The sequence below is a fragment of the Neltuma alba genome, unplaced genomic scaffold (assembly GCF_004799145.2).
Source record: "Neltuma alba isolate B1F8T4 unplaced genomic scaffold, ASM479914v2 tig00010918_pilon, whole genome shotgun sequence".
In the NCBI taxonomy this organism is placed as follows: Eukaryota; Viridiplantae; Streptophyta; class Magnoliopsida; order Fabales; family Fabaceae; genus Neltuma; species Neltuma alba.
The window spans coordinates 21,436-93,524 of record NW_021635694.1 but is presented as its reverse complement, the minus strand read 5'-3'; the positions used below and the strand labels follow the sequence as shown (position 1 = coordinate 93,524).

At 33.3% G+C, this 72,089-nt stretch overlaps 1 long non-coding RNA gene and 1 pseudogene across 1 annotated transcript; both read left to right on the top strand.

Moving 5' to 3' along the window:
- The first annotated feature begins 35,231 nt into the window (after positions 1 to 35,231).
- LOC114759923 (zinc finger protein CONSTANS-LIKE 9-like) lies at positions 35,232 to 38,324 on the top strand (annotated as a pseudogene).
- An 8,555-nt stretch (positions 38,325 to 46,879) lies between these two features.
- Positions 46,880 to 69,763, top strand: LOC114759914 (uncharacterized). Its single transcript, XR_003741988.1, has 3 exons — positions 46,880 to 46,890; positions 57,145 to 57,150; positions 69,688 to 69,763. It is a non-coding gene; the product is annotated as an uncharacterized LOC114759914 (long non-coding RNA).
- The last annotated feature ends 2,326 nt before the right edge of the window (positions 69,764 to 72,089 follow it).

The following is a 72,089-nucleotide window of genomic DNA, read 5'->3' as shown; positions in this document are numbered from 1 at the left end:
TATGAATGATAAATATTGAAGTTCGGTAAAACAAAGTATTGAATACAATAGTAAGTTTTCAATAGACGGTAGCTCATGTATTTAATACTTCATTCAATGCTCTTCTCACCTTTTATAGTTGGAGTATTTTAATTATCCATTAGACTGAAGAGCATCTAGCCATTGGAAGGTTACTTGCATGTGTTCAGCAATTATAGTGATAGTTCACCATTAATGCTTCTGACACAGTAGGTTAAGGGCTATAAAATAACCGTTGTGCTTCGTAATCTGCATAAGTCTATTGACACAAATAAGTTTTCTTCTTCAAGGAAATTGGAATAAGTAACAGAAGAAATGATGATTCTTGACATTGATGCAATAGTTGAAAAACACAAAATCAATCACCAGATATTTAGAAAGTAAACTGAACTTCCTTGATTGATGTCTTGATCAATACACCTTTGATCAATCAAGTTATCGATTGATTACAAGGAGAGAACATATTGCAAAAATATGCATTTATCGAATAGATTATAGATCATACGATGATCGAAGAACTTATCAGTAAACGATGAAATATGAACACAGTGAACTTTACCAGTGAAGTAAATTTGAAATACTATGCATAGCTTGGTTCTTTCAAATATACAGCCTTTGTATCTTAAGAAAGAGAATTATGAGTTTCAAGAAGGCTAAGAAAAGCTTAAAGATATAATATTCATAAGTCTTATGAAGGATTATGTGAAGAACTATTTAAGTGATGAAATGAGCATTGATCAAACAGATGATCGAAAAACATTTGATCGATCATATCATCGATTAAGCTAAATATGAGTGAAATTCATTTTCAGAATATGATGATCGAACACTTCTTCGATAAAGGGATGATCAAACAAGTGATCGAAAATTGGTTCAAAGAAAACTTTCTTAGTGAAGTGCATAGAATAGATGATGATCGATTAATGATTAATCAATTATGTGATGAATAAATGACTGTCTAAAAATATTTTTAGAAAAGATTAGCGAAAGACTTTGATCAATCATGTGATGTGAAAAGAGGATGCAAAGACCATGATGATCGATCATTTTATCGATAAAAGGATGATTGATCAACTGATTGATCATGGACAGTGAGAACTTGATTTTGCTAAAAATACAGAATCCATTTTTTATTAACTGGAAAAATATTTTAACAAATAAACAATAATTAATAACGTGATCGATAATAAGTGAATTGTTCAATATAGTAGATACGTAGGGAGACTTTACCAGTTATCTAAGTTCATATCGATTAATGTTTGATCAATCAGGTGATCGATAAAAGCTGTGTTGTACTCTAGGAGGTTTTATGGCTTTTTCCTGACATTTAATCAAACAATAGATTATCAATCAATTGATCGATAATTTGTTGTAACATTTTTCACTAACCAGTGTTGTCAATGATTGATCATTTGATTGATCAACCCATAAAACTAGAATTATTTAACACATTATTGATCAAGTTCAATGTTAAGTGACTAAGACAGAAGGAGCAGTTATTTGACAAGTAATCGATTAACCATTAATCGATTACTTGATCGATCAACTTAACAAATTTGTAAAGACACATAAAAGCTTAATTTGTTATCATTAAAACCTTTAATCTAACACTCTTAACTTCACAAAGAATAACATTGCTATATAATCTTTACTTTTATATATAACCCGTTCATATACAAATAGTAGCATAGTTTCATTAGTCACAGCCAGTCGTATCAAAAGTCACTTAGTTAACATAACTATTAAGAATCCTCCTAGAAAAGAAAAAGTAGAATTAACAAAATCTTCTGAGACATCTAGTATCTGCTCAAAAGTACACCTATCTACTCTGTCACAGATAAATGGTCTGGCTTCTTTCCATATCCATGTATTTGGAAGAGTGGATAGCAGTACCGTACCCCACATATCTGCATCCAAGGTCTCACTTTCCTTGTTAACTGATGAATACAATCACCTGACCCAACAAAAGAAGTCAAGATAAACTGTGGCATACTGATCTTTATCCCTCTTAATGTACCTATCCAAGTACTTGAATTCTTTAATTAGATCCTCAATCGTATTAAATTCCTTAGGCATTGATGATGACCTCTTCCTTGGAGGTAAAGTTCTACTGGGGCCTACCTCATCATCATGATTTCTTGGTCTAGGCACTGACCGCGTATGTAGTCTCGGCTGTATATCCACTGGCTGTGTACTAGACCCTGCCTCATCCCCTGTAGCTCTATTATTTGATTAGAGCCCACTTTGGAACAATTGTCCTTTGTCTCCTTAGGAAACAGGTGGTAATAGTGTCCTAATGGGGGAGAAAGATTATTGGGTTCTCCTACCTGAGGATGATACCATTCTGGGTACAGTTCTCCAGACATTCTCTGGTTAACAAACTCCACTAAGCAATCGCTTTCACAATATACCATACCTTCTGACTTCTTTTCTTTCCCCATGTTGCAGCAAACCAAACAAACAATACAATGCAACATATTCAAGATAACATAGGCAATACAATACCATACAGTACCACAGAGCACTACTAGCAAGACATTTATCAAACACACCTAAAACCTTTAATCCATAGCAAACTTATTACATAATTAGAGCATATTAGAGTAAGCCAGAACCTTTACTCTGATATACCAAAAAGTGTGACACCTCTTTTATTATCCCATTATACGATAATTGGAACCCTTTAGGATCATTATATAAGAGTTGGGTAAAGAAAATTTCAAGTTTTTTTGAAATTTCTTAACAAATCAGTTCAGGTTGTGACTTGGTACCTCCAGGTCATGATTTAAGGTCATAGAGGCAATCTTTGCTGCTAGGTCATGACCTGAAATTTCCAGGTTGTGACCTTGGCTCATAGAGAGCTTTCGTGCACTATTCACTGTTCAAAATTTTTTTGTCAACTTTGAAAATTCATAACCAAATGTAGAAAAATCAAAACAAGATGGTTCTAATTTCTATTTGAATCTTATCATAAGGAAAAAATAATCATTGGCATCATATCATCATGAAATAGAGCCAAAAAATTTGCCAAGTTGCACTGTTCATATGCTCATTCTCCAATTTTTCAGTGTTTTAGCCCAATTTTGGAAGAGTATATCTCTTAGCACAAAACTCCAAATTTAGTGATTGATTACTTTTTTAAAGATAAAAATGAGATCTATTAATGTGCCAAATTTCAGATCCAGATTCATCCAACTGCTCAAAATCGTGTTGGTCAAACTTTACTCCCAAAAAGTCAACTTTTATCTCCCTTTTTGGAGTTTTTACTCTTTTCCCTTCACATAGCCTTTCCAATCATATAACATATACTCACACATAAATCCTTGATTAATGATATCATATTTCAACATAGTTTACAATAATACATAACAATGTATATAATTACAAAACATCATTTTGATAATAATAAACTTCCTTGTTCTCCAAGTGAATCCCTTTCCTTTCTCCTTGCCTTTGGTAACACCACCTGAGATTCTTATTACTATTTATACACTGGGGAGAGGAAGATTTCATAGAAATCTCAGTAGCAATGAATCATAATTATCATGTTGATCATGCCTTACAAAATGTGATATGTCATAATGCACAATAATCAATTCCAATACCATGAATAGAATATTGTTCCATCAAGGAAATTAATTCATGTTCAAAATTCCATATCAATATGCATTTGGCCAAAGCATATCAAATATCAAGAGCATTCCATACCATAATATTAATTAATCAATTTATAGAAAAATAAAGCAAGCAACACATACACATTAAGTAAGCAAAAAAAACAATCAAATTAGATTCAATACTACCTTGTTCACTTAATATAATTTGGCCTCTTCAAGGGGTCAATGTCCTCCTTGATTCTTCTCCACAAAATCTATCAATTCATACATAAACATATTCCAATTTATCAATAATTCAAGCATAGACACTACTGCCTGACATTCAGCTTAATTAAGCCCCCTTTTTCTTGATTTTTGACATAATTGTTCCTCCTTTAATTCCAATAATCTCTTGGTTTATTTCTATACAATTTTTTATGTAGAATCCAAATATCAATTTAGATTTATGAAAATCAAATTCTTTCCCTTTCAATCTGTCTTGGCTAAATAGGAGGCATAGATGTTCCAAAAATTTTATTTTGATTCCAATGACTTTAAACACTTCCCTTTAGTGTTTCCCTACACAAAAACACATTTTAAAGTTATTGGAATCATCAAACCAAGGTAAAACAAACTCTTGCCCCAATATTTCTTCTTGGCTAAAATGAAGCATAAGAAAGCCTAAGTTGGTTTTCTTCCAAAAATCAATCCAAGCACCACTTAAATATGCTTATCCCACTTCATATTTAGAGTTTCTATCCTTTCCTAAAGTCCAAGCATGCTGGCCGAAATCACATAGCATTTATCCTTGAATTTTTAATTCAAATACCTAACCGAAACAAGCTTTAATCTTAACTATAATAAAGCTTAGACATACCTTGGTGAATCCTTAACTAAAGCTTGATGATTTCTTACCCAAATGCACTTATCCAATTCAAGTTTCAGCTCAAGAAAATGTTTTAGTAGCACCTCCTCTTGCTTTACCAATTTTCTAACTATTTCCATATTTTTGGGGGAGGGGTATTTATAGGCAAAATAACCTGCCTTCTTCCTTACCATTTGGACGTATGATTGTGTCACATAAGGAGGACAAATGGCTGCCATCAAGTATAAAAATTTTCAGATCACACCAAGAGTGCAAACCCTAGAATATTCCCTTGATATTTATGTAAAATTGGGCTTAATTGGGCTACCATTAGTTGGCTAGGTTTTTTGCATGAATTTTGGGCCTTTTCCTAGCCCAATACGCAGCCCACTAATGGTCTAGGATGGCCCACAAATTATATCTCCATTTCAAATCATTTTGAAGTTTTATCAGTTACTATTCACTTATAACCTTTCATAATTTTTCTAGACCTCCAAAAATACATTTCTATTCATGAAAAATCATCTTTTCATATGAGGATAAGATCTAAAAAATTTTAGAATTTTTCTCCACCTCTAACTATTTATTTTGAAATTTTCCCGATCATGCCTCTGTCGGTAAAACTGCGGGAGAATAAATCCTCTAAAATTAATTCCTTTGAATATAGTTTAAAGAAAACAAAGTATTGATGCTGTTGATTATCATAGCTCTAATGAATGAATGGAAATGATGTGTTAATGCATTTAGGGTCATGAGACATCAAGAAATAGGAATGTCAAAGGTTGAGCAAGCAACCTTAATGGTTGGAAGCAAAGGGGATTAAGAAGAAAGTTTAAGGATACAAGGTAGTGAACTTGCCTTTCTTGTGTGCTTGATGTGCGTGCTTGTGTGTTGATGTGCATTATGTGATTTAATGATGATATGTGATGTAAATGCAATTATGATGCTCTGTTTCATTGATGTTTAATATGATCATGCATGTTTATGTGAAACATTGAGCATGAGAAAATGTTATAAGTAAGTATGAGCTAGATCAAGTAAGCATGTCATACACTTGTATCCATCTTGCATGCATTAATGGTAATGTTTGCTACTGAGATTTTTCCGAATCTCACTCTCTCTTAATCAACCATAATAAGTGATAATGATCAAGCAAAGGATGCTTAAAGTGGAAGCAAGGAAAGAGGAAAAGAATTGATGAAATTTATTAGATTACATTGTATAATCTGTATGTTAATGTATGATATGAACATGCCATTAATATTATGTGATGATAAATAATGATGATGGTATGTATAATTAACTATAATAATGTATGAGAATAGTTTATGGATTGATGAAATGGTATTATGCAAGAAAGGAATTAATCATGAATTGTTAACACAAGTAAGGGGAATAAGTTATCCCTAAGTAAATCACGAATTAGTGACAGAATGGTGGTAAAGCAAACAATTGAGTCTATCAATGAAATTCGGTATGCGTGAAGTACACATCCTAAGCTTTAAAATAAGTTATAGATTGCCTAAAAATAAATTGTGTGATAAGAGTTATACTTGATCAAATTTAGGACAGAGAAATTAGAAAGTACAGTTTTTACCAAATGAACAATAAACTTCAACAAATAAATTGTATGATTGGCAAGGGTTATGTCCAATATTATATTTTTTCCCTGTAGAGAACTAAAAGAGCTTCAGAATTTTGAACCACCTCAATACGCTTTTTCTATAATTAGTTATTATTTTCAAAGTTGGACTGAAAATCTGGAAGTTAACTAGTTGGCATTAACCCGAGAAACAAATGTTAAATTTTCAATCCATGGGCTTGTTTTGTGATCCTCTTGAACCGTAACCTTCCAAATACGTACTCTGAGGGGTTGAAGGAAGGATGATTCATTTTGATGTCAGAGTAAAGGTTCTAGAAAATGTTTAAACATAATAAAAGTTCTGACAAAGGTTTTGACCAAGGTATAAATAGAGCACTGGTCAAGCAAACCCGATATGAGAGAAAATCTTACCTAGGAAGTAATAGGTTATGAGGATTGGTCTAATAAAGGTTAAGAGATTGAGGTAATTTCTCTAAGAAAAATGGATATAGAGGAGAAGTAAGGAATGACAGAAAGTAACCTAAGAGATAGGTAGCCACTGCTAAGAGACTGCTTCTCAGGAAAGAAATAGTTGAGCTAAGAGAGCTTAATCGGGGTATGAGTCAAAGTCAGAGGACTCCCCCAGGGGGTAATGATTGAGAGTACAGTAAGCTAGTCAAGGATATGAGTCAGTACCCTAGTAGGGGAATTGAGTAGCAACCTAAACCTTAAGTAATCAATATGACCTCGATAGAGGCAATGTAACAAGACAAGATGCTTGAGGCTTGTTTAAATATCTAAATAAAGATAAAAATCCCTTAGGGATAGAAAATCAAGAGGATAGAGATTATATGATATTTAATGAAGAATTGATGATGAGTTAGGTGCCTACCCTAGACTCAACACAGCAAGATGATTGGATATTCACTATGTGGTGTGATCAGTACATAATAATCAATATCTAACCATAGGAATAATTGGTCAAGAGGTAAGGAAAATTAGAAACAATAATGTCAGGAAAGATCACTCTTAAGGATAGAGCTGAATAGACATAGATGAGAATGTGATAGTTGATGGTTGCACTAGGAACTGATATATAGAGAGAGATAGGTAAGTTCCCAATAATGTATAGATACTTGATAATGTTGGGGACTAAATAGTACTCTTTTGTATCCCTAAGGCATCTATGAGAAGTGCAACCATATCACTCAGGCTAGTATAGAGTTCAAGAGACAAAATTCCCACTAATAAATACCACTGCGAAAATAATTGAACGAGTCAGGTTGAGAGGCTCTCCTAATAGGGATTGGACATATAAGAATGTGTCGAGATAGAGATTAAGTAATCAGAAGGTCTTGGCCATAGAGTGTCTCTCAAGAAATTAGGAGGTGGTCCTTTGACTTAGAGTTGCCGCTGCTCTACCAAGAGTGAGCTGTCCTCTAAAGAGAAGAAAGGGAAACAATTACGATGGGGTTGATAATGTTGTGAAGGTAACAGCGTGTCCTTCTAGAGTGGTAGAGTTGACATCATGGCTATAAAAGTGTTATGTCCTCCATTAAGGAAGGGAAAGTGGTCGAGTTGACATTGCTCTAGTGTGAGCTATACATCCTCCTATACGAAAGAATAACAGCAGCTGAGGAAAGGCTCATGAAGTTGACCTCACCCCAATGAGAATGGAACTGGCCAAGAGTAATGTAAGGATGAAATATCTGAGAAGGTAATAGAGATAATTTTACAAGACCTCTCCTTATAAGATGATAAAGAGAATTCATAAGGTATGGAAAATTAGTATGGATATGATGACAAGCCCTGAAGGCTAGAGAGGTGGACCAATGGCCTAGAGAATTAAAGAGGCAAAATGAAAGGAAAATGGCCTGAGGTAGCTAAAAGTTAAGAGAAAAGAAAAGGCAGGAAAGATGAATGATTCTAGAGTTGACAAAAAGGATTGAGGAAGGTCTAAGAAGGTAATACCGGCATATGTGATCAATCTTAGGGAATAATCAGTCAAGTTACTAGATGAGGGTAGATGACTTATTCTTTAACTTAGTCCACTAGTCTAAAGGCTCCCAAAGAGCAGAACATGGCTGGAGTAGAATATGAAAGAATCCAGGGTCACAGTGGATCCTGAAGAGGCTTATGGCAAAGCATAATAGCTCCTAAGATCGCAGTAGACGAAGCCTAAGGGAAAGTTGCTGAGCCATAAGGGTGGTATCTCTTTGGGGCACACAAGAATAAGATGACCAAGGATAAGTTTAAGATAGGAAAACCTCCTCAGGTTGGTTGTTTAGTATAGAAAGAGTACCCTTAGATTTTCTACAAATACAATTATTGTTGATTAGACCGAGCTCAATTCTGTTCTAGTCAATGAAAGGAAGAAAGAAAAGTAATGGTTGAGGGAACTGAGAGTTGTAAGTCCTGAGCAATATGTATTCAGCAAGCTATATGTGAAATGAGAATGTAAAAGAAAGAAAATAGGCCCTTAAGGCAAAGATGAGAATAGCAGAATATGTCAAAAGACCTGATAAAGGCAGTAGTAGAGGAAGCTGAAATGCCATGGTACAATAAAATACCATGAAGATAGGTGCACTGTCATAATATTATCATGAATGGATGGGCCTAAAGTATAGGAAAAAGGCGAGCGGCAACAATAAAATGTTTAAAGGTGAAAGCCATGCTCATATAAATGATAGAAAAGTAAGACATGAAAACTTATGTAAGTATGAATTCTAGGATTGAAACTTGGCAATGAGGTATAATGGAAAGTTGAAGAAGCCAAAGTTGAGTATAAGTAGGGATATTCTCCTAAGTTGACCTCTCATTAAGGGTAAGGATAGATGTTTGACCCAAAAATTTCGAGGACGACATTTTTTTTGAGAGGAGGAGAATTGTCACATCCTAAATTTTAGGTCTAGAAGTACCAGAATTATCCTAAAATGGACAGGCTACCATACCCCTTTTAGTAGAGGTCTCAGGGGTTCCCTTAAAGGACATAGGGATTCCTAGGGACTAAATCGCAAAGGGAAAGTTTTCTGGGACTAGGAAAATAGAAAGTTAGAGGCTCTAATGAAGGCTTGAGGCCCAAGAATGAGAAATAGAGATGAATATAGGTCAAAAGTTATGTTGGAGGCCTTAAGGAGGTGTATTATTGGGTTAAGCCAAACCAAGGGCAAAATCATAATTTCGTAAAGTTTCAGACTGGTAAGGGCAAAATGAAAATTATGCCCAAAAAATTTAGAAAATCCCAGAAAATGAAAAATGATATGTTAAGCCCTGTATGTGAAGTCTAGGGGTCGAGTATAAGGAGTTGAGATAAGTAAGGAGCAAAAGTTGTACTTAAAACCTCAGTAAGAAGATCCATGAGGCTAAACCCGAGCGGTAACCTAAAATGTAAATTTGGAAAGTTTCAGGCCGAAAAGGAGCAGTGATGCAAAGGAGGCTTGAATACTTTAAAAAATTCTGACAAAATAAGGAATGAGGTCCAAAAGCCCGTATAAGGCTAAAAATGACAAAAATACCCCTAGAAGGAATTTATGGAAGGCTTTGACTAATTTGCAATATTAGCAGAAATTGAATTATTTAAAATACAGTTTTAAAAACAACTCCATCCCTAGAAAGCGAAGAGGTTGGCTTTAATAGAATTTAAAACCTATTTATACACTATTCAGGAAAAGTCAAAGTAAACTGCCTAGAAGTTGAAATTTGACTTACGAAAAATTAGAGAAATTTCCTTTGATGACTCAATAGTATTAGTACCCAGAGATAGATTCTTAGAATCATGGACCGGTAGAAAGAATTCGGTAAAGTTTACTCTGAAATAAATATTATTAATTAATAGAAGAACAAGGGAAGAGCATTACTTCCTCTCTAGGCATGTTATATAATGTCATGTGGACTTATTTGAGCTGAGAAAATGGTGCCAAAGCATGTCCCAGTAGTCCTAAGTAAGTCAGGACCAAAAAATACCCAATTTGATGCAGAATGACAAGATAGGTAGAGAAATGCCTAGGGGCTATATTTTGCACGGATTTTATATTAATTTTCTCTCTATCTTAATGCCAAAATGATGAAGGGACATGTAAGGGATTACGTGTATGGTTGAATAAAAAATACCTGTACCGTTGGATGTAAGACACGTACACAGTCGGGTGCAAGACACATGGTTTGATGATGTAAGCATAATGAGGTAAGCATGATGTCATAAGGATAATTGTCACCATAAGACAAAGAGGAAAAAATGAATGACCAAGATTTAATCATGTAATTTCAAGATCAATGGCTAGGATTTGTTCACAGAAGCTATAGATACCCCCTCCCCTCTCTCATTTTGTCCAAGACTCTTTGGAACCATAGGGAAACTCTTGCAAAATGAATTCTGGAGATAGAAAGAAGAAGGGAAGAGAAAGACCAAGTGATCTTATATAATATCAAGCTCTAAAACAACATGTTTATGGTTTTGATGTAGTTTTTACTACATTTGTTGCTATTGAGCTTAGTTATGGATTTTAATGGTTTTTGGGAGCTTAAAACCCTAAGAGGACATGCTGCACGAAATTTTTAAGTATGAGGAAAGATGAAATTGATGTTAAAATAATATTTAACGGCTTGAAAGGAACAAGAATTAAGTGGTTTTATGTTAAAATTGGTTGGATTTCATGATTATATAACTGAAGTAAAATTTTGGCCAGAGCTACTTCTTAGGGCTAGGATTGGATTTTGATGATTTTAATGCTTCCAATGTGTTTAAAATGAAAAATTGTGTGGGCTAAAGATGAGAAAACAAGTTTGGAAGCATTAGAATTGAAAATGAAAATTTTGGACCCCAAGTGCATACTATTCGGTCAAGACTGGTTCATGGAAAAGGAGTTTGATTTTCATTATTTTGAGCTTGAAAATGGATTTTCCATGCAAAATTGTGCGAGAATAGCATGTGGTATTAATTTTAGAAAAGTTGAAAATTAAGCTCAAAAATTAGAAGTTAATATAGTTCAAAGAAAACAAAGTGTTGATGTATGGCTCTAATGAATGAATGGAAATAATGTGTTGATGCATTTAGAGCCATGAGACATCAAGAAAAAGGAATGTCAAAGGTTGAGCAAGGAAACTTAATAGTTGGAAGCAAAAGGGAGCAAAAAGAAAACTTAAGGATACAAGGTAGTGAATTTACTTTTCTTGTGTGCTTGATGTGTATGCTTGTGTGTTGATGTGTATTACGTGATTTGATGATGATATGTGATGTAAATGCAATTATGATATTCTGTTTCATTGATGTTTTCTATGGCCATGCATGTTTATATGAAACATTGAGCATGAGAAAATGTGATAAGTAAGCATGAGCTAGATCAAGTAAGCATGTCATACAGTTACATCCATTTTGCATGCATTGATGATAATGTTTGGTACTAAGATTCTCCATTCTCCCTTAATCAATCATAATAAGTGATAATAATCAAGCAAAGGATACATGAAGTGGAAGCAAGGAAAGAGGAAAAGAATTGAGGAAATTTATTGGATTATATTGTATAATTTGTATGTTAATGTATGATATGAACATGCCATTAATGTTATGTGATAATAAATAATGATGATGGTATGTATAATTGACTATAATAATGTATGGGAATAGTTTATAGATTGATGAAATGGTATTATGCAAGGAAGGAATTAATCATGAATTGTTAACACATGTAAGGGGAATAAGTTATCCCTAAGTAAATCACAAATTAGTAACGGAATGGAGGTGAGGCAAACAATTGATTCTGCCCATGAAATTTGTTATGGTTAAAATATACATTCTGAGCTTTAAAATAAGTGGTAGATCACCTAAGAGTTCTGCTTGATCAAAGTTAGGGCAAAAAAAACTAAAAAGTATAGTTTTTATCAAATGAACAGTAAACTTTAACAAATAAACTGTGCGAATTGGCAAGGGTTAAGTCCAGTATTATATTTTTTCCTTGTAGAGAATAGAAAGAGCTTCAAATAGAATTTTGAACCACCTCAACACGATTTATCTATAAGTAGTTATGATTTTTCAAAATTAGACCGATAATCTAGAAGTTAACTAGTGAACAGTAACTTGAGAAACAATGTTAAATTTTCAATCCACGAGCTTATTTCATGATCCACTTGAGCTGTAACACTTCCAAATGCGTACTCTAAGGGGTTAAAGGAAGGATGTTTCATATTCAACATAGTTTTCTCCAAAGCAATAAATATAATTTGCCCAACTATAATGATTCATAACTAAATAATGATTAAATGCTTCAATTCATTTACGTATTATAATAGCAAAATTTTTTAAAAAGATAATTAAATAACTCAAATTTTTATTTGGGTAATTAAATTTTTCAAACTCCTATTCAGATCACATGACTTAGAGAGATTTTAAAATTTTATGAAATGACTCCAATACCCCTTTCATTATAAACCAAAAGAGAATTCTAAATTAACATATTTCATTTCACAGCCAACTCATTTCAATTCTAAATTAACAACTTTAGATCTTCATAGTACACTTGCAGTAAGTCTCTGAATAAAGCTTAATCAAAATATAATATTAAAAATATATATGTTTCATTTGACAATTAACATCTTTTACGCAACTTTCTGTCTCAAAAACACTTGCAATAGGTCTTTGAATAAAACTTGATCACAATATAACTTTTGAAAGTTAACATGTTCCATTTCATAGTTAACACGTTGCAATTTTAAATTAACAATTTCCTATCTTCATAACACATTTACAGTAAGTTTTTGAATAAAATTTTATCACAATATAACCTTGAAAATTAAAATGCCCTATCAGTTAACATGTTTTAACTATAAATTAACCACTTTTTACCTCTATAACATACTTGCAGGATTAAGGGAGGAAGATTTATATAAAAACTAACTCACCATTATTTCCTTGATTGATTTTCTAACTTTGCAATGATAGATACTAAGTTTCTCTTGTTAAGAACTCTTATGCAACAAGGAAATTATTAAAAATCATTATCTCTAAGTTTCTAGTAAAATGGGTATTTGAGTTATTTCATAAAATTTTAAAATTCCTCTTTATTGTCATGTGGTTTAGACAAATTTTATAATTCAAATAAAAATTTGGATTATTTAAGTGTCTTTTTAAGGTGATTTTCCTATTATAATCCAATTTTTTTAAGGAAGGTTCTCTTCGAACTTTAATATAATTTTTTTCAAATATATAATTCGCAAAAGTAAATATGCCAACCATGTAAATGAAGAAATTTATATCTCGTGCGAAAGTATATAACAAAGAAACATATTTATATAGCATACATAGAGTTCCATTGTTTGTGCCATTTGTAATCATTATCTTAAATATAATATGTTTCTTGTGCTCCCCAACATATTAATATATATATATATGTGTGTATATTATAATTATTTCCAGTGGCCTAGGTTATTGATCCTAGAAAGCAAGGAGACAACTCATGAGAACCAATGGGTGAGTGACAGGTGAAATAGTCAATGTTCACCTGAAGAAGAATTTTAAGAACAGATAAGATATTTTGCTTAATTTATTTTTCCTTTTCTTATTTATTATATTTATATTAATTTTTTACACATTAAAAAAAATCCCCCACTTGGTGACACATGAGATACAACCAAACAAGAAAGAACAAACCACCCTTGTCTTCACAAAAGAGTGCAAGTCTTTTGTTAGTTTACCAAGCTACCCTTCGGCACTCATGTTTTTACATTTCATACCACTAGTGTCATTATGTTTAATGGGAGAAATATTTATAAGTACCACCGAATATATGAGAATCCTAAAATAATTCTTTGAATGACTTTTAGTTTATTCCTATGAGTTCTTAAAGAATATTCCAAAATTAAGTTTTATGTGCAATGATCTAATTATCTTAGTAAGATTAGTTGTCATTATTTTAGATAGTGGTATCATTTATGAGTTAAAATTGTTATTTATTAAATTATTATTGTCATTAATATTTAGTAAGAAATTTTATTATACTCATTCCGATGCAGAACATAAGAAGTCTTCTAAAATGAAATTTTTGTCCAAACATAAAAGGTTGACAAGATCATTAAGAATAGTTTTTTATATTCATTTTTTGTAACGTGGAGGAGAAAGATTTTTCAATACAAGGAGAGGAAAATGACGGATAATAATAGTATGTTTACCCATGAAAGTTAGGTTTACCATATAGGTTAGTTCCTCAAAATATGGTAAACCAAAGTTCAAATTCCACTTTGGGGAGGTACCTACATTTAATATCTAACAATGTTTTGAATAGGATTCTCTAATAGGAGGATACCTATACGTAGAAAATATAAACACATTTAAAGAGTAATTTATTATTATCCAATCACATTATTTAATAAGGATAAAGTAAGTGCATTATATTGATTTAAGACATTTAATAATTTCACTAATTTTCCTTGGTACATGTAAATTGATTAACAGCTTCTTATATTTTGAATTTGTTGAGTAATAAAACTGGATGACAACCCAACCTCTAGATTTAGGCCATATCAAGGTCAGATTTGGATAGGCTTTTTCTGGGGTATGTTTCTCCCAATTTTAAATAGGAAAATTACACACAGGTCCTAAGGACCAAAATTTATTCATCCAAGGTCCCTTAAAATCCTTAAATTGTTCCTAAGTTCCCAGGGACCTAAGAGCAAACCATTGCAATTGTGAAAAATGTATTTAGCCCTTATTGATTGAAAAAGAAAAAGAGACAAGAATGCCTTCAGTTGGCGTGTTTTTTGCGCTGCATGAGGGAAAGAAGCTTCACAAAGAAGGAAAGGAGCTCTCCAACCATTTCCATCACCTCCATTATTCCAGGCAAGCTATCCTTTTACTTCATCTTCTTTGTAGGTCTCATCATTAACAATATTTGTCTTCTTTGTCTCACAATCATTGAAAGTTTAAGTTGGTTTGAAAGTTGATTAGGTATGGGTGTATAGGTATTAAGGATATGATTCAACTCACTTGAACTATTAAGGGGTGGCCTATTTTAATCATATGTGGTCTTAATCATCTTAGGTATGGCTTTGTTATTTGTGTTTAGGGTTATAAAATGATGCTTTGTTTTTTGGTAACTGATGCTTTGTTTCTGCTGAAAATGAATGAATATGACAAGTTTTTATTGTTATAACCCTTACAATGCAATGATTAAATGTGTTGTTAATGGATACATCGAAGGTTGTCAATGTAACTGCATGACTTGTCGATGACAAGTGATTGTGACAGGTTAATATGAAGGATGGCAAGTTCAAGTATGAAGCATTTGTTCTGTTACTTTCATATAAAGGGACAATTTATTAATAGTGTAGAAGGTGAAATGTAATACGTTAAAGGTGGTATGAGAAGAAGGTTGTTAATGTAACTATATGACTTGTCAATGACAAGTGATTGTGACAGGTTAATATGAAGGATGGCAAGTTCAAGTATAAAGCATTTGTTCTGTTACCTCCATATAAAGGGACAATTTATTAATAGTGTAGAGGGTGAAATGCAATACGTTAAAGGTGGTATGAGAAGAAGAATGAGAAAGGAAGGTACATCATAAGGGATGCCCATGGTACAAGGGTGTATACTCAATGGGAGAAAGATAAGATGCTGTGTTCTTAATAATAAGAACATCTTGGTTATATCTCGCTCTAGAAGGTCAAATTTAACATCATCAATTATGATAGATTCTTTGAGGTATAATATAGACAAGAATACTAATAAAATTAGAAGAGATTTATACTGAGAATATGGAGTGTGACTAAATTATAGTCAAGCATAAAGGGGTAGAGAAAGAGAATTGAGGGAAATACATAGTCATACGGAAGATTCATACATGGTGATTCCTTAGATTTGTGAAAGGCTTATTGAAACTGATCCAAACACAATTGCTTGATGGGAAGGCTCGGATAACAATAGATTTAAAAGGGTATTCATTGATTATGGATGCTCAATTAATGGATTTTTAGAAGGGTGTCTAAATATACATTATATAGATGGATGTCATCTAAGTAGTCTGTATAAAGAGACACTGATTTCAGCTAATGCATATAATGTAGACAGTGAATTGTTTTTATTAGCATATGTTATAGTTAGTAGGAAGACATAGAATGATTAGGCTTGGTTTCTCCAGAATGTCAAAGACATCACAAGATTAGTAGAGATAATGATAGTCTCATATCAGAATAACGTCATTATAGGTGCAGTGCGGATCGCATTTGTTAGCCAAAGACATGCCTTTTGCTACAAGCACGTGAAAAAAAATTATAGTGCACATTATTTAAAAATTTAGGGGATGAGTTTCAAGGATTTTGAAGGAGGTCACATTGAAAATAGTGGATGGAATTGCCTACGTAAAGTTTGAGGATGAATATATTGCTACAATGGGAAAACTTAGATCACTTTGTCCACAATTAGCTGATTGGGTTGAGACTTAAGGAGATATAGATCGATGGGTTTTAAGCAAATTTCCTTTCAAACAATGGGATAATATCACCAATAATGCTTGGATTTTGAAGGAGAGGAAGCACAATGTGTCAGTTCTCATACATGAGCATATGAAAAAATTAGCCAGAAAAAAAAAAAAGTTGCAAGCAAAATGGCAATAGGAAATTGGACAAATAGTGTTAGGCCAAATATTGAGTTCAAGTTGCAAGAAAAAGTAGTAAGAGCAAAGAATATGCATAATGTATATTATGGAGATAACTGAGTTCAAGTTCATACTGCATCTCCTATTGGAATGATTTGTGTCACTGTTGATCTTAACACACATAAATGAACTTGGTTAGTATGGCAAATGACTAGAATACCATGTGTACATGCATGTGTCGTGATAAAGCTAGTTTACAGTAGTGTCTATGAATTTGGAGATAATTGCTATAAACTGTCTGTCCAAGAAAAAATATATGCAAGTAGTATGAGTCCAATTACAACACATGATTGTCCACATCTTGAAGCTCTCACAGTTATGTAGATGATGGTAGGAATATTCTTACAGCCACCAATCACTAAAAGGCCATTAGGGAGGCCAAAGAAAAAAATGATTGAATCTCAATTTCAAAACAAAAATTTTTACCATTGTGGAAGATGCCATGAGCCAAGCCACATTATAAAGACTCATGAGAACCCCAATCCAAGTTGAGCTTTGTTAGTGACTTTTTTATATATATTTTTTGTGAATGCATGTGACAGTATTATTTTGTAAATGTCATTACAGACACCTTAAGTTAAGAGGTCATTATGTACACATGCAACCTATATGCTTTTTTGAATGGATTGTAAATTTGGTGCTTACATTGTAGATATGTATATGAAGTGGTAAATGAGATCTGAAAGTAATCTAATATAATGTCATATTTCTATTTTGCTATGATTGGCAATAGGTTGCCATGGACCTATTATCAAAAGTTGTGGAGGTTATCATTGGTAGTCTGAATTAAGTTACTGATATAAAATGACAATGTCATGTACTTGTAATGTTCCATGATTTATTCACACATGAATTTAGTGTTAAAGTTGTGATATAATATTATTTGATTATAATTTGATGTTATGGGGAGGTTATGTTATCCCACAGGATCAGTTGTCAGCGACACTGCCCTGGTTATCAACAACTTTCTCTTAGGTTGTTAACACTTGCCATTAAAGTTGCCAATGGATCTTTATAATAAAATTATGCTCTAATCCTATTGGGTTCACTTAAAGCTTTTAATGTCTTAAAAGAGCTTCCTATTTTATTCTTAAATTCATTATATTGATAATAATACTATTTGGTTAGAGGCTGTATTATCCCATAGAGTCAATTGTCAGCGACATTGCCAAGGTTGTCAATAGCTTTTTCTTGGGTTGTTAACACTCGCCATTGAGGTTGTCATGAATCTCTACAATAAAATTCTGTTGTAATCTTATTGGGTTTACTTAAAGCTATTAATTCCTTGAAAGAGCATCCTAATTTATTCTTAAAGTCGTTATATATGATAATAATGCTATTTTGTTAGAGGTTATGTAATACTATAGAGTTAGTTGTTAGCGACATTACTCAGGTTGTCAACAGCTTCTCTGTGGATTGTTAACACTTACTATTGAGGTTGTTAATAGATTTCTACAATAAAATTCTGTTATAATCCTAGTAGGTTTACTTAAAGCTGTTAATGCCTTGAAAGAGCTTCCCATTTTATTCTCAAAGTTGTTATATATGATAATAATACTATTTGGTTTGAGGTTGTATTATCCCACAGAATTAGTTGTTAATGACACTGCCCAGGTTGTCAATAGCTTCCCCTTAGATTGTTAACACTCACTGTTGAGGTTGTCAATAGATCTCTACAATAAAATTATAATATAATCCTATTGGGTTTACTTAAAACTGTTAATATCTTGAAAGACCTTCCCATTTTATTATTAAAGTTGTTATATATGATAATAATGCTATTTGGTTAGAGGTTGTGTTATCCCACAAAGTCAGTTGTTAACAGCTTCCCCTTGGGTTGTTAACACTCGTCGTTGAGGTTGTTAATCGTGTTAGCAGAGAAGACTATGATATATACCTATCATGTTATGTAGTTAGCATTTGATTTTCTAGTTTTATTAAGTCTTCATTTCTAGATATGATAGGGGTATTAATGAAGAATTTCATGCTAATCAAAACACATGAATGGCATTGAAAAAACTTCATGACCACTAAATGATATCAATACACATTAACTTAACTTTACATTGAGCTATCATTATATTGTCAAATAAAAAAAATACTATATATGCTGGATGTTTATTTCTTTCTCTTGCCTTGGAGTTTTCCTTGCAGCAAAGATAGCACTTGATCACTATACAGGTTGTTCCGATGAGTTACAAGCCACTATAAGCATCCAACCTTCAACTCATAAATTTCTTGAGTGGAGTATTTAGGCATTGTGTGGCCCTCATCACCATACTCCGTGCCATTCCACATTTGTAAGCAACTCAATACATGAACCCTGCAAGAGTTCTTAAAAAGAAAATACTAATATATTAGTCAATGAATATTATCTCCCAAAAGTTTAGAAACAATAATTTGTTCTGCATAACAACAATACACGTGTCATATTACACATGTACTTTTACCCATGTAACTTCCTTATCAATTTTGTCTTCTTCGTCAAATAGTGTTGGATTTACTCTATAATGAATGTGGTAGAAATAATCTCTGTAAAAAAAGAAAAAAGAATAGCTTATTTGAAACCTGTGCAGTGGTCAATGACAAGTAATCAGGAAGTGTTTACAATTACGACAGTAGTGAATGATAAGTAATCAGGAAGCATTAATAACTACGATAGTGGTGAACAACAACCTACACATAAGTGATTAGCAACATATATATAGCCAATGACAACATATAGAGTAGTAAATGAGAACATAAAGAGTAGCCAATTATAACATACATAATAGCCATTGATAACAACACATAGCATATTAATAACACAATTAACATCAAAGTAAATAACGATACCTAAACTTACCATTAAGAACTACAAGCAACCTGTTACATTTTCTGTCGTATAAGCTTTTCCTTCCTTCTTTCCTTTCTTGAATTAAGAACTACAAGTAATCTCTTACATTTTCCATCCCATAAGCTTTTCCTTCCTTCTTTCCTTTCTTAAACTTTATAATTGAGTAGCAAAATTCATTAAAAGCAAAAGTGCTCTAATCATACTCTCTTAAACTATCATTTATCACCACCATCACCTTTAACATTTTATCACTTGCACATACAGTAGAACTAGTACATAAGGGGACTCCTAATACATATATAACAACAAAGAATTCAAACTTTTCATCCTCTTTTCCTTCAATCAAAGATTTTCCTATTGCCTTGTGTGGCACTTTCTCATACTCACTCTTCAATTCCTTAAATGTTCTATTTTCATTCTCCACATTTATTTCAATATCTTGCCTCTCAAATGGTAGGCCCATCAATTGATTTATATCTTTGGACCCCATTTCATATGTCTTTCCTCAAATTGAAATTTTCTTACTTGGACGATCAAAAGCACGAATCAATTCACCATAAAAATCTCGATAAATTTGTGAGCAGCAGATTTTGACTAATTTATCAAAACCAATTTTTTTCAGCCTTCCATCTTATCTTCGCTTTTCTTAAATGCTTGCAAACTTTCATAAATTGTCTTGAAGCATACTATTTGTGGAAGGGAACAATATAATGTTTTTCTTTAGCTGGGACTCTCATTTCCTTAGGCCTTTCACCATATTCTTCTTTCTCCTCTCCTGTTAATTTCCCTAAGCCTTTTTGACGGAGTTAGTACCCTCTTCAAGTAACTTAAACTTCTTATTGTTCTTCTCATAAAATTCTTTAGTAAATAGTGTGTATCTTGAGAAGTTTTTAGGCTTTTGTCCATCTTTGCTCTTACTCTTTTTAGCCATTATGTTAAACTGCAAAAAGAGGGGGGAAAAACTCTTATCACATTACAAGTTTCCATCTGCTTGTCACTATCTTAGCTAATAACGATGTTCATATTTCCTCCTCTAATTCAAATAATTACAACAACCAAGGAATTATAATTATAATATAAAGGACCCAAAAACAATAGCAACATCAAAATTCACGACTCTACTAATCACAGTTATTGCAGAAGATAAATAATCCATCTAAAAACAAAAAATAATGGAGATTTCTTTTGTGTTGATCTCTACCTAAGTGCCACATCAAAATCACTACATATATATTCATTAAATAAGCTGCCAATGGAGAAAAAAAATTTAGTTCTTGCTTGAGAAGACTAAGAATTCCACCCTCCCTCCCATTCTAAATGTCATTAAAATTTATATAGTTAAAGATTTTTCACAATCAGAAACAGAACAAGAAGATAGTATGATCTTCTCACCCAGAAAAAAGATGGTATGATCTGTAAATATAATCTTTTTAAACAACTTAGCGACCTATGTTTGGGGAGGTTTGAATTTATGCTTATAATGGCCAGAATTCCCCAAGAATTATAGCCCTCTTATGTTTGTTTTCCTAAAATTAATGTCATTATTTTATGAAACTTTAATCAAAATTCTCTCCTAAAATGAATTTCATCATCTGAGAGATGTAATGTCAAAGAATGAAATTACTCAGGATCATAGCTTAAAGGGAGTGTCAAACTAGATTCCAAGTCCACAGGCATCCCAAACTCATTAAAAAATGAGCTTCTGAAATAGAATAACAATAAAAAAAAATTATGTCCTAAACTATTAATCATAACATGCATTTAATTCCATCTAAAAAATTTAGCAAATTCTCAAGAAATTGTTTCTCTTAAACTCATGGCCCTAAACTTCATATATTAGTTATGATTTAACTCCATTTAATCACTAAATCTTAATACTTTTTAACCCAAGTACCATCTGGAGAAAAATCAAATTACACTAACCTTCATTCTTTGAATTTCTCTTCAATAGAGAGGGAATGACAACACGAGACGTTGATAGAAGCTGTGAGTATGAGAGGGAGAGATGACAAGAGGGGGAGTGAGAACGAGAGATGCTGGAAGGGGGAGTGATTACCATGGATGGCAAGAAGGGGGAGTGATTGTAACGGATGACAAGAAAGGGGGAGTGATTGCAAGTGACGATGATAAGTGGAGCGAGTATAACAGGCAAAGACAGCGAGATGCCAATATAGGGTGGCTGTGAGAGGGAGAGAGCTCGAGATGGTGAGTGCGAGATAGCAAGTGAGGGCAACGCCAAATGTGGGGTGACTATAAGAGTGAGAGAGTTCAGTGAGTAGGAGAGAGTAAGTGAAGGCAATATTAGATTTAAAGTTTTGATGATAACAAATCAAGTATATTCTGTTTAATATGTTGATCGATCACCTAATCAATCAAAAGATAATCGATCAAATGTCAGATAAAATGTCTCTGTGTGCTTGAAAGTTGGTACTAAATGTGATCGATAAATTAATAGATAATTCAAATTTTATATGTTGATCGATCAATTGATCAATTATTGTTAATATTGTTTGGTGTAGAAGTCTACAAAAAATTATCAATCACTTGATCGATAATTAGATGATCAAACAACTAATAGTAAAGAGACACAATTTTGGTAAGCGTATAGCAATCACATGATCGATAAATAAGTTATCGATAAGAAGACAGATAAATGGTAAAGCTCTTCCATTTAAGTTATATTCTGTTTCATTTACCATTTATTGATCACTTTATCGATCATAGACTTATCGATAACCTAATCGAACATTGCTTAACATTGGATTATCGATATGTTTCTATTCAAGGTTGTTATCTGGTTTGTTAATCAATCAGATGACCGATCATCACTATCTCACTACACCTATTTTTTTGAGTTATGTTTTTCGATAACTTGATCCAACATTTGATTATTGATGAAATGATCAATCATTTAAACTTCTGAATATTCTATTCTCATATAACATGATTGATCAAGCTTTTTCTTGGATTTTTAACAAAGTTTTTTCAAACATATTTTATCGATCACTTGATCAATCAATCCTTAATCGATCAATTACTCGAACATTATACAATCTGTGTTTTTATTGTAAAATACTTTTCTTAACTTTTTATCGATAAGTTTTCCTATCGTTTATTTATCGATAAAGTGTTCGATCAATGGTCTTTAGAAAACCTTTACACTCTTACTTAGCTTTATCGATAATTTGATCGATCAAGCAATTTTCGATCAATTATTTGATCAATGTACAAATTCATTTCACAACAAGCTTTTCACAAAGATGTCAAAATCTCTCATATTTCTACCTTCAAGCTTTTCTTAGCCTTCCTGTTTATGTTAATTCTCTATTATAAGGGAGTCAAAGCCACAGGTGATCTTAGATATTTTCCTACTTAATCTTTCGAAGGTTACTCTTTTCATTTATTGATCATTTGATAGATCAATAGTTAATCCATAACTTGATCGATAAATACAGTTACCTGTTTCAAATTCTTTCACTTTGTTTAATCGATAACTTGATCGATCAACCAGCTATCAATTATGACTTTCGATCAAGGATGTTCACTTTATGTTTAAAGTACCTGATGTTTGATTGGTTCCATTTCCAACTGTCATATGAATATCAATTCTTATTGCCCGATCAGTTATCTTCATGAGTTTCATTTTGAAGAAAAAACTTATTAGTCTCAAGAATTGTTACAGAATACGAAGCTCAACGGATATTTAGTAGCCCTTAACCTACCGTGTCAGAAGCATTAATGGCGAATACTGTTGCAACTGAGAAAACACGCAACCGAACTTTCAACGACTAGAAGCTCTTCAGTCTAATAGTTAATTAAACTTCTCCAACTATAAAAGGCGCGAAGAGCATTGAATGAGGAATAGAATACGTGAGCTACCTCTGCTGAAATATTTATTATTGCATTCAATACTCTATTTTAACTGAGCTTTAGTGTTTCATATTCATTTACTTTGTGACAGAGATTGTTACACCTACTTTGCTTAATTTCATAAAGTAACTCAAGAGTGTGAACTGTTGAGGGGGATTGTAATCTTATAGGCAGTAAAAAGGAGTGATTGAGGAAATCAATTGCTGTACTGAGGCGCTAAGAGCTCGTTTAATCTTGGTGGATGTAGGTCAAGTGGTTAAAACCGAACCAGTATAAATCCTATATCTTTGTTTTGTGGTGAAATCCCTCTAACTCAAAGCTCTCTGTTTTTATTTATTTCACTGTTTCAATACAGTTAACTTTTTTAACTCACCCAATTCACCCTCCTCTTGGGTGAGACTGTCATTAACAGGCAATAGATAGAGACTAAGAATGAGAGGGAGAGAGCTTGAGGCATTGATTTTACAAGATGCACGCTGTTAGAGAGAGACCGTGCTTTAGCTTGAATTAGGGATAGGACAATGATGTAATTTCCTATTTATATTGTATTACTCTTAAGTCCCATAGGACTTCCTATTTATTTTGAGATTATAAAGGATCTTAGATGAATACATTCTGGTCCGTAGGACCTATGTGTAATTTTCTCATTTTAACTTGGTTTTTATACTGTTTTCTTTTATTGTATAAAAAGTAAAAATAGATATTAAAATTTATTTAAATAGATATCATTTTGTTATTTAAAAAGGAACATGATAATTCATAACTATAAATTATTTTTATTTTAAAATTTAATATTTAATTTAATTTTTCATATGTAACATTTCAAATTTTTAATTTTAGGGCTTAACATGTGTGGTTAGAAATTGAGTGATAGCAAGTAGTCTTTGGTAGTATGATTTGTTGATGATGTCAAACATTGAAAAAAATTTGAATAATATATACTTCTTGTCATTTGACTAACTACTATAACTAGTGTGAATATCTTATGTAGTTTGGTTAACAAAAGAAAGAAGCTATTATATTGAGAGTAAGAGATTATTAACATCTTGGATTATGATGAATGATCAAGAAGAAAAAGAGATTGAAGAAAGAAGAACTTGCAAGATCAACTGACAATAGTGCATGGATTTTATGTCTTAGTTTTGGCCTTTAATGCTTATGATGAATGATCAAGAAGAAGCTATTCTGTTCTCCTCTGGTTTGGTTAAACTTGTTTCATATGAAACTAGACTTTGAATGTGATTCATAGACATCAAGATCAATCTCAAGAAATTTCATATGAAGAAAATATCTTTTTCTAAACATAGTGCTTAGATTTTATGTCTTAGTTTTGGCCTTTAGTCGCTATGTTGAAGATATCTTTGAGACTAAATTGAATTTTAGAATGATTCTTATTGCATTGGAAAGTATACTCAAAGAGCTTCCTAAGGATAGGTCATTTGCTAAATTTAGGGCTGAATAAAAAATGTCATGACCATCTAAATTTGAGCATTATGCCAGACTATTTTATCCAAAGTCAACGAGCTTTTCATGTCACTTGGCTCTAATATGTTGAAAATATATTGCATGTTAAATTTGACTCCAATCTTATTCAAGTCAGACAAAACTTTTTATTTTATGTAAAAGTGACTCTCATTCTAGTCGAGTCAAACTTAACTTGGAAGCCTCAAAAGCTCAACAACATTATTAGGGAATATTCTTATGAGTTGGGAATCAAGCTAGAACTTTTTCTATTTGTGTCAAACATCATTAAAAGTATATTAGAACATCTAATGACATATTTGAAAAGAGATTAGACAAAGATGGAAGTCAACAAATATGGAATATTTAGGATTGTTGTTTGTTAGAAGCTTCCAATAACTAGAACTCCAATGGTCATATTTCTAACGAGAAGAAGAAAAGCTCAACGGGAAAGAGAATATGCTTAATGGTCAAATGCCCAACATCATATAGAAATAGAAGAGCATTTAGAACAGAAGAAGATGAGCTAGAGTGTACAAAGGAAAATGTTGATATTTTGAATCCAACATATTCAGAGCTCCAAGTTGATACTCCCTCTCTATATTTGTATTTCAAAAATTATACACTTGTAATGTGAGTGAGAGGAGAGTTTCTAAATTTGCTTAAATACTTAATCCCTTCTATGAGAGAAGATGGTTGTTACTCATACATGTTGTAAGGGACAAGAATTTTTCTTTGGTGTAGAGGTGTCGCCTCAAGTGTTTAAGTGGTTGAAAGGTTCTCGAGTACTAGTGAAACTTGAGAGAATTGTAGTGGTTCTTAAATACCTATGTTAAAATTGAGGGATTTAGTGGATTGAAATCTCAGAGGTGTTCTACGGATTAGATGTAGGTATGTGGAGAGATAGAAGTAGGATAAATCACATTTTACATTTTCTCATCCCTTACCTCTTTATATTTCCAGCGAAACTACTTTACTTTTTTGATTGAACTTTTGTTGATCATGGTTTTTATACTTATAGTTTCTTATGGTTTTTAATATATTATGAAAAAGTTTTTTTTACTTTAAATTAGACTCAATCCTCCCCTTCTTGGGTGTTCATACATGCATAATTTTGTTTGAATGTGGCTTAGAAACACTAAAGATAATGATTGAAAATGATCAGATGGAAGTTGGGAAAGAAAACTTATTAAGACTAAGTAAAATTAATGAATAGATATTTAGAAGTCTTTCTTCATTGTCATACCTTTTATTTTGTTAAATAATCTTGGGAATTTTAATTTTTCAAGGGCCAAATGATTACTTTTAAGTAATTTTTTTCCATTGGAAAGTAGAATTTTCATACTTTCCAACAAGCCCTAATTTATAATTTTTAGAAACCTATGAACTTAATTATGAATTTTTGAAGTCGAGTTACATTTATTGTATTTTTGGCCATGGCGAGCAACCCAAAAACTAATATGAAATGTGATTTTTAACCTAAGAACACATTATAAATGGTTTTGCTCTTTTAATATTTGTTCCTAGGCTCTAGGATTAAGTTCTAACAACTCCAAACCTCTTGGTAAGTAAGATAACACCTAATCATTCCTCTCTACTCCCTCTATTTTTGGATAAATTATGGAATTGTGGCATACTGTGTAGTCTACTGTGGCAAGGCACTGGGTAAGATATGTTTTGAATCTCATATGACACACTTTCTTGTGATAGTTGTTGAGAATTGAAAAATGCCATGACTATGATTAATTGATTTAATAATTAGGAAAGTGTTGTGACAGAGACTGATATATATTACCACGTGTTTTGCCTCTATAGGGCAATATAGTTGGCCCCTTGGTGAGCATAGCACGCCCTTATTTGTGACATTCTAGGAGTATCCTAGGGTAATATACCCTGAGGGCAGCATACTTGCTAGGATATGGTGCAATAAATTCATTAGGGTACCTTTTTTTTAGAGGAACCCATAGCTTGCATGTGTTTTGCCAACTTTGGCCAGTTCATATTACATGTGTGGGAAGCTCATGAGAGTCACCAGTCACATGGTTAAGACTCAGTCCATGGGTTGAAGTCGACAGGTATAAGGTAAGTATAAGGCAGGAATTGAATGATCAATAATGGATAAAGAATGATGAATGAAACATGCATATCTATTGATATTTCTCGTAGCTTATATGTTTGTGATACTTGTTAAGTATTATGTGAAAGTAATGTATTTAATGATTATTTTAACTATTAGTCTTACCTAAAATCTCTTAAGGGTGTTGATGGATGAGGTGGATAGGAATTTCCATTATTGAGACAGTAGTTTCACTCAATCATTTACCATTTTTAAGTAAGAATAGCAAAGGAGCTGTGGTGAGGAAGGAATTGGAGGTGTGATGTAACCTTCATTGGCGAATACACCTCGAAGTCTAGTTATGTTTAGTCATGAGTGATTTGCAACCTAGGACATCATTATACATCTTCTTTTATATTTTTCATGTTGAACTATTTATACGTATTGATTTATAAATCTTTTGCTGAAACTCTGAGGATTGTGGATCCATAATTGAACTTTACTAAGAATTGTTATGAATAAGTTCGATATAGTTTATTTATATTATATTTGTTATAAACTATATCAATCAGCTATATTGAAGGCTTTTTATAATCATGTTATGAGTTGATTCTTTTCTAACATGATTATGCCAATGAAAGCATGCATGGTTCTTTTATAACCATGATGTGTGATGTGGTAGACTGTTTACATTATTCCTTTTTATGTCATGATTATCTCATACATTATTAAATATTTGGGTTGTCTCTTTTATTTACCAAGGTAAGTGAACATGAAATTTCTAAGTTGTGTTTAATGATATAAGTTTATAGCTAGGATGTTACATCATACCATATAAACTAATTATTACTTCATCTGTAAAATAAATTTTGTTGCATAACATTATTCCCTCCAACTGTATGTATAAGCTACAACATATGTAGATAAATTAACTAAAGGCAATAAGTGAATAAAAATATATATTTTTCAAATATGATCTTACTTATGAAGAGTGTGAGTGCAAGAGAATGAGTGGGAAAAAAATCTAGAAGAAATTAAAGTTGTAACCAATTTGTGATGAAAAGAAAAGAAAATTAAAATAAATCTTGTAAGAAAAAAAAAGGCAGCATCCCAAAAATTATTATTTATATATAAGATTGAAGGGAGTAACGTTTTTTTTGGGTTGAGACAAACTATATTGATTAAGTGACTCTTTTGGACGCTATAATTAAAACCATTTGAATTTACCGTCGCTTATTATTATAAACCATTCTTATTATAAACCACAAAAAGGCCTAACCCTCACATTAAGCAACTTGTAACATTTATCCCCAAATTATTTTTTTTCCCAACTTTCCTCTTATAAAAACTATAAATTGAAAGAAAAAAGCATTGAAAAACAAGTCATTTGATACTCTTAATTGTAATTAAATTATCATTTTAGTACTTTGAAATCGAGATAAAATTAAAAAAAATTATTAATTAATAATTCTGTAAATAATTTACATTGAAAACCATTGATTAATTTAGAAGACGTCCTATAATATTGAAATGAGTATTTAAATAACGCTACGCTATGATATTTTAGCGGCTAATTAACAACTCAAATTTTTGGAATTATTTTTTTTGCTGGAACAAAATTTTGGAATTAATAATCTACATAACTATCACATTAGTAACTGCACCGGAATATCATAAATGTTACTCCTCCGGTCCTAATTATAAGACCCAATTGACTTATTTGAGGAGATTAAGGAAGTAAGTTAAATTGGTTATTTATAATAAATAAGTGTTGTCATTCCTAAAATATCTTTGCTAATTAAGTATATTGGCTAAAACTATCATTATTAGAAGGATTATCTTGGAAAAAAATGCATAAATATAAGAGACAAAATGGATTGGGGTCTTATAATTAGGACCAAATAAAAAGTCAAATGGGGTCTTATAATAAGGACCGGAGGAGTATTTTCTTAGTAAAAATCAAAATTTAATATGTTTTTTCAAATTCAAATTTTTTTTTTTGCTAAGCATATTTATCTACCTATTGAATATAATCTTGTTTGAGGTATTATCGAGCACTAAATGTGGGTGTTTTTTCCTGCGAAGATTCGAATTTTGATTCACCACGTTGTGAGAAAAACTTTGATTTACTACGTTGTGAGGAATTAGCTTTTTCTGTTAGATCCAACCCTATCGGAAATTCAATTGTATTTATCCAGGAAAGAAAAAGGGAAAAGTGGGTAGGTTGGTTAGTTTGGAAGTTGCGCAACAAAAACAGCAATCTCCAATGATCCAAATGATTGCCAGAATGGCCGGTAAGGTTTGTGGTGCTGACCTTTTGTTTTTTGTTTTTAAAAAAATAACATGTCAATCATTCAACATAAAGATAAAAACAAATTATATTAAAAGATAGACTTTTTATAAAAATTTAAATCAAATTAAACGTTATGAAGTAATTTATTATCAAATTTCGATTTCACTAAAATCATTAAAAAAATTTAAAAAGTCAGTAAACAAAGTACTTAAAGCAACATCTTTAAAACTCATCACTTTTTAAGATTTAATAACAACTTTAGCTACTGCAATTTGTCTAAATATTAAAAAGTAGAAATATGACGGATGCTTCAAACTTTTTAAGAAACAAATAATCTGAAAAAAATTATATATGTGATCATTTGAGATCAACAATAATTAGGCAATATTGGCAAAGTTGGGTGACGACATTACTATGTTTGGAGTAGGCAGAATAAAGACATTAATTATTATACATGCTTGATAAATTGATTACTCCCTCTTGACTCTTTATTTGAGAGCTAGTTAATATTTTATTTTAATTCTAAGTTTAATATTCTTTTATTTTAATTCTAAATATAAGATGCTAATATTAGTTTGTTCCTAAATTTATAGTAATCTTTTTCTAAACCATACATATTGATTACATATTTCTTTGTTTTACACATACTAAAACAAGCTTGAAACTGTATTAACTTTCTCTTAAAATATAATAATTTTTTAACTTTACTTCTATTTAATATATATACATGAAAAAACTATCCAACTGTAATAAATTAAGGACAAAATTGTATATTCATGTTAAAAATTCAATGAGGTGACTTTAATAAAAAAAAAAATTCTCTTCCTACCTTATAAATAAACAAGACCAGAAGAGCATGTTAAAAGAACTTTTGTTAATAAATGATTAAATAATATATTTAGAGAAACTAGTGCATATTTATACACACACTCAATTTAAGCAGTTCTTTAATTTTTATAAATTACTTAACTAGAATTTATATTTATAACTAAAAATTTGAATAAATTAGAAGCTAGTAAAACAATTGTTTGCTTCATGTGTTCGAAATTAAGTACCCCGGCGTCAATTAACGATTGCCACAATAAGAATGTCAAAAGGGCCAACATGGACAAGCAAAACAGAAAGATAACCAAAGACCAATTCAATTGCACCACTTGTCACGGATATTATTATTTATTTGTTAAAATTTTGTTATTCACCAATAATTTTTAAGATAGAACTGTTTACAACTAATATTAAAAAAAAATAAAAATGAAGGGAACAATTGTAATAAAGGTTGCTGCGTGAGCTTTTATTTGTCCACCTCACCCAACACGTTGTGCACTTTTTTTGCAAAGTTCAACCTTGCTTGGAACTATGAATAATAAATAAAAGATAGGAAAAATAACAAATTGGAGCCCAAATTTTATAACCTTTCAAAAACTGCCAAATGCGGTATTTAATTTTTAATTTTATATTTATAATGCAATTTATAAATCCTTATAATATCAAACAATCTTCACTTTGTCAATATTTTAATAGATATGTGAGTGACTTTTTTTCTTAGTGAACAATATGTCAGTTATTTTTATTATTATTTATACTTATATTTTTATTTTTCTTATATTATACATATTCAAAATATTGAGGTAACATGTACTTAACTTTATCAACACAATTTAACAAATACTCAAAATAAAAGGACCAAATTGAAAACTTAGTAGACAAATTAAAATTATTGGGACAAAAAAACATCTTTCCAAATTTTGGAAGAAATACTACAAAGTTCCCATAAATTTACAACTTTTTAGCAACAGTATTTTTCTCAAAATGTAATAAAGTAGTATGTCTTATTATTTGATAGTAAATCTTTGTAAATAAATAATTTTAATAAAAAAATTACAAAGCTTGGGTTTTTAGATGCAAATTGTCCACTTAAATAAAGAGCAGTTATATTTGTTTCCGGCAAAAGTATAACAGTTACGGTAAACATGAAAGAAGAACAACAATGACAGGTAGAGAGAGAGCAATATCAGTATTTTTTTCCTCATGGGAGGGACTGAAGAAAAGGGAAAGGGGCCTAACTTTTTCGCTTTCCACTTGGGAAAAAAGACATGGTCCCACATCAAATCAATTTTATTTATTAATATTATTATTTTATTCTATTTTTCTGCTCTTTCTTTGCACTTTTTATTAGCGGTGCTTATGTCACATTACCTACAATACAATCCGTTCACGCACAGCAAGGCCACGTCAAACCAATTTGCATTATTCTCTTTTATCTCACACCTACACGCGCGCTCTCTCTCCCCCTCTCATATCTTTCTATCTCACGTCCATCAATCTAATCTACCCATCTCCCTTGTATTCTGTATGAGCAGAGTCAGGGGGTGTTTGGGTGATACTATAGTTTGAGAAAAAATCACCCAAACACTTTTAAAAAAACCAAAATCATGGTTTTCAGTCAAAACTATAGTTTTGGCTCCAAAACCATGATTTTGGAAAAAACAAAAAATTTTTATTTTTGAAAAAAAAAAGTGTGAAAGCCTATAGAATATATATTTTATTGTTTCTTTTATAAATATATTTAATCTTATATCTTATAAATATATATTAATTATATTATCTTATGTATTATTAATAATGTTAATAAAAAATATATTATTAACAATTTTATTCCTTCAAATTAAAATATATCATAAAATATATTTTTCTGTAATTATCATATTAACTTATGTCTTTTTTAGTAATTTGTACATGTAAAAAGTGCTTTTGGTAACAATTATCCAAACACTCTCACTTCTCAAAATCATTTTTCACAAAATTTATTTTTCAAAAAATCTATTCTCCTTAAAATCTATTCTTCAAAAGTTATTGTCCAAACTATGGTTTGGTTATATCCAAACACTCTCGGGAAAGAGAACCCCGGGGGCGGGGGGAGTCAGCGCGTGCTTTCTGGAAAAGTCCAGCTTCTAAGGTTGGTTCCTTTGCTTTTAAATTTAGCAACTTATATATTATTCCTGAGAAAGCAAAGCTCTTTAGCGATCTTGTCCGCTCTTTCTTCCCGTGATGTAAATATTTCCTTACCTTCTGCCCTCTGCCCCTGTTCTATCATCTTCCATGCAAACTCAGATTTTTCTGGGTAGCTTCTGTTTTTGGCCAGAAAATTCTCTGGGTCTTTCAACATAAGGAGAGGGTGAGAATTAAAGAGATGGGCGATTATTATTTTGTCTATTGCAATTAGGTTAGATTTTTTTTTGTTCTTTTGACATCCCTCTTTTTGTGTGGGTGTATAATGCCCATCTTTCTTCTTTGTTTAAAATTGATCTGCAACTTATATAACTTTACCCAGAATGGGAAGGTTGCTTTACAGTTTCAGTTGAATCCGGATTCTGTCGATTTTCATTTGAATTATTTTATGATGATGGAAACGTTCTTTTCCAGAGGTTAAGAAAAACCTCTAATTCTCTGCTTAATCATGATAATTCAGCTTTGTATATAATGTTTTAAATCTGTAATCTATGGAAGCTCTTCTTAGCAAGTAGTATTAGTTATTATAATTACATTTTATAGTTGACTTCTGTTAATATAGGATCTGTTTGAATTCGCGGTGGAAAAAGCAGCTTATTTCTAATTTAATTTTTAGAAAAGATTGGGTAAAAGTTAAATTGGATAAGGTGAATTGTATTTAGATTAGAGTTTAAAAAAGTTAGTTTGTAAAGGTGAGGTTGGTAAGAGGTTATCTGAATTATAATTGAGTAAAAGTAAGTTTGTTTAAGTCAAAGAACTGAGACCCGTATTTTGTCTTTCTCTCTTCACTTTTTCAACTCTATAAGCTGCAATTTTTAGGTTTTGGCTTAAGTATGTGATTTTGGCATAAGCTCTTACTTTTTTAAGCTCTTCTAAACACACTCAAACATATTAAAAGTCAAAAGCTACTTAAAAGCCACTTGAACGTGGCTCCAAACAAGCACATAGTTTGTTCTTTTTCTCTGCTGAACACAAGTGTAGAGTTTGCTTGTCAAATCCTTTTCTTTAACAGTATATATTGTGTACTTACTTGATGTATTTGCTCTTTATCTTTTGACCTGTTACTTTACTTTGTGGTCTTGGCTTGCGACTTTCCACTTTTCTTTTAGATAAGTAAGAGGCAAATTTACATATTTGAAGTGAACCTCGCTAAGCAAATTTCTTGCCCTGATATTGTTGCCATTGTGGAGTTTGCAGTAGCCACCAAATTATTGTTTTTGCCTTTTTTTTAATCTATACTTATTATTATACAACATTTATGACAAACTCTTTCTTGGCAGCAGCAAAATCTGTAGGACTCATCTATCTGCCCCCCTTGTCACATTGTCCTGAACTCCCTGAATGAGAGGAAGATATTTCTGCTTCATTATCTGATCAAAAGAAGACAATTTAGTTCCATTGGAAGATATCATAGTCTGGGTGTAAGATTGCTCACAGGAGAACTCTATCTTTAAACAACTGAGCTAATAGAAGACTCTGTACAAAGTAAGATGGGTTATATATGTTTCTGTGGAGAACAGAGGTCCATGGTGTATTGCTGTTCCGATGTTGCATGCTTGTGTTAATCATGTGATCGAAATGTTGCTAATGCCCTTTCGAGACGCCATTCAAGGACCTTGGTATGTGATAGATGCAATTCACAACCTGCCCTTGTAAGGTGTACTGAAGAAAGGATTTCACTATGTCAGAATTGTGATTGGGCAGGCCACAGTACTCCCACATCTTTATCAACACATAAGAGGCAAACAATTAATTGCTATTTAGGATGCCCTTCGGCTGCAGAACTTTCTTCAGTATGGTCATTTGTCTTGGATATTCCAATTATTGGTGAATCTTCGTGTGAGGAAGAACTAGGTATGATGAGTGTTAATGAGAACAACAATAGGAGTGCTTGGGTTCCCCCCGAAAGTTAGAATGCATCTAGTTCAGCTCAAGTAATTGATATACACAGCATGGACAATTTTTCTATTTGTTGATACAGGGAAATGAGTTTGGTTTCCACTGCATAAAGTCGGTCCCTTTAGATCTATTGCATTTGGTTTCCAAGGGAGAATGATATTTGGGTCCATAAGAAAATCAACACTTTCATCCCTACCCAAAAACTTGTTGATATAGTATATTATAGCTGTCAATCTCAAAAGTTTCATGTCTAAGGGACCAAATTGTCAATAATTTCCCTATAAGGATTCAAATGTCATTCTCCCTTTTTCCAAATCAATTGGTCCCATTGGGTTACCATGATAAAGAGGCAGTCGCTTGTTGTCATTTCTTTTATGTTATGTCCACTATGTCTTTTTAATCAATACTTAATGTTGTTTATCTATATTTGTTTTTGAAAATACAGATTTAAAGATCATTTCCTATCCTCAACATCACATTTTCCCATTCCATTCTCTTCCTTTCTCTGTACCAATTGAGTCCTTCCTTATTCTTCTATCAAACTGTAGAGTCTTGACTTTTGTGGTGGTTTCATTTTCTGGGTAGTTATTGCTACTAGATACTGCTCTTAGTTTCTCTTTTTCATATGGGTAGCTTAATCTCAATGCAAGTAAAAAGACCCTGCATGCCACATTTTATCATATATATAGCTTTAGTATGAGAGCTGCCAGTTTTGCTGAACAATGAAATTAACAAATATGAACAACAAAAAATAGTGTAATAACATCATTGTTGCCTTTTTTTGGTGCTAGTAATGGCAGATGAAATTTTCGTTCCAATCTACATTCAACAAGTATTCATTTAAGACGTGCTTTGTAGGTGTAAAATGGGAAAATGGAAAATGGATCCTTAGAGGATACTAATAAATCTAGACTTCTATTGCAATATCTAAGTTTTTTCAGGAGGGAAAAAAAAGTCATCATTTAATCTATGTTGCTGACCTTATTGGGTGGGATGAGTGTTATTCTTACTATAGCTGCTTTGCCAAAATGTACACAAATATTAACTTTTTACAGTATCACAATTAAGTCGAAGAAGTTTGCTAATCTTTAATTAATCTGTAGGTATACGAGCCAAGTACAAAAGGTTCTGGACCATATGAGGCTGATAACTTGTATGGTGACTTCGACATGGATGAAATGGATCTGAATCTTGAGAACTATGAGGGACTCTTGGTGTGGCTCTTAGTCATTCTGAAAAGCTTTTTGAAAATGGTGGGATTGATAGTTTGTTTGGGACAAAAGAAATGTCTGCTGGTGATTCCAATCATCAGGCTGCTGTTGAGGTATTGAAATGTCATAATTCTTAATTTGTGAAGACACGTTTTCCTATTATTGAGATTGATCTTCATTTAATTGTGGGGCTACATGTTTTCAAGTTCTTGAGTACGAGCATCTTACATTGTTAAATCATATATGGTTTATCATTGTTTTTCAATCTACGTTTCTCAAAGATGCTATATCAAACTTTGCTAGATTCAAATAAGTTTTGTGATTGCTCTGACTTTGAAATGGATGGGAGAGGCTCAAAATTTGAAAGTGGAAACCACCTCTCTGACATCATTTTTCAGCAAAAATTGTTCCGATCAAAGAGTTGATATTGAGCTTTGATTGACAACAAGTGGAAAATATAAAGAGTAACATAAAATATCTGTGCATTTTTGTTCCTCAAATATCCTGCGTATCTTTTGATTGCTGGGAATAAAAGAGAATGGAAGGAAGATAAACTGGACACTTTCCTTGATTTAAATTTAAATCTGACATTTATGTTTGGATTGATGTGAATGGACAAGGAAGGAAGGAAAAAAATTATTTCTTGGCTTAAATGTGAATGACAGAATGTCTAAACTAAAATTTCCCTTCCCTTTGCCATTCTCCTTAATCCAAACATCCCCTATTGTATTTAACTTTGTTATCTTTCATTCAACAGCTCATGGCGCATGCAAGTGTTTTTGTGCAATGCGATGTTTGCAGATCAATTTGCTGCGTGCTGATCAAGTCTATGTCTATGCGCATAGTAGATTATACATTTGCCTTTCTTCCTTTGGGTTTCTCGAATGGTTTATTGGTTCTTTTTCTACATTAGTCAGATACAAAAATTCTGTCCAGGGGTTGACAGCTGGACCCGTCAACACAGCACGTCCAGCATGCAGTAATGCGGCATCTGCTGATTCCATGCTAAGTACAAAAACCGAATCGGTTCTCTGTTTTACTGGAAGGCAAGGGCAATCAAACGTTTCATTTTCTGGTGTTACTGGAGAGAGTAGTGGCGCTGACTATCAAGATTGCGGTGCTTCTTCAATGCTTCTCATGGGGGAGCCTCCTTGGTGCCCTCCATGCCTGGAGAGTTCCCTGAAAACTTCTAGACCGCAGTGATGCCATCACGCGTTACAAAGAAAAGAAGAAGTCACGCAAGTAAGTATATCACAAGCATGCTAATGTAGTGTAACCACTGACATGCCCTATTTTCATGGAGAAAAAAGTGGTTGGTTTCATCAAAGTTTTGTGGTCGCTACCAAGTCATTATTAGTTTGACACTAGCTATTTCTCATGTTCTTACCTAATCATTCTTTTAACATGCATAAATTTTAGCTTCTTGTTGACTGAAGTGGTAAAGTGGAAGCAGTGAAATTGTAGTAGGTATGAACAGTCTTAAAAAACAAAAGAACTGAAATTTGTTATATGTTTGCAATTCTGACATAAGGGTAGGTAGGGCAGGTGAAATACCGTTAGTTAACAAACAGTAGCCATTATTAATTCCTTTTCCCCTGCCTATAAATGTACCCGCAACTTACAATCATCTAACAATTGTTTACTCTTATGATTGAATAAGATTGCAGTTTCTAGTCTCCCTCTCGTCTCTCTGTTCTTTCTCTCTTCTTTTAACCCTCTATTCTCTTGTTCTTCCCTTTCTCCCATTATACTTCTCCAATATTATAGAAGTATATCATGATAAAAATGCAAAACGTAGTTTCACTGGTCACATTTTTGGTAAACTACAGTGCACTGATGTTACAAAATGAAAAGCCATGTCTATATTTGACATGTCACAGAGTTTATTAGACATGATGCAACTTTTAAACCGCAAGTACTTCAGATTTTGTTAGTGTCATGTCATGTCATATCATATGATATCTATTTTGTTAAAGTTATCTATTTTCTATTTTTCTTGGGTCAACTAATTTGTCATTGCTGGATTTGTTGATATTATGTTCTCATTTCAAAGGATATTTGCATGCTAGGTATTCATGTAATTTGTTTTTATGGAAATAGGTTTGAAAAAAGAGTGAGGTATGCCTCTCGCAAGGCAAGGGTTGATGCTTGAAGGTGTGTGAAGGGCCGGTTTGTTAAAGCCGGTGAAGCTTATGATTATGATCCTTTGAGTGAAACCAGAAGCTACTAAGTTCACAAGTGTTAACCAAGTTCTATAGAAGGAAAGAAACAACAGTCAAACACAAAAATGGGTGAAATCTGATGCATTCTCTCTCCATACAATGATTTTTTGCACTGGGGCCTAGATACTTCAACAAGTTTGAAATCACAATACAGCAAAAAGCATCGATGGATACTTCATCAGGATTCTATTATAAACTCTGGGCAAGCCAGATTCAAGTGTCCTTCGCTCTTAATGACGTATGCATGAACTGAGATATCAGCTCATAGTTTCACTTTCAGCAACCCATTTCAGCCAATGGGGTCTGATTCATTCCTCTTCAGTTTTACTTGGCCAATCTCGCGTCTTAGTTCCTCTATAGGAACCCCAAGATTCTTGTCAAGTCCTTAACTGGCCTTAATTAAACTTGGCACTAGCCATATTTTTGTGCAGAAAAGGGGCTCCACTTAACAGATGTAGATGATCTACAAGGTTTTAGCTTTGTAATATTTTTGCTCTTTTGGCTTTTTGATGATGTATAGCACACAATCTATACGTTGGCTGTTGAGATATGATTGCTCCGCAGTTTCAGACTCTGCAAGATCGAACAAATTGTAAACTCGACTCAGATGTATAGAATAGGATTTTTCTGTTCATTATGTCTGTGAGGGGATAGAGTCTACGAAGTTTTATTTGTATCCCTTTTTTTGGGTTCTGTGAACGCACTCCAGTTGGCTATTATTATTTCGTTTTTGTTTAACTATTTCCTGTAGGGGATTTTACATCAGCTAGGCATTTTTCTTTGGGCTTGGGAAAGCCTAGTGTTTTTAAATTTTTTTTTTTAGGGTTAAAAGTCATTTTTGCTCCTAAAGTATGCTGCAAGGAGCAATTGGTATTCTAAAGAAGGCAACAAAGCAAAATCACCCCCGATCTTTCAAAGAAGGTGCAATGTTGCCTAATCTTAATGGATGACCCGCAGTGGCCATTTAACACTTTATTTTATTAATAAATCTCTATTTCTACTAGAAACTCCTGTAATTTCAATTAGGGAAGATTATTGTCAATCTCAAATAAGTAGTTAATTACTAAAAAATCCCAAAACATGGCAATGACAAGATTGCGCATAGGAAATGATAATAGGTTATAACAATGACAATAGGTTATAACATATTAACAACTCAAGATTTCTAAGTGATATAGGCTGCATATGTGGGAATGGACAATAATTTTCTCTTTTAAATATAAAAGATGTGGAAAGGTTTTTTCCCCCCAAAATGGACAAATTGGTAGACAAAATAAGGAAGACCTAAAACCAATGAACCAAAACCAAGGTAAAACCCCAGAAAAATTATTATTACAATTCACTATCAATTTTAGTTAAATGGCAAAAGTCATATAAAATACAATGTGTACAGATTTTAAGTAGCTCATATCCTCATTTTAATTTTTGTAACGTAAGGATTTAAATTTATGTGATTAATTTGATTGCCTTTTGATTATTGCAATTATAAAAAGAGTTTAGTTTGCTTTAATGTTTTCATATATATGTAATATTTAGCTATAACTATGTTTAAAGATATTTTATTTTCCATATTACATATATTATAAGAGAAATTATTTATTACTATAAAAATTTCATACTTCATTCAATTCTTAATCTTAAACGGCTCATGTATCAAATATTACTGAAATTATTTCTATATGTAGCTTGGATACACGCGCAGATCACAAGACTGTCCATGTGCATAATATGATAGCATTTCCGATCCATTTATCATTTTGATATTTTGACTAAAGATTTGATTTACATGTATAACAAATCATTGAAGGTTGTCCAAAGGAAATAAAGAGTGAATATTTTGTGGAAGGAAATGAAAATATCAATGGTCATATTGCATTTAAAAAGAACATAAAAGGAAGAAAGAATGATTCAGAAAGAGTTTAAAAATACTGGAAAAAAAATGAAAGTTGGACTACATTGAAGCCTTGGTCCACTTAATTATAATATTTAATTGGCTACAAATTTTTATGCTAAACTCCTTGATATAGATATGAATTTATTGGATCAAGGATATTTGAAAATAAGAACATGCATTTCAGCTTTAAATATTTTTAAAGCTAACCTATTCACATTTTGGTGGTAGAATCATTTTTATGAACTCCAATAATTCTTCAAATAATTAATCTCCATTTTTATCCAATTATTTGAAACCTTCTCGTATTTTAAATAATCAAATCTGACTAAATATCACTTGATTAGCCAAAGTACTAAAAATATCATAAATTCACTTTTTGAGGTATTTTCATTATTTTAAATCTTAAATGGGCCTTAAAACAACATTTCCTATTTTCTAGAAATCTTTTGGGATTTTTGGACATATTTTTCATAATTATCCTTCTTCGAGTCAGAACTTTCTAAAATTATGATTTTGCTCATACTCAGGCTTAACCTCAAGAATAATCTCATTGAGGTCTCGATCATAACTTTTGGTTCATAATTATTTTCATGTCTCATACTAGGCTTTTGAGACTTCACTGGAGTCTCTAACTTTCTTTGTTTCTTGGTTTTAGAAAACTTTTACTTTATAATTTAGTCTTTGAGAATCCTTTTATCCTTTCGGGGAATTTTCGGGACTCTTACTCAAAGAGGTTTGGTAGTCTACTCATTTTAGGCTATTTCTTGTACTTCTAGGTCTAAAATTTGAGATGTTGCAAATATAAGGTAAATAAAGTTTATAATAAATGAGTATAAAAGTAACGCACAAAATGAATTTCCTTTGCTGCTGAAATGATTATGCAAATAACCTGATTCAAAGGTTTTATTAGAGCCATTGGTCATTAAAGTCTGGTCATTTCCATTATCCATAATAGCTGGCAAGACCATTGTTTTATCAGTTGTGAAAATGATATGATATGGATATTAACATTTAAAAATTGTTTGACTGTGAGAATAATAATTTAAAGCATCATATATTAGTTATGGTCCAGCGTGTGTTCACTCTTTTTCTTTTCCTCTTTTTTATCACATTATCATTCCCTAAACCAAGATTCCTTACACTTTTCTTTGTTAGAGGTTTCTTCACATGTTCGGCACTTGAGTGTGCTGCTTAAAATGTAAGATATATAAAACCCAAAGTTAATGTAGTTGGCAGGACATAGTTAATTGTAGGGAAGTATTAGTAGTTAGTAAATATGGATATCAGATAAGTTTAAGGCCAAGTTGGTTAGATTGCCAAATGGATTTTGTCTTCTACCACCTTTGCTTTTGTAGGAAAATGGGCTAGTCTACCCTTGGTGGATTGGACCCAAATCTATTTATATTAGGACTCTGATGCAAATAATAGGACATTTGGGTCTTTAGTTGTGAAGTTCACCCTTTTATATAAATTACAAAAAAAGTGGGGAGGGAATGTGTCACATCCCGAATTTTAGACTTATAAGTACTGAAATTAGCCTAAAATGGGCAAGTTATCAGATTTTTTTTGGCAGAGGTCCCAGAGATTCCCTGGAAGGATAGCAGGATTCCCAAAAGGGACTAAATCACAAAAGAAAAGTTTTGTGAGACCAAGAAAAGAGGAAGTTAGAGACTCAGAAGAAGTCTCAAGACCCAGGAATAAAAAATAGAGATAAATGTAGGCCAAAAGTTATGTCAGAGCCCTCAATGAAGTGAATTTTGAGGTTAAGCCAAACCAGGGGCAAAATCGTAATTTTACAAAGTTTTTGGCTGGTAAGGGCAAAAATGAAAATTATGCCCAAAAATCCTAGAAAATGGGAAATGATAGGTTAAAGCCTGAACACTTCAAAAAAATTCTAGAAAAATGAGAATAAGGTTCAAAGGCCTATATGAGGCTAAAAATGACGAAAATGCCCCTAGAAGGAAATTGTAAAATTCTTAGGATTTTGACTGATTTGGAATATTTTTAAAAATGAATTATTTAAGGTATAGGAAGGCCTCAGTTAATTGGAAGAAAGTTGAGAAAAATACTTGAGGAATTATCATAGGTTTTAAAAATAATTCTGTCCCTAAAAAACAAAGAGGTTGGTTTCAATAGAATTTAAAACCTATTTATATACTATCCAGGAAAAGTCAAAGTCAACTATCTAGGGGTTGACTTTTGACCTAAGAAAAATTAGAAGAATCCCCTATGATGAATAAATAGTATTGGTACCCTGAGATAGATTCTTAGAGTTGTGGACCGGTAGAAAGAATTTAGTCAAGGTTACTCTGAAATAAATATTATTAATCATTTTAATGGAAGAACAAGGGAAGAGCATCACTCTCTCTTTAGGCATGTTATATAATGCCATGTGGATTTATTTGAAGTGAGAAAATGGTGCCAAAACATGTCCTAGTTGTCCCGAGTAAGTCAGGGCCCGAAAAAGTGCCCTATATGGTGCAAAATGGCAAGATAGGTAGAGAAATACCTAAGGCTTGTATTTTGCACAAATTTTATATTAATTTTCTCCCTATTTTAATGCAAAAATGATGAAGGAATATGGAGGAGATAATTGTATGGTTAGATAGGAAAAGAAGTTATTACGTGTACGGTTAGATGCAAGACATGTGTACGGTCAGATGCAAGACACGTGTACAGTTGGATTAAAAGCATGTGGATTGATGATGTAAGCATGATGTCATGGGACACTTGTCACCACAAAATTAAAAGAGAAAATGGACGGTCTAGATCAAACCACATATTTTTAAGATCAACGGTCTAGATTCAGTCTTGTTTTCTATAAATATCCCCTCCCCACCCCTCATTTTCGTACAAGCCATAGACCTATGGGAAAATGATAAGTCTCATATTTTATATATGTTTCCCAGTCCAAACTTATGCTTTTGTGGTCTTTAATTGTGTAAATTATGGTTATTGTGCATAAGGGGTATAAGGGTCAATTATGTGCTCTTATATGTTAATTCCTAAGTTTACTTCATTCATTGACTCCTAAGCATCCCACATACCTTAGAATAGATGACTATGAGCTTAAATTGATGTTACAGGTGATCAAAGGTTGTAGAAGATCAAAGGAAGTAGGTTCTGCCTATATTTGTCGTGACCAAATATGGTATTCACTGCAACTAATATACGTCCTAAGGGAAACACTGTCACTTATTCGTACGGTGTCATTTCTAAGTTAGTCGCGACGAAAACTCGAAATTCCCAGATTTAAATTCTAGAACACGTGTTAGTTCATGATTCTGTGATTTCTTCCATTTTTAGCTTCATTCTCTCCGTCCAGAGCTCTCCCACTTCGTCTCTCTTCACTACCCTACCATTCTCCATAATAATGCATCATTTCTACCCCAATTCTTCTATTTCAACCAATTATTCCCCTCCATTTCCCTTCAGATCATTGCTGCTGTGGTCATGGAAGTTGCAGAGCTTGATGAAGCTGTGATTTCAGTCATGAGAGGCTAGATCTTCATTCCTTGGTGTTCAATGAAGCCAATCTGAGTTCGTAGAGCTACAATTAGGAGTTTCTTCAACCTTAATCTTAGTTTCACTCTCTACATTCATATATTGTAGTTTTTATGGTTTAGATCTGTGATTTGTGATTGTAAAGAGGTGTAATCTGGTTGTTTTACATTGAGACTGAGATTTGGATTGTATTTTGCACTCTAATCAAGTGTTTGATTCTCTTGGTTGGTCATTTAGGGTGCTAGCATCATTAATTAAGAGAGTTAAATACCTACTATAGAACATAATCCATATTAGACATTTAGATGAGTTTGATGATTTAGGGTTCTAGCTCATTGAATTCATTGTTTGTAAAAGATCTTCATAAACCGAGTCTAGTAAAGGAACTGAACTCAATGAACAGAGGAACTAGGATGATTGGTGGACTTGACCATCAAGGATAATTCATACATTGCATTCACTTCATTCATTAAAATACAGAAATTACAAAGAGTTTAGATAGTTGTACTTAGGTTTTGATATAATCACAAGTTATATACATACTTCATACATCATATTTGGTTAAATTGATATTTGTGATAAGATTACTAAGGCATTCAAAGGCTCCTCAGGAGATTGACATCTAGGATAGTGCTACTATATTGCATTTAGCTTAGTTTTATTTGAGAGTCTAACGACAAGGCTTCATCAAATTTGGTGCCGTTGCCAGGGAGCTTAGCTCTTTGGTAATCGAGTGCTCAAATATCATATTGTGATTGAGTTTTGCTGCCGTTTTCCTTACTTGTGATTTCTGGTTTTTGAGAAAACTTTCTGTAAATCCAACAAAGGTTTTGGAGTATAGTAAATTCTTTGATTTGTTTGGTGTTCTTGGTTGTGCATCTGCTGAAAAGTTGCTATTGGAAGTTATCCTGGTGAATTGGGAAGTGGTTGTGATAGATCTGATTGGAACTTGCTTTATTTTGTACCAGGTATTCGATTCTGTCAAATTTTTCACCTCAACCAACCCCTACTTTAGTCACGACTAAATCCTGAAAGAGGAGAAGTTCAATTCGGCCAAAGTTGTTTGTCGTGACCAATACTACTTGTAGTCGCGACAAAGTGCCATTTTGCAGACACTTTCAGGGACTGTTCTGAACTATCTTTCATAGCATTCTTTTAACCTTTTGCCGTTCTTTGGAGTATCTTAAGTTGCTATTGACTTGAATTCATTGATTCTTTGATTGGTTTATTCAATTTCTTGATTCTTGAAGATTGAATTGTTTTGGGTGCTTAATTTCTTGAAGTAGCCTAAGTGTTGTATGACCCAATCTGGAAAAGGAACACTTTTGCCACTGGACACTGAAATAAATAAGACTTTGAGAGTACTTAGGAAATAAAGATTACTTGAGGGTACTATTGGTTTACATTTTGAACATCCTAAACCTTTTACACCCCCATTTTTACTACATTCTAAATATTCTTGTGATTCATCTGAGTTTTCTAAATCTAATTCTTCACTTGGCAATTACATAGATCATCATTTTATCATGGATCAGAATAATATGTCTAAGGATAATGAGCCACCAAGGGTTAATGAAGTTCATAGAGAGGAAGAAAGACTTAATGTGAATAATAATGTACAAGAGCAACAAGCTAAAAACAATAGAGCTAATGTTAGGCATAGAAGCATAAGAGAAATGAATTCTTCTAATGTTGACTATAATCCTTATGGGTTCTATAATTTTAATGCTGACTTTGAATTGAAAGGAGCTTTGATAAGTGCCTTATCTAAATTCCATGGCAATGCAGGAGAGGATCCACATAGGCACCTCCAAAACCTTCACATGATATGCTCATCCATGAAGCCTCCTGGAGCCCACCTTGATGATGTACTGAGTAGAGCCATCTTGTTTTCTATGGAAGGCAAGGCTAAGGAATGGCTGCACATGTTGCCTCAACATTTTGCAACACTTTCATGGGAGCAATTGAAGAAGCAATTCCTGGAAAAGTATTTTCCAGCTTCAAGGACAGCTAGAATGAGGAAAGAGATCTATAGTGTGCAACAAGGGATTGGAGAAAGCTTGTATGAGTATTGGACAAGATTCATAGCCCTCCTTGCCAAATGCCCACATCACTAGATTTCTCAAGTTAAAGCTCTACATTCCACCCCCATGACTTAAGCTCTTGCTCCTACCACTTGTGATGTGTGTGCTAGTTCTATGCACACTACTCTTAATTGTCCCTCCATGATTGAGTCAAGAGATGTAGCTGCCATGAACTTCCAAAGACCCAACCAATCCTCACAAAACACTTACAATAATGGTTGGAGAGGAGACTTCACACCTAAGTGGAGTGGCAATGATAATAGAGGATTTCAAGGTGGTCCAGGTAAGAAAAATATGTATAAAGGTGTTGGAAATTCTCAAGGACAGTTTGGGAATGCCTCTATGGGAAATTATATAGGACCATCTACAACAAGAGAGATCCCAATTCAAGAACCAAATAGAGAGGACACTTTATTGAAGAAGATGAGCAAGCTATGTGACAAAGTGGAGCAACTTGAGGTCAAAAACAACAATCTCCAAGCCTATGTTACTCAAATAGTAAGTTCTAAAAGTGAGGAAGATGCTAGGAAAGGAAATTTACCATCCAACACTGTAATTAATCCCAAGAGCCTAAATGCCATAAGCTTGAGAAGTGGCAAGCTAGCTGGGAAGAAAGATGAGGAAAGTGAAGATGAAGATGTAGGAGTTGATTTTGATAAAAGTTTACAACTCAAGGAGCCAACCCTTACAGCTGTACCTTCATATGAAAGTGTGAAAGAGAAGAGCATCTTAAAGAAGAAGGCCACTACACTTGTGAATGATAAAGAGGATGTTGGAGCTGCTAAGGGAAGTCAACCTCACACTCAAGAAACCGCTTACAAAAAAAGTAATGAGGTAAATCTTCAAGAACTTCCCTTTCCACATTCTTATCTTCAAGGCATGAGAAAAGCTAGTTCTAAGAAGAAAGATGATGCTTGTTTGAGTTGTTTAGCAAATTAAAAGTTAATGTACCTTTACTTGAGTTAGCCTCTCAACCTAAATATGCTAAAATTTTAAGGGATATGTGTAAATATAAAAAGAAGTTCAAGCCTAATGAGATGGTCTAACTACCTTCTAATGTTAGTGCACTTTTTAAGCCCCAACTACCAGTTAAGTGTCAGGACTTGGGGAGCAAGAGGAAGTAAAAAAAGTTTAAAGACACAAGGTAGCAAACTTTACCTTACTCTTATGTGCTTGGTATTTGCTTGTATGTATGACATGTTTCTATATTATATGATTTTATGAACTCATGTGTTGTGATTGTGAATGTGTTTGAAATATGCCATAGGCCTATATATTTTATGATAAATGCGTGATGATTTCTAAACATGTCATTATGTTATAAATATGTTAAGTTGCAAGCATGTTATAAATGTCAAGCTTGCCATGTATGTTTGGAGTGGTTATTGTTTGCTACTGAGATTCTCCCAAATCTCACCCTTCCCTAACCAACTATTTAGGTCAAGTATGATGGACAGTGATTGTATGAAGGAGAGCACGAGAAGGAAGGAGAAGAAAGTGGAGAATTATTCATGTTAATGAATGAAGCTATTGGTTAATGTATGATTCTCCTATTGTGTAAATTACGTATATGAATGCCAATGATGCAATGTACTTGTTTAGAATATTTATAGTATGAATGAGAATGTATAAGAATGAATGGGAAAAGATAGGGTCAAGCTACACATGCCAAAACAATAAAAAGAATTAAAGCAAGAATTGTCTAATGGATAAAACGTAGATCCTGGAGCAGTCAACTTCCAGTTCTAGTTTGACCTATCAAATGTATGAATTAAGCCATAAAACTTGGTATATGTATTATACACAACCCAAGATTTAAAATGATAGGTAGCTCACTTCAATTGGATGTGTATACTAAGAGATGCGAATTTCCAAAGTTGAGCCAAGAAAACTGGAAATTCCAAAATTTATCAAATAAATAATGATTTTCATGGATTAAACTGTACGAATTGGCTTGAGATAAGTCTAGTTTGATATTTTTCTCCTATAGAGAATTGAAAGGAATTCAATTAGAATTTTGGAGTACCTCAATATGATTTTTATAGAATTAGTTATAATTTTTCAAAGTTGGACTAAAAATATAGAATTTAACCAATGTACAGTAACCAAAGAACAAATTGTAAATTTTTAATCTACAGGTTTGTTTCATGAATCGTTTGAATCGTAACGCTTCTGAACACGTACTCTGAGAGGTTAATGGAAGGATGTTTTAGAACGATTAAAGAATAACTGTGTGGAGGTAGTTTTTCTTTTTTCAAAAATATGAAGTTAAGAAACCACCGGATGGATTAGTCTTTGCATGTTTCAGTTTTTGACTCCTCCCTCTTATTCTTTGTTCTCCCTCCTCAAGTGTGTATTTGCTGTGAGATAAAAGATCTGACTCTGTCATCATGATCGAACCTCCGCGTGGCTATCTGAGGCTGTTATACATTCTAGGTACGCTCGAATTCATCAATGGTATCAGAGTAACGTTATTCTGTAGGCTGTGTTTTTTTCTTTCAAAGACCTGCGTTCATTTTTTTTTATGCTACTTCAATGCTTATTTCCTTGAGTTACCGTGCGTTCTGTGATTTTCTTAAATATACTATGCAAATCCTTTCATTTATTTTTAGTATGATTAATATCTGACTTATTTTTGTAAGTAGAAATACTAGATTCTTTCTCTGCCTCCATGAAATTCGTTTTACAAGACTTATGTTTTCGGTAGTTTCATTTTTTGTTTTTAAGTCTACTTAAAATTAAGTTTTTAGGCTCCAAAACTTATCTCATTGTGTAGAGGATGAAAAAACAAAGAAAACAATATAAAGTACATAAAATTTGGACGTCCAACGAAGGACATATAAAGGAGAGAAGTATTCAAGTCCGACGGGTCCATCAACCCGCCCTGTTTGCAGGCCGGGTTAGGACAACTCGGCTGAAGGTTAAAGACAACCTCTAGAGCCAAAACAACATTGTTTTGGCCCTTCTAAAAAAAACAAAAGAAAGGGAGACGCAGGCCCAAATTCCTTCAGCCCATACCCAAAAAAAAAGGATTGGAATCTATTGGGCCTAATTCGGACTGAGCCAAAAAAAAAGGTCTAAATTATTTTTTTTTTAAAAGGGAAAAAGGTGACAAAACTACCACATGGCACGTGCAGCCACATGGCATGCCCCTTCGACACGTGGATACCACCACCTGAGAGGTGGTGGTGCATGGAGGCAGCCGGCATAGCGCGTGTCGCGGTCGATGGACTACAAGGCGGTGCGTGGAGGTCATGCGCCAAGAGCGTAACTGGGATTCAACATTTTTTTATTTTCTCAATTTTTATTCTTCTTAGGGTGCATGTAGCGTGTGGGAAGTCTATTTTAGGTGTGAGTTGTCTCTAAAATTCCCTAAATTCATGAGCTTCGTTATGGTATATAATTTGCCTATTTTTGGGGCAATTTTGAATATATTTTTTGAGTATTTTAGTGTATTTCTAGTTTTTTTTTGTGGTTAAAAATTCCAGAATACCTCTAATAATTTATATTATTAAATTCCTAGGAAAAAATGAGCCAAGGGGATTCAAGCAGCACTAAAATTACTAAATATGATTCATTAAACCTCATATTCCTCGACGACGAACTTGAGGAGGACCCTGAAGAGGACCCGGAGGAGTTAATAGAAGAACAGCCACTTGAGGAATCTCAAGTGGTCTCGAAGATTCCGGACCTGAGTCAAAGACTTTATTCCCCATTGAACCCCTCTGTGACAAACCTCATTTGGTCTTTAAAGATTCACTTTATCTTCTTGATAAAATCGAAGTTAAGGAAGGAGAAGAGGTGAATCAACCCTGTACCCCTGCTTTAGCTATGAGTATAACTGAAAGAGATGCGGCCAAACTAACAAACATAAAAGGCATCAATGGCTTGCTCACCAGTTACATCCAATATATGATTGATAAGAAGAATACCGAATTCTACCTTAAAGTCATAATGGAATACATAAGAGCAATAAGGTTAGAGGCAGACCTAAAGACAAACCCATAAGGAAATCTTACTTGATTTGGTCTATAGAATTAGTTTCCTCCTTTATGACCAAATCACGCAAACTTAGAAAACTCGGGAACACAATGCTTGATTATTGTCGGGCTCATATTAAATGATGTAATTTTTGTATTTGCTTTATTAATGTTTATTATGTTGAGCTTTTGAGTTCATTTGTTGTAAACAGACTAAATGTCTTATTTTATTTAATGAAATTACTTAAATTATTGTTAGATGATTATTTGTGAATAATATATGTATGCTTTTTATAAGTGGCAGCTTTTAGAAGATAAGACTTCTAAGAGTCACAATTTTTCTGAAGTACTTATACATAATTCTTGATAGAACATAGTGATTATTACTTGTATCTGTGTGATAGGAGGTACAAACATATGTTCTTGATAATGGATCTTGCAATATCATTATTTTCTGATCAAAGATAATATAAGCACATGACATTGTATACTCCGCTGTGCTATATAACTTAAATGTTCTATGGTACATCTCTCTTTTAGAGAGAATGTAGAATAATGTGGAAAAATTTGTCACAGAACTAAAAATGGCAACCAAGAACATTATTGCTGAGCTTAATAAGGGGGATTTATTAAATGAAACAATCATATGAAGCAACATCTGAGAGAGATGGCCAACATGATCAGGGAGCTTAAGGGAGCTGGACACGTTCTGTCTGATAAACAGTAGGTGCAGGCTATTATCAGATCGCTCCCTGCTAGCTAAGAGCATATGAAAGTTAACCTAACTCATAATGAAAACATCGTTACTTTTAATGATGTTGCTAAGCACTTGGAGCTGGAGGATGAACGTTTAGAGGCTTACAAGTCCTTTAGACAAGCTTATTACGCTGAGGATACTAGCACTTCCCAATCAAAGCCCGATTCCAAGAAGGACAAGAAGTTCCAAAAGAAAAAGAAGAAGGGTGGTCCTCAACCCAAAAAAAGGGAAAGAAACAATTCAAGAAGAAGAGAAAGAAAAGTGGGAAGAAGAAGCTGGACCTGAAGAAGGTCATGTCCTTTGCCTGTCAGAGAATGGGCCACTTCACGCGTGACTGTTCAAAACATGTGAATTATGTGAATTCACATGTTTCATATGTTTCTAGTACTGTTTTTCTAACAAAACCTGTTTCTTTTTCTAGGATTGTAGACTCAGGCTCCATAGACCACATAACTAGGGATTGAGGATCCTTCATCGAGTACCGTTGGTTGCCGTATCAAAGCAAGTGGCTTTATATTGGGAACAACGTGAGGATCGAGGTTAAAGGTTTTGGCACCTGTAAATTTACTTTGCATGGTAGGAAGACCTTGATACTCTATGATGTGCTTTGCGCTCCCGACATCTAGCAGAACTTGGTTTTTGTTTTATGTCTCTTAGAGTTTGGGTTTGATGTAAACTTTCATGGTAAAGTTGTAGACATTTCAAGCAACTCACTCCTTTATGGTTTAGCTTTCTTATTTAAAAAGTTCTTTGTTTTGGATATTGTCGTTGATTTTAATCGTAATGAATGATTTGCTATTTCTTTGAGTAATGTTGACATAAACACCTGGCATGCTAGACTAGGACATATTAATCAAAATAGAATGATTAAATTAGCCAAAGAAGGGTTGTTAGGTGCTATTCTGAATATGAAAATGTTCCTATGTGAAAATTGTCTAGCTGGTAAAGCAATAAGAAAACCTTTCGATGAGGTAACAAGAGCTGGAAATCCATTGCAATTAATCCATTTCGACATATGTGGTCTAATGAGTATGAGGGCGAGACACGGAGCTTAGTATTTCGTTACCTTCATTAATGATTTTTCATGATATGGTCATGTCTATTTGATCTCACATAAGTCTAAATCTCTTGAGTGCTTCAGACGATACATAAATGAGTTAGAGAATCAAATGGACAATAAAATTAAAGCATTATACATTGATCGAGGTTGTAAATATTTATCTAAACAATTCAAACAACTTTGTGAAGAGAAAGAGATAATTAGACAACTGACTATCCTTGGCACTCCACAACAAAATGGAGTTGCCGCAAGAAGAAACAAAACTCTTCTAAACATGGTTATGTAGCAAACCTGCCAATTTCATATTGGGGTGATGCTTTATTAACAGTGACCTTCATACTTAACCGTGTGTCCTTAAAATCAGTCGCTTCCACACTCTACGATTTATGGACAAAACGCAAACCAGATCTAAGCATCCTAAGACCCTGGGGGTCAGTGACGTATATCCATGATAGTTCCCACAAGTATGGGAAATTGGGTCCTGGAGGAAAAAAATATATCTTCATAAGGTACTCTGAACAATCTAAGGGATATGTTTTTATAGGTGAAAACAAAGATGGAACGGTGACTGAAATAGAATCAAGAGATGCAACATTCATTGAGACTAAATTTCCTAATAAAAGAGATGTTGACCTCACTTTTTCTCTTTATGAGACACAAGAACAAGACGGTGCAGAACAAATTGACAAACCAGAATCGTCTAGGTGTGTCAATCTGAGTGGGAGCCAAGAAAGGTCAACATCGAGACCTGAACAAAGAAAGAAAGATAAACAAACAGCCCCCTTCAGAAGGAGTAATAGGGAAAGTATTCCCAAAAGACGCTTTCAAATAGAAAGAGAATCTTTCTTAGTTACTCTAAAAGGGATGATGAGCCCCATTCTGTATGAGAAGCCTTGTCAGTTCTGCCAAGGAGGAATAGAAGAAAGAAATGAAAGAAGAAATGGACTAAATGAAAAAGAACCAAGTTTGGGTGTTAGTTGATCTGCCAAAAGGATGTAAAGCCATTGGGAACAAGTGGGCTCTCAAGATTAAAAAAAAGTAGATGGATCAATTGACAAATGTAAGGCTCGATTAGTAGCAAAGGGATACACACAATAAGAAGGCATAGATTATGAAGATACATTCTCACTTGTTATGCCTTTTAACTCCATTAGACTTTTTATGGTAATAGTAAATAGTTTAGACCTAGAATTATATCAGATGGATGTAAAAACCGCATTCCTGAATGGTGATCTAGATGAAGAAATCTATATGGAACAACCATTGAGTTTCATTGAAAAAGGAAAGGAGAATAAAGTTTGTAAATTTAAAAGATCCATTTATGGATTGAAACAATCATTTAGATAGTGGTATTTGAGATTTCACAAAGCAATAACCTCATATGACTCCCAAATGATAGAGGAAGACCACTGTGTCTACATTAAGCAGTTTGAGGGTAATTTTGTCATATTATCCTTATATGTAAATGATATACTATTGGCCAGAAATAGTCTAGATTCGGTGGTGGCTATTAAAGAATGGCTTCCATCAAATTTTAAGATGAAAGATATGGGCGAAGCAGAGTATATACTTGGAGTTAAGATCCAAAAAGATAATTCAAAACGAATCCTCTCTCTTTCAAAAGAGGATTACATCAATAAGATTCTTGAGTGGTTTAACATGAAAGATTGCAATCCCATGAGTACTGCTGTTGCTATAGGAGTAGCCTTGAGTCCTGACATGTGTCCCAAAACCAAGTCTGACAAAAATAAGATGGAAAGAATTTTATATGCCAGTACTATTGGCAGTTTGATGTACATAATGATGTGTACAAGACTAGATATTTGTTATGCAGTGGGACTGGTGATCAGATTCCAGTCTAACTCCGGTGAAAAGCATTGGAAAGCAATAAAGAGAATCTTGAGATACTTAAAGGGCACTTCTGATTATGCATTATGCATTATGCATTATGCTACGAAGGAAGAAATCTGTGCCTTGTTGGGTACTCTGATACTGATGTAGGCGAACATGAAGAAGAACGAAGGTTAACTTTAGGTTATACCTTCTTGCTCAACAATGGTGCTATGTGTTGGAGCAGCAAGAAGCAAACGTGCATTGCTTTACATTCAATAGAAGCTGAGTTTATGGCATGCACTGCAACAGTGCAAGAGGCTTTATGGCTGAAAAGGTTTATAGAACACCTTGGATTTGGAAACAAGAGTACCAATCCAATGTTAGTATACTATGACAACACTGCAGCTATAGCCTATATCAAAGATCCCAAGTATCACAGCACAACAAGACCAAGCATATTGACATCAAGTATAATTTTGTTAGAGATTATATAGCATAAAAGATTGTTAGTGTACAATACATTTCAACCAAATGTATGGTAGCAGATCCCCTAATAAAGCCAATAGGCGAGAAAGTTTTTAAGCAACATATCCAAGCCCTTTTAAAGCAACCTATGGCCCTTGGCATGCGTAAAGTGTAATATACAGACCTTATATAATATGATTTTTATAACTAATAAAATTATATATTTTTCTGTCATCACTTTATGTATTTGTCCGAAAGTATACAATGTCTAGTATGTCGTACATGTTAAAAAGGTTGGCTTTCTCACACGGGCAACCACTTTTGATGCATAGGTGAAGTTAACAAATATGAGACATTTGTAACGTCCCAACTTTTAGGCATAGAAGTACCAGAAATAGCCTGAATTGGATAGGCTACTAGACCCCTTTTGAGCAAAAGTCCCAAAGATGAGAAAGGAAGTCAAAGCAGTTTTAACTCTATTATACATTTCAGGTATGCTCGAATTCATCAGCTTTTAACTCTTCTATTTGCTTGGCTAATCACATTAAAAGGTTGTTGTACCAATCACACTCTTCTATCTGCTTAACTACATCTTCAAGGTTATTGTATTGAAGGCATTCAATAAATTCTCATATCAATAATGGCCAAAAAGAAAAAACATAAGAAGCAAGACTTTCAAAGAAACAATTGCAGACCAAAAATAAACATGGCAAACTAACTTATTGAGCACAAAGATGTTGGCAAGCTAGTAATTCATTCATGGGAATACCTTCCACTCCTTTGTTTCCTACCATGAAAGAATTTCTTATGTTAATGGCCCATCTAATATCAACTTGGGAACATATAGTAGAGAAGGAGAAAGTATGAATACGTATAGATGGTTTCTATATATGGTGGGATGTTGACAGGCTATTGAATATAAAGTATTCTATGTGCTTGAGGTCAATGTTTGCTATGATTCATCCTACAATGGAGAGCAAAATATGTTTTGAGCTAAACTCATAGCAAGTTACATAACATTTGAGAAGTGGTCACTTGCTTAGGGATGATATTGCTTTACTAGACATACTAATTAAAAGAAGGTGACCTCGCTTTGTACAAACCAATATTGGGATGATAACAAACATATTAAGTGAAGAAATTGTTAGGGTTTGGGGTCACAATGAGATACACCACTTCATACCAATTAGAGCCGAATCAGTAAAATTCAATAGAAAACTAAATGGACTTTAATAAAGGATTAATCATGATTGTTTTAATGTTGTTCATATATTTGTTTATAGTGGCAACATATGTGAAGCTTATTTCCTTATATAAATATACTTCTTATTTCTTCATATAAATATACTATGAAGAACTAAGGAATTTATGCACAAACCATTTACACATCTATGTGGACCTTAGTTGCAACTTTTACAATAAAAGGTTTGAAGAATAATGGATTTTAACATACTGACCCAATGTTGAATATGCAAAAACAATTCAAGATCCATCACAATGATGCTTCAATTGATATCTACTACCATGGCTTTTCAAAGAAGGGTCCTATCTACAAATTTATTTTGATATGGACATGTAACCTTTGCAATAACCAATAAGGAGCTAGGGCTTAAAATCAACTTGCCTTTTTTAGGTATTCATCAAATGATTCTTGCTTCACAGAGCATTCTTCTTGTCCAAGAACAATGATAGGAGATAATATTTCTTCTAAATGAATTTGACATCCTTTTAACATCAACTTTCCTTTTTCAAGTATTTATCATATCTTTCTTGCTTCTTCAAATTTATTACTTGCTTGAGATTTAATTAGTAAACAAAAAGAAGTTCAAACATTCAAATTATTATATATGCATTCCCACTATTAAGATGCATAATACAATGGCCTATCTATTTTCTTCTGATTGAACTGGACAGGCATGTACTTGAAACTAATACTAAATTATCAGTCAAGCTTCTTCAAGGCAATCTCATATATTGAATATTTGTTCAACTACATAACAAGCCCAAAATAAGTCTTATTAGCATTGGGCTTCATTTTCCATTCTTTGAAGTGTTACCCCACATGTGAGGGAACTTATCTCATATCATTGAAACTGTCATTCTATCTCTCAAAGTGAAAAAGGTCAAAGATGTTAATTTTTTCTAATTCGTCTACTAGTTTCTTTAAGTCGTGTGAACTTAAAATGCTCCCTAACATATTGATTTTCATATTATAATTTCTTCAAATGCCTATAAGTTAATGGCATGTGAAAGCTGAAATTATCTTTCCTTCATATGACTAATTGTTAAATTTTTTTAACCCTACTATTACTAATACATGCATTATTTATCTACAAAGTTTAGTTAGTTTAAGTGTCTAGTATAAATATAATTATAATGGTCAAATTGTTAGTATAGAAGAAAATCAACAAAATGAAGCATGGTTACCTTAAGGAAAATAAAGACCATAGCATAATTTGAACATTGAAATTATACACTATCCTAAGAAGATAAAACAATTACGTCAAATGATAAACAATTTGGTAGAAAATTAAAAGCACAGCTTGGACATGGACCCTCTCATCACCATATTTCATAACTAGCCCTTTGGAAGTGTTCTCATAATCTCTAATGATAGCTTTCTTGCTTGAATATACCTTCTTTCCCATTTAACAGGTACAAGTGTCATGTGGTTAGAGATATCACACAATCTCTGATTGTCATCAATCATTATAGATGGACAATTGTTAATAGGTTTAGTAGGGGCACTAACATTTGTGAACACCTAGCTGTCAAAAAGATCCACGATGAACTGGACATCCTAAGCTGCATGGAAAAAAATTTACTAATTGTTAATAAATGAATATAATAATATCTCAAGTACATATTTAGGTAATGCATTTTGACAATTCATGTGCAAATCTCTTGTGCTCCTTGTGCATTTTCAGCTAGATTGAGCTAGACTGGTCTCGTAGTGCTTTGGATATCACCTTTCTCAAGTTTTATGATATCGTTAGAGTCTTCTTTAGAAAAAATATCCTCTATCTCCCAAAGGGGCTAGTAATATCCGGGTGGTGAAGTCAGGACGTCGAGGTTAGACCATTGCCCCGGAATCATCGCTACAGCAGGCCATAACTTATCTTGTACTCAACTTAATCTATAATACACCAATCCACCCTAGATATAATCCTAACTAAAAGCATTCAATCAAACAACCATGACCCACAATAAAAATTTACCACACTTTACAACACAAACCAAACAAAACAGTGCACTATTAAACACGATTCACAAGTATTAAACAATAATCAATCATTATGCATCATAATAATAAATACAGTGCACAAGAACAAAGTCAGAACCTTTGCTCTAATACCAAAAAGTATAACACCTCCTTTATTACACCATTATATGTCAAATGGAATCATTATAATGCATTTCCAAATGTTTCGGGATGAAAAATTCCAAACTTCAAAATTTCACATTTAATTCTATCCGTACAATGTTCATCAGAAATTAGGACAACTTTGAAAATTCATAACTAATTCTAGAAATATTGAAACAGGATAGTTCTAATTTTCATATGAAGCTTGCTAAGAGTTTTATAGAAGAAAAATATTCATTAGGCTCAATTTCATCCAACGTAGCACTAGAAAATTCGATAAAGGGCACTATTCATATGGTTAATTTTTGAAATTCTAATATTTTCGCCCAACTTTGAAAGGGCATAACTCTTAGCACAAAACTTCAATTTTAATGGTTTACCGCTTATTTTAGGCTACAAATAAGATCCATTTGCCTGTAAAATTTCACGCCCAAAGTCCAACAATTTCTCATTATTTTATTTATCACAAGTTTAGCTTCTTTTAGGGTATTTTTATCCCCTAATTCCATTTTCTTGAATTGATTCCTCTCTTTCCTCCTTTCACATCCTTTTAAAATTGTACCATTCAATGTTCCAATAGTAAGACATGTCATAACAACACAATTTGCATCTTATCATTATCCATAATTCACTACAACGTAGCATAAAGTTCATTAAACATTACATAGCATAACATAATGATATTAGTTCCATAATGCTCTTCTATCCCAACACCAATTCCTTGCTTTGATCCATGGATGAGCCATTCCCTATGTGAGGTATAATTCAACATAGGAGGAATGAGATTTTATGAAAATCTTAGTAGTAATTGAATTACAATTATCATGCAAATCAAGCAAGTTACAATGTGACATGTTATAGAACTTCAAGACATCCTCCAGTCACATAAAATCATGCTTTGTCTCATGCTAGGAGAGGAACATCTACACTTCCATATTAACACAGTTCAATGCATTTGGCAAAAGCATAAACCAAGGTTATTCAACCAACCAAAATCACAACACAAGTTTTTCAATCCAATCAAACAACAAATCACACTAAACAAGCAAAATATACAATCAAATTATAATTCAAAACTACCTTTTATTACTTGATCAACTTGGTCTCCTTAAGGGATAATGATTCTCCTTGTCTCTTCCTCACAAAGCCTATTAAATCAAGCACAAATATAGGCTATATTAATAACCAATAACTTAAATAGGATCCTTTAACTTTAACTTAACAATTTCCCTTTTTTCTTGAATTTTTAACAAAATAATTCTTCTTTTAGAATCTATAACCTCATGACTCATTTCTACACAATTTTTTGTAAGGAATTCACATATGGAATTATATTTTTGAAAATCAAACTCCTTCCCCTTGAAATCACTGTGGCCAAATAAGGGTATATAACTTTCAAAGATTCTATTTTTGATTCCAATGATTTTAAACACTTTCCAACAACATATCTCTATGCAAAAACACATTTTAAACCCATTGGAATCATTAAATCAAGCCAAAACAATTTGCTTCTGTATGAATAGTACTAGGCCAAAATGAACCCCTAGAATTGTAACTTGGTTTTCTTTCAAAAATCAATCCATACCCCACTTATACATGCTTATTCCACTTGGTATTTAAGGTCTCTATCCTTCTCTAACATCACATGAATGGACCAAAAATTTGGCAGCATATACCCTTGATTTTACAACTCAAAATCTTAACCAAATTAATGCAGAACTTAGGGATAAGGAGGCTTAAACATACCTTGACGGTTCCCTAGTAAAAACTAAATGATTCCTTGTACAAACTCCTCTCAAATTTTGGTAGAGTGATCAGATTTCACTTGAGCAAAACCTCCCCTTATTTTCTCTATTTTCTCACAATTTTATGTATTTTAGGAGGGGGTATTTATAGAAAATCTGATTTACCCCCCTTCTATTGGCCAAAATTGGGACACCTCAAGGGGTGTATGTGGCAACCATCAATAGCCAAAAGAATTAGATCATCACAAGTGGCCAAAATCCAGATTTTTCCATAGCTTTGACTAAATACTTTTTGATATTCTCTGACTCCGAAAATTCATTCTTTTGCATCATTCACTCCTTTTTTTATTGAGGAAAATTTCTCTAATTTTTTTAGACCAAAACCCAACATGTAGATTTCTCTTTTAAAAATTTCATGGATACCCCTACTTTTGTAAATTCAATTTTAGATTATTTTAAAGCAAACCTCTTTGCTTCCAAGGGCTAGGAATAATTTTAAAATCTTACATAATTTCTTAAATAATTAATTCTTATTACTGTCTAATTATTTGACACCTTCTCATATTTTTAAATAATTAATTTTTACTAATTTTTTTGTTAATTAGCCAAAATTCTCAAAATTAGCCAATTTACTAAAAATCCATTTCATAGACATTTTCATCATTTTTAACCTTAAATAGGCCTTAACACCTTATTTCTCTTTTTTTTTTGGAATTTTTGGGTATATTTTCTATCATTACTCATTTCGATCCATAACTTTTCAAAATTATAATAAATCCCTACTAAAGTTTAGCCTCAACAATCATCCCTTTGAGGTTTCTAGCATAAATGTAGGCTCACACTCATCCTTATTTCTCTTACTCAATTCCAGAGGCTTTATTATAGCCTCTAACTTTCTTATCTCTTGGTCCTAAATTTTTTTTTTTTTTTACAATTTAGCTCCTAAGAATCTTTCTATCCTTTCATGGAATTTCTGAGATTCTATCTAAAAAGGGTCTGGTAGTGATAGAACCCAATCTTTACATGGTTTTCTTAAGTATTTTCTGATGTTTTGCAACACTTTTGCCCTCATTTTACATGTATTTATATCCTTTTGATTATATCAATTCATGCATTGTATTTTGCTTGTTTGAGGGTAAAACGGGTCAATTATCTCATCCAAACTGTAATTGCCTTGATCTTTAATCAGTTTAATCTTTACAAAACTCTTTGTTATTGTTTTTAGGAATTTGGAGCAGGATTTAAGACCCAAGATGGAGCATTGAAGGTGCCACAAGTTTATGAGAGCTAAAACACAAGATTGGAGTGCTTCTGTGTCCCCAAGTCACGACTCAGACTTCTGAGGTCACAACCTAGATGCTCTTTAAGTGACACTACGCGTTTTGGAGCTAGGTCAAGATTGAACGTGCCTCTGTGTTCCCAGGTTATGACATGGCTTTTTAAGGTCGCGACTTGAACGCGTTTAGTGAAGCTGTGCATTTTGGAGTAGGTTATTCTGCAACTAGACTTAAGGGAAGGCGTAGCCATGAAAAGGAGATCCTCCATACTGCAAATTTGCAACGTTAAAAGCCTCAACCATTTTCTCTCAAGACTCAATTGATCCCATATCTCAAACTTCTATTTTTCTTCATTTCTCTACTGTTTTCTATGATTCTGAACCGATTAAATCACTTCCACCATCTTCTTCTCTATTGTTCCAACCCTCTTTTTAGCATTACTCATGGCTAAACACACTTGGAGCAATTGTGACAAGTTTAAAGACATGAGAGGCTAAATCATTAGCCTCTTAGTGATGGAGGACGAAGCTTGAGCTCAAGAATATAATAGGGGAGTTTTCTTAGTCTAAATCTATGCTTAAATTTGTTTTGGACATTTCTAGATTTTCTTTTTCAGTAGCGGTGTAATTTCTTTGAGCTGCATCTAGGGTTTTAGAAGCATAGGCAATTACTTTAGAAGCAGAACCATCCCTTTGACCCAAAATTACCCCCGCACTTAAATTTGAAGCATCACATGAAATTTTAAAAGGCAATTCCCAGTTACGAGAGGTTAAATAGGAGGAGTAGCTAGCCTATTCCTCAATTCATCAAAAGCTAACTCTACATTCATGATTAAATTGAAAATCAACATCGTTTTACAACAGTTTAAAAAGAGGTAGAACAATTTTACTAGAGTCTTTGATGAATCTTCTATAAAACCTTGCATGTCCTAAAAAGGATCTCAACTGTTTCAAGTTGGTAGGATAGGGCAAAGAAGAAATCACCTCAATTTTAGTGTTATCTACCTCTATTTCTTTATCAGAAATCAAATGACCTAGAATGATGCCATGATTAACCATAAAATGGCATTTTTAATAATTCAAAAAAAAGCTTTTTCTCAATACATCGTGCTAGAATTTTGTCAAGGCTTTGTAAACACTCATCAAAATAATTGCCATAAATAGTGAAATCATCCATAAACACATCCATTCATTTTTCAATAAACTCAACAAAAATAGATAACATGCAGCGTTGGAATGTGCCAGGCACATTACAAAGACCAAAAAGCATTCTTTTATAAGTATAGGTTCCAAATAGACAAGTGAAAGTAGTCTTATCTTGGTCTCTAGGGTCTATAGGAATTTAAAATTACCTGGAATACCTATCTAGGAAACAGTAAGACTCTTCCCCACTAACCGTTCAAGTATTTGATCAATAAAAGGTAAGGAAAAGTGATCCTTCCTAGTGGACTCATTCAACTTCCTATAGTCAATACAAACTCTCCATAAGTTTTGCATCTTAGTTGGTATAAGTTCATTATTCTCATTCTTGACTACTATGATCCCACTCTTCTTTGGTACAACTTGTACCGGTGACACCCACTCGCTATCAGATATAGTGTTTATGATTCCAGCTCTTAAAAGTTTATCAATTTCTTTCTTGACCACATCAAAAATTAGAGGATTCAACCTCCTCTGGTTTTGTTTAATTGGTTTGGAACCCTCAGTTAACAAAATCCTATGGGTGTAAATAGTAGAGTCAATCCCCTTAATATCAGCTAATTGCCAACCCAAACCCTCCCTATTCCTACTAAGTATACTCATCAAACTGGACTTTTCACTCTCAGTCAAGGAATTAGAGATAATGACAGGCAATTTACTTTCCATATCCAAATAAGCATCCTTAAGATTTGGGGGTAAATCTTTGAGTTCCAAAGTTGGCTTTGGGCAATCAAGATAATTAGAGTAGGAGTATCAATAGAGTTAGAGAAACTCCCCTTTGTCGACTCTTAGGAAGTGTACTTGTTAGCCTCACTTGGATCTCTTACACTCTCCTTAGTTCTCTTAGAAGTTGCACTGAGCTCAAGAGAGTGTAAATGATTAAGAGTTAGGTCAGAGAGTGTTGGCTCTTTAACCAAAGTATCCAAAACATGAGATGGTGGAGCTATTGAAGGTTGAAGTTCAATTATTACAGCAAGGGGCTTAGGTCGCGACCTTACTATACCAGGTCGTGACCTCACTTCATAGAGGCCGCCTTCTTAACAGGGTTGATTTGAAGTCGCAACTTAGGATTCCTCAGGTCGTGACCTCATGTCACAGAGACTGGATTCTTCGAATTGTACTCTACTCTCAGCATCCATCATGTCTTGTACACCTGTAAAATTAGCCAAAGGATCTTTTCCAAAGGCAATATCACTCATGAATGAAGAAATAGAATCAAAATTTAAAGACAAAGAAAAATCTTGGGAAATGGAAAGCATGCTATCATTTTCTAAAGAGTTAATGCATGGCACCTCACTCCCACAAGAGCTTGAAAATGAATAAACAGAAGAAAGGAAATTGAAATATTCATCATAGGCACTCAAAGAGGAGTTTAGCTTAAAGGATTCATATGATGTTTTAGGAGAAGAAGCCATCAAATTTGGTGACCCCATGTTATACCCATCATGCATTTTTAGCTCATATTTATCCTTGACTTGCTCAACAGCTAAATCAATGGCATTTAAACCCATGAAAGCATAATTATCAAAAGGGATACTGCATAGCTTCATTCATGTTAAAGGTTACAACATGGTCTCCTACTTCCATTGTGATATAGCTATGTTTTATGCTTATGTAGTCTTGGAAGTCTGGAGAAAGGGTCTCCCCAAAATTAGAGTGCTCTCATTTACAAGCTCATTTGACATATCTAGAACATAAAAGTCCATAGGGAACACTAGGTCCTTATCCTGAACTAGAATGTCCTTTATGATTCCTTTGGGATACCTAATAGACCTGTCCACTAGTTAGAGTACTACACTTGTGTCCTTGAGGCCATTTATACTTAAAGCCAAGTAAACTGACTAATACGTGACATTTATAGCTACTCCTAGATCTAACAATACTCTGTTAATATGAACTTTTCCTATAGTGCAAGGGAAGGTAGGATCCGGGATCTTGACACTTAACCAGTAATTCAGCTTTAAAAAGGGATGACACATTAGTACTCACTTGAATCCTCTCAAGGGGCCTAAGCTCTACTTATCATTACACAATTCCTTTAACAATTTAAAATATTTAAGATTCCTTCTTAAGAATTGAATCATAGGCACATTAATTTTCAGTTTATTGAATAAAGTGTAGGCATCATTAGTAAACTCAGAATCAAACTTTTCTTTCCAGAAAAGTAAGTTTTAGGAAAAGAGAGATCTTTAGTGTATACGTCCTTACCTATAGCTTTAGAGGCTCCTTGTGTACTAGTCTCCGCCTTGTCTTCCTTTTGTTTGTCCTTGTAAGTTGAGCTTTCCACAGTGTTCTCATTTTCTTATGTAGCCTCATGGGGTACTTCTTCATGTACTTGAGTCACTTATTCTTTTGGATCTTCTTATGATCTCCTCATCATGAGTTCCTCCTTTTTTGATCTCTCAAATTTGCCCGATCTCATTGGAGTGAGTAGAGGCCTCTCTGTCCCTTGTTCAGATTCATCTTTATCTACCTTTTCACCCTCAAAGTGGACCCTTCTACCACTTCTTAAGGTTATCACATTGAGGGCTGTAAGGTTAATCACCGTGTTGGCGGAATGTTACCCCTACTTTTAGCTTGTATGTCACTAACCGTATTGGACAGTTGGGTCAGATGACAGGTGATATTGGCATTTTTCAAAGTAAGATCCTCTAACTTTTTGTGCATATCTGAATTATCTTTTTGCATGCCTTGCAAAATAATGATTATAGAGACAACAACTTGTTATCACTCTCCTTCATTCGCACCTCAATGTTGGTCATTTATGCAGCCATACTCTTCAAGAGCTATGAAATGTCATCCCCTATAGACGGTTGTTGAGAAATCACAGTATTAGGTTTGGTTGGCACTAAAGCTCTTAAAGGGTCTTGAAAATTACTTGAGGAAGCCCCAATGTTGCAGAATTAATTACCTTAGAATTGACTTGATCTATTTGCTCCCTTACTCTATTTAAAATTTGGATGGTCTCTCTAACCGGGATTATAAGTTTTTAAGTAGAGGTCCTTTTTCTGATATTACCCATCTCTTCCTTGGTACATTGTATTCACCTCTTCAACTGGCCTTAGGCAATTCTGAGTAGTTTGTATTGGGGAATCATAAACCCCACAACTTGTAGCTACTAAAGCAAGAGATTGAGGCTTGTTGGAATGGAGACTCTCAACGGTACTTACAAGCTTAGACATATCTTAAGCCAACTTGACGAAAAGTGGATCCCTCTCAGATTTGTGGTCCTTTAGATCCCTTGAGCTCACATATTGTCTATTAAGAGCAAAGGTCCTTATTAATTCCCATGCAACTCTTGGTTCCATATTCTCCACGGATCTATTTGCAACGGCATCAAAGACTTATGCATCATATGTTAATAGCCCATTGTAGAAATACTATACGAAATGCTCCTCAAGAATTTGGTGGTTGGGGCACTGGTAAGCATTTCTTGAAATCTGCTCCAGAACTCAAAGAATGACTCAAAAGGCTCTTGTTTAGCTACTAAAATCTCCTTCTGGGTAGCTGAAATCTTGGTTGAAGGGAAATATTTATCCAAAAATGCCTTCTTCAAACAGGTCCATGACTTATATGCATTATCTACGTAGAGTGGCAGATTCATATACCATTCTTTACCTTTGCCCTCAAGGGATAAATGAAATACTTTCCACATGATATCATCAATACGCGCCCCTACTAGCTTTGTGGACATACATTGCATGTAAAGAGTCCGGAGATGAAGGTATGGGTTCTCACCTATGAGGCCATGAAATTTAGGTAGTGAGTAAATCAATTGATGTTTAATTTCAAAATCTGCATTAAAAGTAGGAAAAGCACCAGGCATAAGATCAAAGTTTCCATCAGATTGAGTTAATTCCTTAATAGTTCTACCCCTAGGTTGCCCATTAATCCTATTCTAGCCATTGTTCTCTCCTTGACCCTCATTACCACCATTATTAGGTCTATTATGTCACATCCAGTAATATGACATTTAGGAATAGGGATATTCCTAAATAATTAAGGGTCAAAAGTGACAAGGAGAAATAAAGAAGTTTGATAGAAAATAATTATTATAGCTTTCCAAGTCGATTACGAAAATTTTGACTAATTAAAGAAAATTAGTCAAGAATAATTATGGAAAAATATTTTAGGTCTCAGAAAATTAAGGGAAAAATAAGGACAATGTTCCTTGAGAATTATATGGATTATAAAATTGGTTTTATGACCAAATTGCCTTTAGAAATTACAAAGGAATTAAGGGGGCGATTTAAGCTAGTTTAAGGTCCTTTATTTGGAAAATTCCAAATAAATATTTTTAAGGAGAATAAAACCCCAAGAAAATTTCTATGATATCCCAAGGAATTATAAGAGATTATGAAATTAAAAGAAGACCCTCAAGTATCCAAGATTTTTCCCAATTCCTTTGAAAAGAAGAAAAATCACTAAAGAGAAGGAAAATAGTTTTCCTTTTTATTTAATTATTGGGAAATTAAATTTGACACAAAGAGGGCAATTTGGGAAGATAAAAATGAGGAGAATAATTATGGATCTGACAGAAATAATTACAGAGGCCAGAGCACTGTAATTATAGAAAAGAATTAAAACCTGGAGTAAAAGTGCACCGATAAAGTATTAATCAGAGTCTTGCACTTTACTTGGCCCATAAGTTGCCACTTGTCAAGCCTTCAATGGATGGTAATTAAAGCTTTCCAAGTATTAAGCTACCAATGGAGAGGATCTTGACTTTGGAATTTAATTACATTATGATTTAAGTTAATTAAGAGAGGAGGATTAAGACTAAGTAGGCTTTTGAACATATGGCATAACATTAAGACTAAGTAGGCTTTTATGGCATAACATTAATTATTGGTGGGATATTTTGTGCGCATTGAATGAGCTCATCCTTCCCCTTAAATTTGATCAATGTTTTGGCCAAGCAAGAAGAAAAGGGAAAAGTGAGAGTTCAAGGGAGAACCAAGGAGAAAGGCATCAACTTTAAGCATACAAGTGAGATCCAAGGTAAGTTTTTGGTTTTAAGTTGTTCCTTGCCTTGTTTGCTTGAGTTGTATGGTTGAAATTTTTGGTTCTCTTCCTCTTTGAGTGCTGGGTGAAATGCTTCTTATATAGGGGAGGGAGTTTGGTTGTTAGATCTTGCTAGATCACTTCAAAGCATGATAGATCCTAGTGGTTACAAGTGGTTGTAAGTTGATTTTGAAGTGTTTTCTTTGCTATGTTGCTTGAGTTCCATTTTGGCCAAACCAAGATCTGAACCCTAGGATGAGTTTTAAAAAGTTTTCAGGCTTCCATTGTTTTCAAAATAGAAAATAGTGTAGGGTAAACCTAAAGAACAAGTATTGGAAGCCATAGAATCAAAGTTGAAATTTTTGGATAAGGAACCCTAACGGTTCAGTCAAGCTGAAATGAAAGAAGGAAATTTATTTTGTTAAATCCAAGTAGATATTTGAAATCTACATGAAAAATTATGTAGAAATGAGTCAAGAGGGAATTTTTAGGGTTTATGGAAACTAACTCTAAAAATTCAAGAATAAAGATTGAAGCTTTAAGGGGTTTAGGAATTACTTGAGTTATGTTATTGATTCTTATGTGAGATGGTTGATGATTCTTGCTGCACTTTTTGTGGATTTCCATACTAGGGTTTGGAATTTGTGGAAGTAAGAAAGAAGAACAAGAAAATCAAAGAGCATTGGATTAAGGTAGTAAGATTTAATTAACCTTAATGTTGAGTGTTGTATTGATTGCTATGCAATTTCATGTGCTATTATATGGTTGAACTAAATAATAATGATGATGATGATTGTGTAGCTATACTCCTTGATTTATGTGCCTTGGCTATTGCATGTTAGAGTGCCACATGTATGAGGTAAAGTAGTTCCTATTAATAGCAAAAGGTTGAAATGCTTGTAATTGATGCATGTTAATGTTTTGGTTGATTGATCTTGCTACTGGGATTTCTTAAAATCTCATCCCCCAAATATAATCTAACATTTTAGGGCCTAAAACTCCCAAGAGCAAGCTGTAGATTGGAGGCTAAATTATGGTGACACACCATAAAAATTCGTGGACATTTGGTTATGTATAAGTATCTATGGTTGGTGCTATAATCCCTAAGTAGGACGTCAGTTTAGAGTCACGTTTTATTTAGTTAACAAACGAATTCTTGCATGAAATTTGGTATACTTAAATTTCACGTCTTGAGCTTCAAATTGATAGGAATCACGTTAAACATGGCCAACTACCCGATTTTTAATGATTTTTCAAAGTTAACATTCAGAATCTGGAAAAAGGATTTTTGCCAAATAGATAGAGGTGAATTTCACAAAAACCTGACAATTTTTCAAATCGAATTTGTTCATTAGGTTATTTTTCCTTGAAATAGCATTGAAATATATTTTTATAGAATTTTGAACCACTCCACTTTAATTTTTCTAAATTAAGTTATGAATTTTTGAATTTGGGCCAGAAAACTGGATTTTTACCCGATGAACAGTAAAAATTCGAAAATCAGTGTTTTTTATGGATTTTGAACCCAAGACCATTCAATGTGGTCTAAAATGATTTTAATTAAACTCTAAGTGGATCTGATAGTAAGGTGTGACATATTATGATTGCCATTCCTATTCCCATCATTAGCATCATTAGGAGGTACTTCAACCATGATTTCCTCCTCTACTTCCTCACTCTCACTAGATGAATGGGGTTGGTCTTGTAAGATAAGTATGCTACGGGGTGCTGTGTCTCTACCTCTCTTGCCTCTACACACTCTAGGCATGCCCAACCACTTAAAATTCACACACAAGTAGAGTTCAAGAAGGAGTTCCAATCAAAACTGTTGTGTTTACCAAGTGTGTAGTTTAAAATTGAGACAAACTCAATGATTTCAAATAATGCTCAACGAGTTTGAGGTGTATCAAGTGCTATACACTCTTAACGTATGTGCGGAAAGCAAAACTATACAAAAAGGAGCAAGACAGAAAAATTTTCAATAAAAAACCAACTCAAGTCACGAGTTGGGATATCCAGGTCGCGATGTGAGTTCACAGAGAGCAATCCTGAACTATAAGAAATTGAAGTCGTGACAAGCCAAAAGTTAGGTCATGACTTGAACAACTGAGGCCATGACTTGAGCAACTGAGGTCGTGACTTGGGAAACTGAAGTCACGACTTGAAATCAAAGAGAGCTATTTTTGCAAAAGCTTTTAAAAATTCACTAAGTTTTTCAACCAAACGCTCTACAAACTATGCAAAAATTCAAAACCTTCAAGCAAATGGCTAAACACTCAGGATCAAGTTTAAACAAATGCAAAATGCTATATAAGAGTACAAATACAAAAGTATAGAAAAACAAGATATTTGTTTCTATTTCCAAAAAAATTTTATGCTACAAAATACAAAATTTAAGATTTAAAAACTAAAGCTCAATAAGAGTCGACCCAAATCACAATGGTATTGACAACCAGTTACTAGGGAACCAATTTCTTGGCTCCTCAGCAATGGCACCATTGATCAGATCGGAATGTCGCCTTTCAGGTCATCAAGAAAGGGATTGCACCAAAAAATGCAGTATAGGGCACAACCAAGCATTCTTCTCAATGAGTGCTTTATTGGAAATCCTAGACTAGATTGGTTATCAAAAACATGTTAATTTGGGTAAAGAAAAGGGGGCTTTGAATTGATAAAACAGTGGTGTAAAAAAAGTAAAATGCATAAAAAGTAACTCTTTTTAGTCTTTTAAATAAACGAAGGAATGCTTTGGATTTAAGGGGAAGTATAATGGGATGGACTCTTGATGATGAAGATTTAGCTATCATCTTAAATTGATATGGGAGTTTTAGAAATCTCTAAGTCTGATAAAAACCCCAAGCAATCACTTGGGTCCAATGTTTTGATTAATGAAAACTTATTTTGATTGAAGTTAATTAACACCTCTTACAACATTGTTAAAAACCACTTAGAGTGTAATTGAATGGATGATGCAAATGCCTCAAAGATCGTCAACCAACAACCACAGAATACCAAGTAAACAAATTAATTATCAATGATCATTGACAATCAATTGACCACAAGGATTCAAAACTGATATATTTATATAGATAATTCAACATTAAACAACATCCAATCTAATTATAATAGTCTAAAAAAGATTTACAATAGTCTAAAGAGCCGAGTCCTTTCTTTCGTGATGAACTGTTAGCACCAGTCTTGTATTTTGTCTCTATGGACCGAGAAGAAATGGAGCTCAACGGGAAGAGGATTGTAACATGAGAGAAGCAAGGAGGTCAACCTCTTTCAAATATACAACATGGGCTTTGGCAATGCAATGTGGTTAAACTCTCTTGTCGATCCAAATGAATCATCCTTTCCATAGAGGTAAATAGAGATCACTAACTAATACTAATCTAATACTAATATAATAACTATCTTTTCTGTATACTCTCCCTGAATATGTTGCTACCGCGGGCTTTAAGCAATCGATCAGATCATATTAGATCATATAGATATCCCTTTAACACAACATAGGTCATTAAAATGATCTCGAAAACCCACCAAAGCACGAAAGTCGAGATCTTTCAGAAAATGGATTCCTATTCGAAGAGTGCCTAACCACATGGATAAGCTCACGCTAACCCGTCAATTTGGGATCCAATTCGGGATTTTCCTTGGGAGGTATAGGGAAGGAATTAGAATGTAATAATATCAATTCATACAGATACAGAAGAAAGGGTTCGCTATTGATTCAAACACTATACCTGCGGGATAGGGATAGAGAGAGAGAGGAAAACCATTCACATAGTACTTTTGATTAGAAAATCAATGTTATTTATTTCGTACCTTTCGCTCCATGAGAAAATGGGCCAGATTCCAGACGAACAAATTCAAACTTGATTGAAAAGGATCTTTTTGATTCTCGAAGAATGAGGGCAAAAAGATTGATCGAGAAAGATTTCTTGTTCTTATTAGAAGATCGTGATTGGAACCACATATGTTTGGTAAAAAGAATAATCTTCTCCTTTGAGAATAATCAAAAAAGGAAAGTGTTCAATTAGAACATGAAAATGTGACTAAATTGGTCCTAGTTACTCTTCGGGACAGAGTAGAAGAAGGGTGGAGATTCTCGAACAAGGAAAAGGATCCAATGACTTTGAAAGAATTGAATGAGGAGCTATATGAGGTGAAAATCTCATGTACAGTTTTGTAGAGTGGCAGTAAACGTGACTTATCTGTCAACTTTTCCACTATCACTCCTAGAAAACCAAACTCTGCCTTACATAAAGTTGCCAGAGTACGCTTAACCTCTGGATTTGAAATCACTGCTTATATACTTGGTATTGGCCATAATTTACAAGAACATTCTGTAGTCTTAGTAAGAGGGGGAAGGGTTAAGGATTTACTCGGTGTAAGATATCACATTGTTTGAGGAATCCTAGATGCTATCGGAGTAAAGGATCGTCAACAGGGGCATTCTAGTGCATTGTAGATTCTTATCCAAGACTTGTATCATTTGATGATGCCATGTGAATCGCTAGAAACATGTGAAGTGTATGGCTAACCCAATAACGAAAGTTTTGTAAGGGAACTGGAGCAAGCTACCATGAGACAAAAGATCTTCTTTCTAAAGAGATTTGATTTGGAACTATGATATGTCCACGATCCAATATTGAAATAATTTTAGAGGTTTTCCTTGACTTTGTCTATGTTAACAAACAATTCGAAATGCCTCAACTTTTTTAGAACAGGTCCAAGTCAAATAGTAACAATTTGAAGCACTTCCTTTTACACTATTTCGAAAACCTAAGGACTCAATCGTATGGATATGTAAAATACAGGATTTCCAATCCTAGCAGGAAAAGGAGGGAAACAAATACTCAATTTCAAGTGAATAAACAGAATTCCATACTCAATCTCACAAATACATATAGAATTCTATGGAAAGTCATATTTGATGAAAGTCATATGTATAGCTTAGAGGGAGATCTTTCATATTTTTCAAGATCCACCCTACAATATGGGGTCAAAAAGCCAAAATAAATTATTTTAGCCCTTGTAAAAAGAAAACAGATTCTTGAACTCCTTTCATGCTCATGTCATGTCGAGGTAATGCAAATGAAAAAACCACAAAATTTGATTCAATTTATCGTAATCGATTAGTTAACATGTTGGCTAACCGTATTCTGAAACACAAAAAAAAAAATCATTGGCTTATCAAATTATCTATTGAGCCATGAGAAAGTTTAACAAAAGACAGAAACAAATCCACTATTTGTTTTACGTCAAGCAAGACGTGGAGTAACTCTCGATATAGCAGTCAAAGCAAGACGTGTGGGCGGATCGACTCATCAAGTTCCATTGAAATAGGATCCACACAAGGGAAAGGACCTGCCATTTGTTGGTTATTAGGGGCATCCCGAAAATGTTCAGGTCTAAATATGGCTTTCAAATTAAGTTCTAAATTAGTGGATGCTACTAAAGGGTATGGCGCTGCCATACGCAAAAAGTAAGAGACTCATAGAATGGCAGAGGCAAATAGAGCTTTTGCACATTTTCGTTAATCCATGAACAGGAGCTAAATAGACACAAAGACCCATGGATCCATACATCTCGATCGGAAAAGAATTAATAGAAAAAGAATCAAAATTGATCAATATCTCTCTCAAAACAAATAAAAAGGAAATGAAAGATGAAACATAAATCATGGATCCACTAAGCCCTCTCAGGGACTTGCTTAAGAATAAGAAAGAGGAATCCTATGTAAATACCATGGAATAAGGTTTGGTCCTATTTATGGGGATTCTGTAAATATTCCAGTCCAAAAAGAGAAAATTCGAAACAATTGGGATTTTTTTCGGAGATTGGATGCAGTTACTAATTCATGATATGGCATGTACAGAATGAAAACTTCATTCTCGATTCTATGAGAATTGTTATGAAAGCCTTTCATTTGCTTCTCTTCTATGGAAGTTTTATTTTCCCAAGATGTATCCTAATTTTGGGCCTAATTCTTCTTCTGATGATCGATTCAACCTCTAATAAAAAAGATATACCTTTGTTATATTTTATCTCTTAAACAAGTTGTCATTTTTAAAATATCCAGTCAAGATAAGCAAACTGGGAAATTGTACCCAAAATTCCAAAAAAATTTCAAAAAATTATGAAAAAAGAGAGTAAAGGGTTTAGGATAGTATTTGAGGCCTAAAAGATAAAAACGACATGAAAATAATTTATTTTGGAATTTTATGCAATTTCATGAAATTTTGGCTCAATAAGAAAAAATTGGACAAATTGAATTACTTAAAATATGTAGAGGCCTCAATAATTCATGAAAAAAAATGAGATAAATCATTTGAAAGATTATTATGAATTTTAAA